The sequence below is a fragment of the Dermacentor silvarum genome, chromosome 10, assembly GCF_013339745.2.
Source record: "Dermacentor silvarum isolate Dsil-2018 chromosome 10, BIME_Dsil_1.4, whole genome shotgun sequence".
Taxonomy (NCBI): domain Eukaryota; kingdom Metazoa; phylum Arthropoda; class Arachnida; order Ixodida; family Ixodidae; genus Dermacentor; species Dermacentor silvarum.
Window position 1 is genome coordinate 114,450,807 of NC_051163.1, and position 65,588 is coordinate 114,516,394.

Sequence of the window (65,588 nt, forward strand, 5' to 3'; positions counted from 1 at the left end):
ATGCACCCCACAGCGTATACAGGGACGAATGCCCGTGGTGCGGGGCCACGCCAACCCTATCCCACAATACGTGGGAGTGCACCCTACACAACATAGAACACCACGACACAAACACCACGAGGGAGCAATGGGAGGCACTGCTGTCCAGCTCGGCCCTCGACCACCCGCTCAAGCTGATCCAGAGAGCAGAGAAGATGGCAAGCTGGAGAAAGGGCCCCGACCATAGAGTTAAACTCTATGCCATTAGCGATGCCCCTTCGGGGCAAGACAAAACTCTGATTATGTTTCTAGTAAAGCTTACCTATCTATCTATTATGAGTGCAAAAGAAAGCTATGAGAGCATGAAAGGAAGAAATAAGTTATTTTCTAAAACCATGCATGAACGGTCCATGCGTGAAGCGGTAGAAACGGAAGTGACTCAAGCAGGGGGCTACGACTGGCTTACGGTCAACATGGTAAGCATCGAGCAGTATAGAGTAATGAGTACACTTATGGGGCGAATACCCTTCTGAACTGGCTCGCGCTCGTTGGTTTCGTCTGAGCAGCAGCGCAGCAGTTGGTGGGGTTGGTGGTGTTTAGGCCGCAAAGCTGCAGCAGCAACGTACCGAACATAAAAAGTGTGCGCCGTCTCCCTGAACTAGTGTTGTTATCGCGTTATCACGTCGTAAGGCCCCCCTGCACTACTGCTGTGTTTCGTGACTGAGTGAAACTGCTGCTTGCGCTCAGGCTACAGAGCGAGCAAGAGGTGTGTTTAGTCTGCGACCATGGCCGACGTTAAAATCAGTATGGACGACAGAGCAGGCCAGTCCTCGATTCTGGATGATTTTTGCTACAACAACAACGTGTCGAAGGCAAACGTCTACGTTCGACTCGGTAAGTGACGCATTTCGCGCATGAAAGTGCGCTGGGTCACGTCTTTTTCCTCGTGCGTTCCCGCCCTGTGTTCTAGGAAAAACGCCACCAGCTTTATGTTTACATCCTTTCGAATTGTTCGAGATTGACGCTGCGATTGTTTTGGTTTTGCTGCTTTCTGAATGCCGCCCCAGGTTTCCTGCGCAAGGTATACGGCATCCTCAGCATTCAACTGCTGGCTACCACGGTGATTGCAGCCTTCGGAATGTTCACGCCAGCTGTCAAGCTCTACATTAGCCAGAAGTAGGTGCACTTCGTTTGTTTGCTCATTGTTATTTCCACCCTCGCCCATTGCGGAACCATTTTATATCCACTATAGTAGGCTAATTTTAATTTCAAGTAATCCTACATCAGCTGATCCTTAAGCAATGGGGTTAATGATAGCGTAGGAAGACGATGCAACGGGAAAAATTATGACGGTGACAGAAAAGTAAAGAAAAAGAAAATATCCGTACACAACTGTGAACAGCTATAGGACTGTGTGTCCCCAGCTGTGTAAGTCTGTTGCACTTTGACACACCACTTGCGCGCATAACAGTATGGTCGGTCTACCTTTAAAGAGAGCATTTAGTTATTTCCTTTACAATAAATTCTGACGAAGTATGATCAACTTGAGATCATTTTACTGCAAAACTCGAGGAATCATTATTACTATTAAATGCTCTCCTCAAGGGTGGGCCATAATATTGTTACAGAGAGATTAAATTTAGTAGCACAGAGTAGCAAGATCAGCCAAGGTCAGCATGAGCAGAGTGGCAGCCATAACCACTGTCTTCTTTGTCAATGTTCAAAGCACCCGTCACACAACCCCCAGTGGCAAAAGCACTGTCTCGGTGCCTCCTGTTGCGAAGAGCGAGCAGCGGCATAGTACAGCATTAGACAGGAAGTATGAACCATTTCAGCCATTGGTCCCACAGACAACAATGTGGAGGCCAAAGAGGACACCTCATATGTCATGTTGATTACTGACGCAAGATACCGTGATGGTGCAAGAGGAATTTCTCGGTGAGTCCAACACTATGAAAAAGTGTCCAGAGCATGACGCACCCAGGCCTGAAATGCACATCCTGGTTGCTATGGTCGTAACTGGTCTTTTGAGCAACCAGGGAACCAGACAGACAATTACGGGCAATTGTTCAGTCAATGTTGGCATGGGCAAGTGCATCACGTGTGCACACGGTACTAGAGACCATATCAGAAGGGAGCAGCGTGTCGAGGGGGACGAGAGGGTCATACCCATAGACAAGGTAAAAAAAGGACTGTCATCGGCAGTGTCAAGTCGGGAAGAGTTATATGCGAATGCAACGAAAGGCAATGCGATGTCCCAGTCCCTATGATCATCAGACACATACATGAAAAGCATGCCTGTGAGCGTACGGTTCTGATGTTCTGTAAATCTATTAGATTGGGGATGATAGGCTGTCGTGAATTTGTTGCGAGTAGAGCACGAGCACAGAAGTTCATCCACAACTTTCAAAAGAAAGCAGCGGCTCCATTCAGTGATGAGCTCACGAGGGGTGCTGTTATGTAGAAGTATGTCGTGGAAAAGAAAGCCTGCGATGTCGTTGGCACGGCTGGTCGGGCCAGAAGAGGACTGGTTGTCACCGTCAGACATGGTGTTGGAACCAATGTGGCGTCACCTGCGAAGATCCAGTGTCATGTACTCGCGAGCTGAACCTGCAACCTCCACCAAAAATTTTACAGGGAGATTACATTTAGTAGTACAGACTGACAAGATGACACTGCCCTGCAGCCAAGGTCGAGGTCAGCACGAGCACAGCGCCAGCCCTTTGTCTTTGTCAATGTGCAAAGCACTCGTCACAATATATCGGACGGGCACGAACGTCTGCGAGATCTGCTAGCACCTGCCACGCTTCATTGTAGCACACTTTGACAAAGCTAGCTCCCGGCATTAAGATATGGAACAGTGCATGTGTGTCCTCTAAGGCTCGTGTTTCAAGTTCACCAGTTTATAGCCAGCCTGCTGTCAGAACTGTGGTTACTAGGTCATACTAGGAGCACAGAGTCTGTCTGATCCGTTATTCGGATGTGTTACAGTGCACCGTATAAGTGGCACTCTGACTCTGCCTAGATGACAATCGGAAAGGCTCGGTTTCTGCACTTTGTATAATCCTTGTTTGATTATAGTTTGTGTTTCTGTAAAGGGGGAGGAGAGCAGTGCACCTTTGATTGAAACATGTGATGTTGAACAGAAAAATTGCTCTTGCTTGCACTGATCACTTCAGAAAGTAAATAATTTACAAAAAAAAAAGAACTTGAAACAACGCACAGCCACACTTGCTGCATTAGCAAGCAAAATAGGTGGTACGACAGGTCCCAAGTGTCAGTGACAGCGAGATGACAATTCTGTGCAAACAGTTTCTGCACATGAATTGTTCGTATGCAAAGACCCAGACTGGAGTATTTTGCCTGTGTGCTGGAAAAAGTACGGGGGAGTAGAAAAGCCTCTCTGGCTGTTGGAAAAGCATCGAGCGGCCTGCGACACATGTCCGACATTTTCACACGTCACAGTGGCTGAAATTTACACTGTGTTTCAGGTGACATCCGCAGTCACCACAATTACGACACAGTGCTGACTGGAAATGGGAGAATCGGCAAGCATGTGAAAATGAAGAGATGTGCATGTGGGCACTGTCATGCCTGGATGCTTGAAGCTTGCTTCGTAAGATGTGGAAGGAATGCAGTTTTGCAGATGATTTTGGACCTTACAAACGTTTGTGCCCGTCTATACACTGAAGCCATTTTCTCCACAGCAACACAGAAGCTTAAGAGTTGTGAAGTGTTTTCGCTACGTATTGACTGAAACAGACATCATTGCTGCATCAACTGCATGAATGGCACTTTATGAGAATTGTTCCCATGTAATGTTATAGACACTGGGGCAGTGTAGTGTAAGAATGAAAAAAATAAAATAATGGTGCGATATATACTAGCTGTGCAGTATACAAACTCACTACAGGACCGAATGGCTCTGTCTTGAAAGTATGCTAAAGCGCAATGCTGTAAATCATTTTCAAGTGGTCAAGTATTCTTTCAAAATTGATTTATGCATTTATCTTAGTGTAGAAAGCTTGACTCTTGTGGAAAAAAGGGAGGGGAAATTGATTAAAAAAAAAATTTGTGCTCAAGCTTCTGCATCATTACTTCTATGGGAAGTCATACATTTCTAGGCGTTTTCTTGTATTTTGAATCGGTATTGTGCAGAAATTGTTATCAAAGCTTTTCAGGTGATGTCTTTGTCTCCTTTGGAATGCATTGTTGTGCTTTGCCAGTTTATAGTGAATTGGTCTTGAAAACACACTCGTAGCTCGAGGTCGTGGGTTTGACCCCAGCCTTGGCGGCTGCATTTCGAAGGAGGCGAAATGCAAAAACAGTCGTGCGTACTTTAGTTCAGTGCACATGGTCAAAATTAATCCGGAGTCCCCACTATAGCGTGCCTCATAATAAAATTGTGGTTATGGCATGTAAAACCCAAGAAATGAATTTTTAACACAGCGGGTGCGTGAACATCAACACAATGTTGCCGCTCGTCTTTAGGCTTTTGTGGCTTCTTCTCACTCTAAAAGTGAAGCTCTGGTTATTCCAAAAGTAACATTCGTCAATCTAACTAAACAAAATGATAATAATTATATTTATTCATGAAATGATATGCTACAGAAAAATCCAGCCAACATGATCTTTGTCTTGTATGTGGTTAATATTTGTTAACTAGATAAGGTAAACCGTGATAATATTCCTTTTGTACACTGAAATGTAATGTTCATTTTATATGGTGAAACTGGCAGCTGCTTCTCATCAGACCTAAAAAAGTTAAGAATCCTGTCTTGTTTCACAGAAAAAAAAAAGATGCGACGTTTGTGGAGACTTATGGCAACCTTATTCGTGGTTAAAAAAAAAAAAAACGTGAAAAAAATGCTGGCAGGGTGCATTGTGTCAACATTGCATGTCACCTGCCATAGTGGCACAGTTGCTATGGCGATCTGCTGCTCAGGCATGATGTGTCGTGCCTGGTCGCATTGCTGTATTCTGATAAGAGCAGAGTGCAGAAAACACTTGTGTTCTGTGTAAAGAGTCCAAGGTGTCCAAAATTCTTCTTGAACCATCAACTATGCGTTGCTTATAGCCTTGTGTTGTCTTGGGATGTAAAAAAAAAAATTTTTTTTTTAATATCCGCTGCCACTTAGTGGATATGGTGTAGCTAAGCATGAGGTAGCGGGATAAAATCCCGGACGCGGTGGCCCCATTTCGATGAAAGCAAAATGCAAAGACGCCTGTGTCCCATGCATTGGGGCCATATGAAGATTGAAGACCTGGTGGTCAAAATTAATCTGGAGTCCCTTACTACGACGTGCGTCATAATCAAATCGTGGCTTTGGTACGTAACAGCCCAGAATTCATTGATTAATTCGAATGCAAAAGTGCATTGTGTACTTAACAGCGCTTGTTAAAGAACCTCAGAGGGTCGGAATTAAATGGGAGCCCCCTCGCTACGTGTGTCTCTCTTAGCCCGCGCATTGCTTTAGGAAGTTGAACCTCATTGTTTGTGTTCTCTCTGTTTCTAGCCACTGGATGGTGGTGGGGGCATTCTTCATGTCAATGGCCCTCCTCTTGGCTCTGATGGTGAAGAGGCGGGAGACACCCACAAACTACTTTCTCCTGATGGGCTTTGTAAGTTTCGTCTGGGCCTGATGCTCACCTTAATTGCTCACCTTTACTGTGAAGCCCACTGGTCCCCAGTCCTGGAGCAAGCACTCGGATTTCACAAATTCACACCTGCTAGCGGTAAACTAACTGCTTCGGGCTGAGTTGTTCCTGCATTGCCATGTGTAGCCAATGCTGGAAAGGGGAAATTACTTGTACACACTAATTGAATTAAAGAAATGATAAATTAATGGAAATGAAAGCGGATGAAAAAACAACTTTCCGCAGTTGGGGAATGAACCCACGTCTTCGCATTACGCGTGCGATGCTCTCACCATTGAGCTACCGCGGAACCGTTTTCCTTTCTTCTCGTTCATTACATAACGAGGGCTCGAATCCGGCAACATTGATGCCTTCAGGGAGCATATGTGGGTTTATTGACCAGTTGCCATCACCCAAAAAGATCACGTGCTCGTGACGCCTGTGGCAGAAAGGATGTTCCACATCCACCCCTAGGCTTGTGAGTGGTGGCGCTGGCTAACACTCCCAGAGTTCTAGTTGTAAAACATAAATACCCCAGAAATCGGATGGGAAAACGGTTCCGCGGTAGCTCAATGGTGAGAGCATCGCATGCGTAATGCAAAGACGTGGGTTCGTTCCCCACCTGCGGAAAGTTTTTTTCATCCGCTTTCATTTCCATTAATTTATCATTTCTTTAATTCAATTAGTGTGTACAAGTAATTTCCCCTATGCTGTTCTTGGTGTCAATGTTTGTTGGCTTCTTATGATATGATTAATAAAAAAAAATCGGGCCCCTCGGTTCCCTTTCTTCTTGTTCAATGCTGGAAAGAGCATTCGGTTTTCCTTGAACTTCTGCTCTTGCAAATACTTGGGAGTCAAGGCGATCTTGCTGTTTTTACTTCAGTCATTTGTAGTCCATGAAATGCTTATTTGATTTTCACGTTGGCTGGAAATGCAGGGATAATACAAGAAAGTACATTTCTGGACACCTTTGCTTTATTATAAAACCAGACACGTCCATTCCTTAAGCAGGAGGAAGTGATGTGTTATGCATTTAAATTCATCGTTAAATCAGTGCTCTGGTGGCACAGCAAGAGCGGTAAGCTATGGAGTAAGTTGATCCAACATGACCAGTGGAGTATCACCTCAATCCAGAACGTGCTCCAGATCAACTAGTGGGATTCGTCTAAGATACAGTGGATTAGTGCGTGATCTTTGTGCTGCTGAGAAGGCTGCACTAATGCTAGTGTCATGGTCCATTAACCTGTTTCACTGTCATGGTTAAATGGGTGTGAACTGCACATTTGCTGTAGTATAAGTTCACCTGATGAGGTAACCGGGCTCTTAATGTTTGAGGAAGCCAATCTGCTAAACCTAGTGTTCTGTCAGCCTGATGTTTTAGAATGGGAGAACATTACCAACTCTATGAAGAAAAGGCAGACAAATTTCAACCACGATCTCTCTTTCAATTGACATCCGGGGTTCGTAAAACAATGACTTGTCTTTAGGTATGGTTTGTTAAAGTTGCGTGTATGATCTCCATCTGCCACAGTCATATTTCAATGGCGGCAAAATGCAGAAATGCTCATGTACGGTGCTGTTGGTGCATGTTTAATAACCCGAGGTGGTCAAAGTTAATCTGGAGCGCTTCGCTCATAATGCACTGTGTAGGTTTGAGATGGTAAACCCCATAATTTCATTTATTTATTTATTTATTTACAAGTACCTTACAGGCCTCGCAGAGGCATTGTGTAAGGGGTGGCGATACAAAGTAAGAACAAGTAGGAACAAATTGGGTTAACATCAAAGCCAGTAAGAACAAGCAGAACAAATTTAACAACAGCAGAAAAAATGTCCAAGTAAAAACTAGTGATATGTATGTCACATGAATAGGCAAGTTTGAAACACAAAAGAAATTCAACAGCGTGTTGGACAGATCGAATGAAGCGTAGTGAAACAGACTACGCAGTTTACCGGTACTAGTTCGGATAACAAACAGAACCTAATGCAACAGCATCACTTTGAAAAAAAAAAGGGGGGGGGGATGCATGAAACATGGGAACAAATGGACCATCTAAGCATTATCAGTGAGATGGTTGATGAGAAGCTCGCGAAATTTATTGTGATTATGCTGAAGGGCGATACTGTTTGGAAGATCACTCCACAGTCGTATGGCACGCGGGAGTGACGAGTAGTTAAAAGCATTAGTGGTGCCGTAGACACGGGCATAGCCGAAGTCATTGTGTAATCGGTGCGATAAGTGAGAGGAACGTTGTAATTGTGCTAGCGGTGATCGAGTGCCAGTGACATATTTATGAAAGAGAGACAAAAGCGCAATGTCACAACGTAATGTTAATGGATAGAGTGAAAGTTCGAGCTTTAGCTGGGTTACACTGGACAAGTTGTTATAATTCCGCGTGATAAAACGACAAGCCCTGTTCTGAATAGCTTCTAACTTCCGTGTTAAATATTTTTGATGAGGTGACCAAATGGATGATGCGTACTCTAACTGGGGTCGGACAAATGTTTGGTAGGCCTGTTTACGTACGTGAGGAGTAGTGGATTGTAGGTTGCGACGAAGATACCCCAATGATCTAGAAGCATTAGCAGAAATGGTAGTTATATGGTCGACCCAGGAAAGATTTTGTGTGAGGTGAACGCCTAGATATTTATACCATGTGGTTCTAGCCAATGTGTTGTTATTGATGTTGTAATGAAAGAGCGAACGAACTGATTTACGGGTAAATGAGAGAATTTTACATTTTGAAATGTGAAGAGTCATTAGCCATGTTTTACACCAGTTCTTAATGCGATCCAGGTCACTTTGGAGGGATTGGTGATCATCAGCACTTTTTATGGAACGGTAAACAATGCAGTCGTCAGCAAATATACGTAATGTTATTTGGCAGGTCATTAATGTAGATTAAGAATAGTAGAGGACCAAGGACGCTACCTTGCGGCACCCCGGATATGTAACATCGGAAGGAGGAGAGAAGTAATTATTGACAACGGTGAACTGCCGGCGGTTAGAAAGAAAGTTACGGACCCATGACAAGGGGGTTAGCGAATCTAATCTAAGCGCAGAAAGTTTTGATATTAGTCGGCAATGCGCTACGCGATCGAATGCTTTAGAAAAGTCTAGGAAGATGCAATCTATTTGTAAGTTATCGTTCATGTTGTAATTTTATAGTAGTTTATAGCATTTTATAGTATAGTTTCTCAAAATAAACACTTTGTTCTGTAGTCATGTGCATGAACGCTGTGATCGTTTGTATTGCCCAGTCCCTGTCAGCCTGGGGACAAATTCTCAAACTATCACGTTTCGCAATGCTATCACTTCTGCGTGATGTTGTACACAGCGCGTTGTATTATTTGAGCGACTTTGCTCAAGGAGTCAATCAGCACACACTGAAAGCGATATCTCCGAAATTGAGTATCCGTGAATACGTCTCTTGTTGCAATGCCAAGGCAGGGCTGCGAAAATGCCCATGCTGCATTTATCAGTTTTCAACCGATCAGTTTTGGGTAGCACTGAACCTGCTAGAGGTACGGACCGCGTGCCAGCTTCCGAGAGCAAGACGGCGGCACCCACACCAAGCGTAATGCGACTGCCTCGCCGACGACAACTTGTCTCACCCCGCATCGTCGCGGCGCGCTGGTGACGTGTCGTCGGGGCGATGCCCTCTGCCCTACGTAACACGTAGCGTGCTACCACAGCAGCCAGTGTTCCGTTTCGCCCGCTCTGTTCCATCGAGGCACACACGTGATGTGGTGTTGCAGTGCCATTTCTCTGCTACAGATGCCGGCTTTTTCGCTCAATGGGCCATTTGATGCTTTCGCATCAAAAGTTGTGCAGGACCCACTGATGATTGTCAGTGTAAGCGAATAGCCCAAACGAACAACCAAACAAATGAAATGTATGAGAGAGAGAGAGAGAGAGCCCCTCCTCACATAATTGTTGCGCTAGAGCTTATGTGCATTACTGAGTATTGCTTTCTTTTTTCCAGACTCTTGTACAAGCTTTCACCGTTGCTGTTGTCGGTGAGTCTAAAAAACTTGATAATTATTGCTTTGGGAGATTGCTGCGCTTTCAGTCTATTTCAAGTTGTTCACGAGAGGTTTATGCAAGATAAAAAAATTGGTGTCTGGCTTCACTGGTCAGTTTTGAGGCGTCATACTTGGAAGGGCTCTGCAACACTTTCTGATTATATATGATTACGAAATGAGACTGCCTAGACGCTAGGAAATGCTCCCATAAACACATAAGCCAAATATTATAGCTCTACAAGCAACAAGGAGTCACCATGGGAATATCGGGATATGGTTGCGCTAGGCTCATATTGAATGTAGCTCAGCTTAAAACGGGCATTTCCACACAGATAAAGCTTTCTTAGAATAAAATTAATGTGTAAAGCCTTTGCTTACTCGTAATTCATCTTATGTACACATTTAGTACAAGTGAAGCAGACAGAAACTGACGGACAGTACCTGCTAACATTGTAGTTCTTCCAACTTTAGCGGTCCACTGTTACTGTTCACATTTGATATATAATTTTGATATATATGATATTTTCATGGTTGAAAAGAGAATGGTTTTACATATTAAATGAGAGAAAAAAAAAGTGTCTTCTTACATGCTGTTTAAATAAACAATGAATTATTATGTCAGACGGAATGCGGCTAGCCAGATGCATCTTCAAGGTGTCCTGGCTCTTTGAGAAAGATGTCAGACCTCCTCCTCTGCCACACACTTTCATTTGCGTGCATACAGAAGCAAGTACCATATTTCCCTCTAGCTAATTGTAAGAAACTTGGTGGGTGCAATGTGCTGAAGAAGAGTTCCTTTTATTATTTTTTTTTAATGAAGGCACTTCTGGTACATCTAGATGGATAACAACGTTTTCTTGCAGGAAACTTCCTCTGCCTTCCAAGCTTCGACAGAATTTGTTCACTTATTCAATGTTCACTTATTCCATTCCATTGTCCCCTTGTCCTACAATATGCGAGCCTTATCAGTTTGTAGCATAGCTGTCCTTTGATGGGAATGGAAGGCAGTACCACTCGTGTACTGACTAGTGTACTGTCCTTCCATTGCACAATAACCCCAGGCGGTCAAAATCAATTCAGAACCCTCCACTCTGGTACCACACATTACCCACCGTCTACTTTACTTATTGTATATCTCTTTATATTTGTAGGTGGCTTTGTTGTCTGCAGCCAAAGCATCTGTACTATATCTTTATCATATTGGAATACGGTTAAATCAAGCCGTAATGTATTTTGGGGCATCTGCTTGGATGTTTCCTCTGGTTCTGTGGGAGATCACTGCAGCACGCGTTTCTCTCATGGTGAAGTTACTTGTGTGGCGGATGTAGTGGAAGACATCCACACAAAACAGACTCAAAGTTCTGTTCATTCCAAACATTTATGTAAATCAACTGAGAAAACTGTCAGAGCTTGTCAGTGCTTTTGGGTGCCGTAGGAAATTGTAAAGTTTGTGCTTATCAGGGATTAAAAAAAAAAGCCGGATATGGTCCGACAGTACCGTCGGAGTTCATAAAAAAGGCAGAAAAAACGTCTAAACACACTGCTGCTTTATTTAGCAATGTTTACCTGATTCTAATGCACCCCTGAATCTAACATGCACTTAGTTTTTATCAGTTCATAGTAGAAAACAATGTTTACTAAGACCTAAGTTAACACATACCCAATTTCACTACAAGAAAAATGGGCTTGCCTGTAATTCTGGCAATCGGAAAAAGACAAGCCCTCCAGAGTTTACCTTCACACAATGGAATTGTATTTACACCTAATGTTCATCATTGTTACTCTCGGACAGCTTTTTTATCGCTATGGGCCACGACATACATCCTCTGTGTGGTCGACTGTGTTTGATATTCTGCACTTCCTGAATGGGTCTGCAGCTCCAACAAGTGGTGGTCCACGGCTAGACTAACCACTTTGCCAGTTTATCGCGCAATGCAGCCCTCTGACATGCCAAAAGCATGTGATGCAGCACCATTGCTTCTAGCTGAGTGCGTAAAATAAGTTATCTTTCAAAGCGATTAGTATTCATAGGACACTTCACGCACATTCCACGATGTTGCTATGTTTGTCTCTAACCATTTTCCCATCGAACTTGGGTCATGGTCTAATGGGTCGAGCATCGGGCTCGAAACCAACAGTCAGACCAACTTTTGTCACTGGCTATGTGCTGCTCTTCAGTAACAAAGAAAATCCTAGAAAATTTTTCGACATCAAACCCACATCACATTTCTTCACACATGTGTCATGTACGGACGCTGTGGCGGCACCACCAGATGATACAGCATGTCCAGAGGAATGCGCGTTACAGGAACCTGGCTCATACATGACAGCTTTCGGCGGTGGCAATATGGTGTGTCACCAGACTTCTTCAATGCTTATTGCATTAATGTCAACATTCATTATGCGACGGCCACCCTCATCGCGCAAAAGGAACGGCTGTGCGCATCAACGCAGGGTCGGGCCATATTAACCAAATTGGGCTTTGCCCTCCGCCCCCAGTTCAGTGCAGAAGAGACAGTGCAGATGAGCCAGGAAGTCAGGCAGCACATAATAGTGTCCCCAATTCCGAAGAATATGAGTCCGAGATATCATGCAGGGCGCCGGAAGGCCCGAGCGAGAACTTTGCACCAGAGATTTAGAGGACAACCAGACGTGTACTACACAGACGCGAGTCAAACGGACAGGGACAAGTATACGGTGGTAGCCACGAACCAAAATCGTGTGATAGCTGCATCGGTCAGGGCAAAATCTACCAGCACAGCAGAAGCCGCAGCGATTGCAATTGAAATTAGGGACGCGGAGAATAGGGACGTATCTGCTGCCATACTCAAGGACTCACAAACCGCCTGCCGCCTGTATCTCTCCGGGACGGCGCCGCGCTTAGTACTAAAAATTCTAGGGAGTCAAATTACCGGATTCCACAACCTCACTTGGTGCCCCGCACACGAGGGCATGGAGGGCAACACAAGGGCGGACCAGCTAGCTCGCGTACTAAGCATCCGAGCTGCGGACCGACCCAGTGACGAGCCTCCCTCTACACCGCGCGACATCCTCGAACACCAAAGACAGGAGCGGAGGCAATATGGACGCCCTCATCCTAAGTTAAACAGTCAACAGGCGAGGAATTGGTGCCGACTTCAAACACACACATACCCAAACCTACATACACTTAGCCGTATTCACCAAGCACGATACACTGACGAATGCCCGTGGTGCGGGGACACGCCAACGTTACCGCACATCACGTGGATATGCCCAAACAGACCGAAACATATAAACTCCACACTACTAAAAACACAAGATTTTAACAGGCAGTGGGAGGCGCGGCTTGCAGACGAGGAACAGGACAGCCAACTGGCTCTCCTGGACCAAGCCCAGCGAACCGCTCGTGCCAGTGGAGCCCTGGACTAGGGGCCCCAACCACGGGACCTAAAATTTCATTTTATTCATTAAAGTTTCTCTCTCTCTCTCATCATGAGAAGGGTTCTGCCGAAATTTCGAATAAGTTTTCGTAAGAAAGTGGTGCATCGCTGCTGCCAACCTAAAGCCAAACTCGGTTCTGTTGCCATCTTGTGATGACAAGGGCTATGCTGACTCTTGTAGCAGGTTATTTGCAGTGTCGCGAACATGGTTTCAGTTTTATGTCTGATTGTAACTCGCTGGCAATTTCGGGCGCAATTTCTTGGGAAGTGGTGCATGTGTTAGAATCGTTTGAATATAATAATTCATTGTTAGCTGCCATTCGCACATAAAACTCTTCTGAGGCCAAGCAGAAAATCAACATTTTCGGTGGAAAATCATCGTCTTTAGCACATTCGTTGTCCCCTAACTCTGCCAAGACAGGTGGTGAAGCCATTTGGCTCATCATTGGGGTCTGACCAAGCAAGTTCAAGTTTTTCAGCAAGGGCCACTGTCATGATCAAAGTAACAAAAGTCTTGGGCCGTAAAAATGTATGGCACGCTGACATAGAAATTTCAACTAGGGCCTTCAGTCAAGATCGAATGAATCGAAAAATCAAGTTAACTGGAGTTGAACAGACGTCTAATTCATTGAGACAGACCTTTGTAGGTTTGTTGGAATATGCTGAGAAATACTGAAGTTGTTAGGTGCATTGGTGTTCAGCAAATGAACTTTTCTGATTGAAACTTTGCTGATGTGTGAGATCCTTCTAGGCTTTAAAACAGTGTTGTGACTTTTTATATTCATAGGGTGTTAATTTTAGAGTGAATTGTTAGCAATCATGTGCTCAGGGCTGCCAGTGCTCAGGACTACAGCTGTGACACTTGATGCACTGGATGGAGGCATTGAGGAGAGAAGTATGCACGAGGGTTGCAAATGCATTCCACATGGAGTATAAACATCTCATTGGCAGGAAAACACTCCTAGGCAAAACAAGCAGCGAGCACACTCATCGGTCATTGAAATTTAATCCACAGTTCAAGTGCACCAGCTATTTGAACATCACTCATTGTACATTCCATATTAATCACTGGTGCTTGAGTACGTTCCGGAATGTGCACCTATATTCCCATCACACGCAATCTGTTTAGACAAGATTCTTTTGCTATAGACTCGGTGACAACATTCTGGTGTGTTCTGATACATGTATACTCCCCGAAAAAAAGGCAAACAATGTGTACGACTCAATAGAAAGGTGCATGCCCACTGGTCGGCCTCTTTGTCCCGAACTTTTGTTCAGTGAAATTTAGATTGTGTGATGAAAATATTTTTTATATGCGTGATGTTTTCTCTGGCACACTGGGTTCAGAGCATGGAGGAAGGAAAGCTTAGGAGAGGCCCCGGCCAGTCTTGCTGTGTTGCAGAGAGAGTGCCAGAAGTTGCATGCAGTTTTTCGAAAAGAAACACTTGGACTCATGGTCCATATACAGTGTAGACTGCTTATAACGTAAGTCGCGGGAGTTGTAAAAATCCGCGCTATAAGCGGTACCGCATTATAACCAAAGCGTGCTTTTTTCGACTTTTGCTTATGCCAAATGGGCAACCCACCTTTCAAACACAATTTATTACATATTTCACTCACACACACATGCAACACAATCGCAACACCGCACAGAAACCAAGTTCTTCTAACAAGTGCGGAATCAGCGGAAGAACGCTGTTATTTTCGTCTGGAAACTGGTCTTCACGCGCATGCCCACGCTCCCACTCCAGGAAAAAAAAAAAAAAACGAAAATGAAAAAAAAAAGAGTGCGCCACCGTTCTCCCCTGCACTCCCCATACCCTGCTTGGACGCTGCTATCTAGTTAACTCTAGGCGCTGCTATAGTAATGAAAACACGCGCCCTCCTTCCTCCATAGTCTCCCGCCCTTCTCCTTCTTTTTGTTTTTCGCCGCTGGTCTCCACGCGCGTGCCCACGCTCCCACTCGTGAAAAAAAAAAAAAAAAAAATGCTGGTATGCTGCTGTATGCCGTATGCTGTATGTGCGAGTGAAAGTGCGCTAGGGACGCATGCTTTCACGGAGAGCAAACGTACGGCGGATAGCAAACGCGACAACTCTCGTCGTGCGGGAGGCCGGGGGGGGGGGGGGGGGGGGGAGGGAAGGGAGGCGAACTTTAGCTGCGTACTTAATGCGTATCTTGCGACTGGGTGCAAGGGGAACTGGCGACTCAATCTCCCATATGAAAGGAGGAAAGTGCGAAGGCAGCGCGGGAGGGAGGGGGCTCGGCTTTCTCTGCAAGCCACCGCGTACTTTGCGCGGCTGAGGGGTGTCGCGCGCATCATATCTTGAAAGCGATGTCCACACGGCTCTGACCTTTTTATGCGCTGTGCTTTCGCTGCTCAGTTTCCGTCGAAGCGATAGACCACATGAACCTTCGGTCGCTGCTCCTACCGTGTTTGCTCACGCCTGCGTTTTGAAAGTGCTTGTCTGCGGTCGTCAAGTGCGATCTATTCATGTTTGCTTGTGTGCGCTGACACCATGCTTATTAATTCAGTTAGTAAGCGCATGTGGCCAAGTTTATGCAGGTGATAAAACTACTATCCTTACTCCGTATACTCTACTAGTAAATTTGCTTCGCCTTTCGGAGGAAACTGCGACTTTTTGTTTTGCTTTTCGCCGCTGGTCACCACGCGTGTGCCCGCGCTACCACTCCTCCGCGTTTGCGCTACCGGCAACCGTGCGGCCATGCGGGTTGTGCTCAACGCCTCCTAGAAAATGCCGTGCGCCGATTTCATGGTCGCACGCTTAAAAGAACCGCGCTATAACCGGTATACTGCTTCGCACGCCTACGCAATAAACGGTCCGCCTATACATTGAGTTCTATGGGAGATATATTGGTGGTCAAAAAAACCTTCGCTATAACCGGTCCCTCGCTAAAAGTGGTTACGTTATAAGTGGTCTGCACTGTATCCTCGTTTCCATAGAAACCGCACCCGTGAAGCTCTTGCTGCTCTCGGCCTTCAAAGAGCTCGAGAAGAGTTTTCGGCCCTGGCATTTCTTGAAGCGCTTTTCCTTCTCGAGACAAGCTGTGTTTGGAGTGTGGTGTGTATGCTTGAAAATTGCGTTTTGGGTCTGTAAGCGGTGAGTGTGAGCAGCAATCGGCAACACAAGCTCTTGCGCATCACGGCTCTGTCCTTCGTCGTCTTCTTCAACGTGCCACGAAAAAAACACAGGAGCACGTCTGCTTCATTGAAACTGGTACAGAAGTTTCATAAGTTTCATTCTGACGCGCTTCAGCTGCACACACTGCTGGCGGCTCATCACAGTGCAAATTCGAAGGTCACGCCCACCTGCTCCAGCGAGCCAATTAGAGACACAAATGGAGGTTTCACTAAAATGGCTGCACGCCTGGCTTCAGAAACGTGACATCAGTGCCTCTTCTATATTGTTTCTTTCCTCCATGGTTCGGAGTCACTGCTATCGCATGCTGCTGTGGTCAGATGGCTGTAAACGTTTTGTCAGTGCTAGTGTTACCCTTTCTTTTCCACACTCATTCTTGCTTTCTTTGTACTATTAGATCTTATAAACTGAACCTTTCTCATTAAATCCTTTTACTACGCTCTTTGTGTAGACCTCACTATCAACGTCTCCTTGCAGTGTCCTTCTACGACCAGATGGCAGTGCTGCAAGCTTTCCTGCTGACGCTGGGTGTCACCGGTGGCCTCACGATCTACACCTTCCAGAGCAAGCGGGATTTCTCAACGTGGGGGGCAGGGTGAGTCTGCGTTCCTTAATTAATGTGTTCCATGATGTGGAAAGCAATTGTGCTCGCTTAGTGTGCTTGTGTAACGCGACTTGTGATTACAAACTACATTGATTCTAGGGATGAAACCGTTTCCTTCTTTGTGAGTAAAGAGCCATTTCGTGTAGGTTTGTGAATGTCTGGCACTTTTGTCATGGTATTATGTAAATCCCACAAGTTATTCCCTCCAAAATTATTTGACTATTCACTTCTTCAAAACTTCACTTGAAAACTTCACTTCTAACTGCAAAATTGATATTCACACATGCCAACTTTTCAACAATGGCATGGGTGCTAAGTGGTGATGACGACATTTTATCTGCGAAGGGAATGCACATGGTGGCTGGGAATGACAGAGGAGACAATGACTCGGGGAGACAAGACGTTCCTGGCTTTCTCTTTCTTGGTTTAGTCACTAAATAACTTTTTTCTAAATAAATGTAACAAGTTTCTTTTTTTTAACCATGACCTTGCCATGTTTTCTTGAAATCTTGCTTGGGAGAATAAAACTGTTGCCCTTGTGTTACAAATTCAACCGATGCAATCAACAGGATTTTCGAGGTTAAGCAGATGAAGGCAGTGGTTATGTGTCTGAGGTTCGCCTGCTGATTGCAGTCTTTGCATTTATCTGAGTGGAGCTCTGGATAACATTGATTGTCAGCGATCGGGTTTGGGAAGGTGTTTGTTTGTAGTAGGGGCCATGCTGTCGCCTGCTGTTTATTTAATCAGGAGTGTGGTGGAAGGTAATGCTGCCTCCCTAATCTGTAGTGTTTGGCGATTTCATCATAATTGACCATGCGATCCTTCTCCGCACTCGGGCCCCGCGTTGTTCCTGCTCCTGCTCGGCTCGCCAACTCTCAAGCTAGGATGTGTGCGGTTTCGTTGCCCGAGAGGGAGGAGTGGGCGGGCGTCCATATGACATGAACGTCACGCTCCCCGCGAAAGTTACTCATGACCCTTAGTGCCTCTTTCGAGACCCTTTTCTTGGTGAAGTTATCAAGCGCAATTTTTGAATCACTGATTATGACAGGACAAAAAATATGCGTGCGTATAACCCGCGGAAATAGCTGCATGCAACAACGCTGAAATATTTGCAGAAACAGTCCATTCACGGATGCACGATTCGTCCACGTAGTATCGTTGGCCAGCGGCTCTGTTCCACCCTCTTCAGCGGTGCTGATAAAGCTGGATTCACATACGACGGATGTGATAGCGGATGAATCAATCACGGGACATCTGACGTGAATCGGATTGCTTAGCAGGTGCAGCTAGCATTCATGCGACAAAGGATGACAGTGCGGCCGAAGCAGCCCTTGCATGGGCAATGGCGATTTCTCTCTCCGCCGTATCGCGAAGCGCTTCGCGTTCACCGAGGGAGCGCCGCGGGAACGGGTGACGTACGAGTTCGCTGGCACCCCGTGCACCATTCGCAAAATGCTGACTCGTAAAGAGGAGGAGAATGGACGACCATGAAGGAGGGGACGAGGAAGCTTCAACACGCAGTGGTGGGGAGAGGGTGGGAATCCTTAGGAGGGGGGATAACGAAACTAAATGGCAGAGAACTTTGCCTTGAGGTGTGGCTACATGGCAGCTGCCGTGTAGCCACACCGTTTTTGAATTTTTGATGCGGGTTATACGCGCGAAAATACGGTATATTGCCGATGGTGCACCGCGTGCATTTGTTCTCTGGTGTGGTGGTGCCTTAAGGTGGGATTGATGTGTCCAATGGGCCCAAGTATTACTAATGAGGAGCTAACTTTCCAGCGAGGCTAGTCCCTTGAGCTCTGAGGAGACAGTGAGCACCGCTGCATGACATTCTGGGAGCCTTGCGAGTGCCTGCTATTTTTCTGCCATGCACAGGAGATGACAAGCCCGTGTATCTTGGAAAACGGGCATTGTATCTTGGAAACGGAGAGGGACGGTGTGGTAAATCTACACGAATTGGCGATGACCATTCATGTGACAGGGTGTCAGGCAGGCGTCATGCCGGATGAGGCATCATAATAGCAAATAATGCAGGTCCAGTTTCAATGAAAGAGTTTTGAAGCAGAAACTGAAAAGCAGCAGCCGATTCCAGAGAGCCACGAGTTTCTAGCCCAGAAAAAAGCCGAGCTCGGTGAGGAGGGTAGCAGTGGAACATTGGAAGGTGACAGAGCAGGAGGAGGATAGGCAGCTTACACTTGGCAGCTTGATAAAGGGGTGTTGACAATAACGCCCAGTCAGGAAGCCTTAGTCCCTGGATGGTTTGAGCGTGTAAGGGCAACTCTTGATTCGTTCGACATCCCTGCTGAGTGGTGGGGCGGTCTGGTGTTACTACGACAGTGAAAGGGCACGTGGGCTGCTCTAAAGACAGACAGTACAAGAAAGGGCTACAGGCACCTTAAAGAGAATATTCCGTGTTGCTGGAGACCATGGGCGGCAGTATACAAAAGCTTTGAGGAGACAAAGAGAGTGGAAAGTGAATCCTGGGATGTTTGCTCTAAAATTGGATAATTGTTTAGGTTATTATTGTAAAAGATAGAAGGCCAGCACTCCGATGGTAACAGACTGAATTAAAGAATGCTTGGCAGTGGAAGCAAGGGCGCACAGTATGCTGAGAGTGACAGGTTTCCTGCGCCAACAGAAATTGCCTGGTTGATAGAGAGCTTTGATGGAGAGTGTCAGGTGCTAGCAGACGGCAGTGGCAGCCATAGAAGACACTAGGAGGATGCCAGGCTTGAAGAAAAAGGAGAGGGCAGGTGCCGAGCCACTTTCTGTAGCTGCATTATTGGTGTGGGAAGAGAGATGCTTTCAATGCAAGTTGGCTGATCATTTGGCAAGAGATCGTCCAAAAGACAAATTGAACAGGTTGCAAAGAGCTGTGTGATGACTAAGCAATTGCGGTAAAAGTGACGGCGCTTGTGGGAGTGAAAAATTATTTCTGCTGTTGTAAATGAGGGGCAAGAAAAGGAATCCGAGTTGCATGGCCTGCAGAAGATAACCTTGAAAAGCTTTGATATCAGCGACGGAAATTACACTCATTAGGCAAGCTGCGACATTGTGATATGAAGGACAAGGCTCAGATATAAATCTTATCGGAGAGGGAGCCAGTATGGAGCTAGCATACATTCCACTTGAAGCCAAGGTCACGAATGGCCACCTTCGTTGAAAAGCAAATGTTTGCGGTCAGTCGCTCGCTGGCCGATTTTTTTCTGTCACGCTACTGCACTCGGAAACCTTCCAAACCAATCAGCATTACACGAGCAGGACATCTGCTTATTTTACATGGTGATGGGAGTTTGAACAAGCGTGAATGGCATCAATTGCGAGACATTTCTGTGTTCTCGAGGATTGGTCGCTTTGAATTGTTTGTTGGTTGCCAGTCACGGTTGGTTGCGCGACCTCTTTCAATTGCCGGTGTGAATGCACCCAAAGTGGGCTGCGGAGAAGTTATTGGAAGGTACAGTCTGTGGGGGTACGATCCCCAACCCGCAGCGCGTGCGATCGCAGCTACGTAGGGTTCTGACGAATAAAGCAACGAGCGAATCAACTCAACAAACAAGTATTGCTGGTGGCAATAAACACTTGCAGAGGCAAGACACACTTGCAGAGGGAAGTCCACTCTGTGATAAAGAATAAATAGGCTTGCCTCGTTGCGTGTGGTAGTCACGCAAGCGAGGTCACTCACGGGTTGTAGCAGGTAAAATCCATTCCGGCAGACTAGAGGTCTCTCCCGGTCGCGCTCTTTTATCTCTTTTTACCTTTTCGCGAGGAGAATGTCCTCGCCCGTCGGATACTTCCCCTCTTCTCGCGAGGGTACGCGCGTCGCGGGAGGCGGGCGAGAACTAGGAGAGGGGGCAAAGTGCCTCTCTCTCGTGTCTGCGCCGGCTCCCGAGGCGTGCGCAACGTGTGCACGCGACGACAAGAGTACGCGGGAGAAGATGGACGCACGTGCTCCCCACAAGTCACACTTGTCACTCTGCAAGGTTATGAACTGCACCCGAAAGAAAGGGCTGTGGTTGACACCACTCCTCTGCAAAATGAGGCAGCCAATGGAGGCTGAAGGAAATGAAGCCTCCCGTTCCATAGGAAAAGGGTTTATTATGAATAAACCGTGAAACGACTCCGTGGGTTAGCTGCTGTTGCGCGTGGTCCCAAGCACGAGCTTCCTCTTCTTTGTCGTGCTTGTTCCAACAAACTGCCCCGCGCACAGAAGTTCACAAAAAGTTTGATTCCAGCGGGTACAGGTGTTGAACGACCCGTTTAATGGTAGATCCACCCGGTAGTCTCAAGGTACAGGTTCTTGTCTTGCCATCCCTTCCTTTATGGAGCTCCTTCCTCTATTCGAACAATGCTCCATAGTTGCCGGGGCTTGTTGGGCTCTTGTAGAAGGACGAGGTCACCTTTCTTAATTCTGTCGAACGGTGTCGTTGACTTGGAGCTTGACATTGTTCTTAACTCCGAGAGGTATTCTTTGGACCAACGTTTCCAGAAAGTTCTTCGAGTTTTTTCTCGTTGTTCCCACATAGGTAGTATATGGCGACCATCGGCTGTGATCTCGCCGCGTGTGAGGTCTGGAAGTGCAGATATTCGCTTTCCAATGAGAAAGTGAACCGGGGAGAGGGGTTCCAGATCACGATAGTCGCTATAAACGTATGTGATTGGCCGGGAATTGATCACAGCTTCTACTTCAGTTAAAGTTGTTTGTAGCTGTTTCTGCGGTAAGATGTCCCTTGCCGATGCCCTTCTTCAACGTCAGCTTGACCTGACCTGATAAGTCTCTCATAAAAACCGCCCCACCACGGTGCATGATCGGCGATAAATTTCCATTTTATGTGATGATTCGCGATGAAGTTACAAACTTCTTCGTTTCTCAATGACTGCCACAATCTCGAAAGCGCTCTCTTGCTCTTCTTGAATGCTAAGGCGTTGTCGGAATATATAACAGAAGGAAGTCCCCGCCGCGACACAAAGTGTCGGAAAGCGTTGAGAAAGCTTGTGGCGGTCATGTCTTCTACTAGTTCAAGGTGAACAGCTCTAATCACGGCGCACGTGAACAGGCAAATATACACTTTGGCGTAGTCATTTGGATGTTTAACGTAGAGGAGACCGGCGAAATCTAGTCCTGTTACTTGAAAGGGTTCCGCAGCGGTTACTCTTTCAGGTGGTAACGGTGCAGTCATTTCCGAGAAAGCTTTGACGTTGTAGCGTTGGCACACGATGCATCCTCTGATGACCTTCTTGACTAGCTGCCGTCCTCGTAATATCCAAAATCTTTCCCTTATTTGTACAAGTGTATCCCGAACTCCTGCATGAAGAAGTTGCCGATGGTGCTGCATGACGAGGAGCTCGCAGTAATAGTGGTCCTTTGGTAAGACGATTGGATGTTTTTCATCGTATGATTTCTTACTGTATTGTAGGCGTCCTGCGACTCGAAGAACTCCATTGTCGAGGAAGCATGTCACGTCCCGCAGTATAGAATCCTTTATATGTTCAGCTCCTTTGGAGGCGCGGTCAATTTCAGGAGAAAAGGCTGAGCTTTGAACCTTCTTTATCCAGTATAGTTTGCCGGCTTGCACTTCTTTTGCATTCAGGGCTCCCCGGGACACACTTTTCTGCTTCAACTTCGAGGTAAATCGCAGTATCCAAGCTGTAACACGGTGTAGTCGAGTAAGAGAGCTGTAGTTGTGAATGTCTATAATAGGTGGTTCGGCTTGCATGGCGACTTGCAAGCATGGTACCCGATGAGTACGCTCCTTCGTGACACTCGGTGGAAGATCGGTTGAGTTCGGTCTACGGTGTGGTGGCCATTCATTCTCTTCACAAGTAAGCCAATGGGGTCCTGTCCACCAGGCTGAGTTTGTTGTCGATTCACGGGCCGAAACTCCTCTTGTCAAAAAATCAGCAGGATTTTGCTTTCCAGGGCAGTGTCTCCACAATGTGATGTCCGTTTTACTCTGAATCTCCGTTACCCTGTGGCGAATGAAGTCTTTCCATCTCTCAGGATCACCGGTAATCCAGTACAGTGCTATCATTGAGTCAGTCCAAAACTGCACTGATGTAATGTCCTCGGATAGCTCTTGACGCACGTACTCGTACATTCGTGCTGAGACGAGACAGGCTAGTAGTTCGAGTCTGGCAAGGCTTGTCTCTTTCATTGGGGCCACCCTGGACTTGCACAAGACTATCGTTGAGCTTTTGTCGTTCGTACTGCCTGCTGTGCAAATGTAGCAAACGGCACCGTAGGCTGATTTACTGGCATCAGCGAAAAAATGGAGTGCGTATTTGTCACCAAGCCCATGTACGCCTTGTCGGTAGTACCGAGGAATTTCAATGTCACAGAGCTGTGGAAGTTCATTGCACCAACTCTTCCATTCGTGTAGGGCGTCCAGTGGCAAAGGTTCTTCCCAGTCAACGCCTTTTCTCCAAAGGTTTTGAAAAAAAAGGAGTCAGCATACCGAGAGGGTCGTATAGGCGAGAGGTCGTTTGTAGCATGAACCGCTTGGTATCAGTTCTTTGTTGAACAAACTCTATAGCGTTTCCCGGACTAAACGACAGTACGTCGGTGTCAGGATGCCATACCAATCCCAGGACTTTCAGTACTCCTGTCAGTTGTCCGAGAGGTAACTCCGGAGGTTGCGTCGATTCTGTGCCAAGAACGCGTGGGTCGTTCGAAGCCCACTTGTGTAGCTTCATAGAGGCACTTGCGAATATCTCGGTGGCTTCTGATCGCAGTTTGGACGCGTCTTCAACGGATTCCGCTCCTGTTAAAATGTCGTCAACGTATATGGAACCCCACAGCCTTTTTGTAGTTTCGGGGTAAGTAGACGACGCTTGATCCAGATGATGACAGATGGTCGCCACCAAAAGAAAGGGACTACAGGTCGTGCCGAATGGTACTCTGGTCATACGCCAGATGCCAACGTTAGACAATGGTTGATCTGGCTTGGGTGCTTTCTCCAACCACAGGTAGCGCAAAGCGTCTCGGTCTGTACAGGTGATGCTTATTTGCAGAAACGCTTTTTCGATGTCTGCTACTAAAGCAATGCGATGCTTTCTAAAGCGAAGTAGCAGTCCTACGAGATCGGCATTGAGGTTTGGTCCGGAGTACAGGCTGTTGTTGAGTGAGAGTTCTCCTTTTTCATGTGAAGAAGCATCGAAGACCACCCTTACTCTTGTAGTACGGTCCTCGCAGATTACTGCATGGTGTGTCATATAATACACTGGGTTTTCTGTATTATCGTCAGTGACCTTCTCGGCTACACCATCGTTAGTGTATTTACGTATGGCAGCATCATATTCTTGCAGAAGCTGAGGGCATCGGCATAGCTTTCGAAGGAGTTGATTTAAATGCGTCTGTGCGTTTTCTCGATTGCTGTGGTTGAGAATTGTCGGTTTCCATGGAAGTGAAACTACGTAGCGACGATTCTCCATCTTGACTGTGCTTTTGAAGAAGTCCAAAACTGGGTCTGCGTCCTGTGTCTTGTTATGTCCCTCGGGATTTAATCCCCATAATTTCTAGGTCCCAGTAATTATCTGTGGTGATCTTAAATTCTTCCACTGCCGCTTTCAGTACTATTGTCTCGTTGCAGTGTGTGACGGTAGCACAAGAGGCTACTGGTCCGTGCAGAGTCCAGCCTAAGGATGTCTCGACAGCTTTAAGTCCGTTTTCCAAATTCCGTACGTTGCCCGTGACAAATGACCAGTAATAGTCACTGCCGATTAAGACATCGACAGCTTTTGGGCTTTCAGCTTGATCGTTATCGGTGAAGTAATAACCTTGGTGCTCGAGCTTGTCAGTAAATTCTCCACTCGGTCGCGGAATGGATTGGTCGCAGATCTTGTTCGCGACGAGCGCTTCGATCAACAGTGTCTTGCAACTATGCACTGAACTCAGAGTGATAGACACTCGTCGGAAAGTCTTCTCGTCATGATGCCCTCCAAAATGTCCTACTGTAAGACACTCGCGATCGAGAACTTGACAATTAAGCTTCTCAGCCAATTGCTCGGTCACAAAAGTGTGCTGGCTGCCTCCATCCAATAAAACGCGAACCAGCATTTTACCTATCCTGGCCGGCTGCCCAAGCAACAGCTGTTTCTGTTTGTAGGTGTATGAGCCGTTTGGACGTGCCAGTTCCAGTCATCTCGAGTTGTACCTGTTTAGGGAATGTCTGGGGTCCGGCGGTCGATTTCATCAACCTTGGGTCACACATTGTTTCCGCATGGCGCCGATTGCACTTTCCACATTTTACCTTTCTTATGCAATTTTTTGCTACGTGATGCTCCAGGGTACAACGGAAGCAGCGACGTGCACCTAGAAGGCGTTTTTTTCTTTTCCTCGAGAGGAATTGCCGAGTCGCACTGTTCTGTACAATGGGTCGTTGATTCGCAGAAAAAGCAGTCCTTTTTTTGACGAATGGGTTTAGTGGATGAGGTCAAAGACTCTGTGGTTGAGTGTTGATGGCACGGCTGTTTCGTTAAGGATAAAGGTCGCGAAGTGGATGTCGCGGTAGTGCGAAATTCTTTATCTTTGCTCTTCAACGCGTCCTCTTGTACAGAAACATGCAGGACTGTTAGTTCTCGAGACTCTATTTCTGTTTTAATAAAAAGCAGCAAAGACTTAATGCTCGCCTTCTGTTGCTGGGTGCGCTGTGCTTGTTCGCCAGTGCTTCCAGCTCCTCCCCTTTCCTCGGAACTCTGGCGTGCGATGGTCTTGTTGAAATCGAGGACAATATCGTGAGGAAGCGATTTCAGGAGAATGGGGTAGAGTATTGAAGAATAATTATCTTCCGATATCCCGAGAGTCTTGAGGGCACGTGTCTGGGACTGCACAATGTCGTAGAGGCTTCGAAGGCCACGAAGGTCATTGGGGGATCGAACGGGTTGCAAGTCGATGAGTCGCTGCATGTGATCCTGAATGGTCAAGTCGTCCTTAGCAAAGCGCCGCTGTAGAATGTCCAGGGCATCACTGTAGCAGCTCGCAGTTGCTGGAAGTCCCGCGATCGCCAATGCCGCTTCGCCGGTCAAGACTGAGCGTAGATAGGTGAACTTGTCGACGTCGGTGAGGCCACCATTGTTGTGGATCACTTGGTTGAACTGTTCCCAAAAAGGCGGCCATATTGATGGTCGACCATTGAACTTTATAAGTTCGATCTTCGGAAGATGAACACCGGGTTGCAGCGTGCGTTGAACGGGTTCGTTTGACGTTGACGATGACGTACGGTTGAGTGATTCATGAATCTGACGTATACGATATTTGAGCTTCGCGGACGTCGATGTGGCTCGATCATTCTAATCGACAACCCGATCAAACTCTGCTTCAGCTTCCGTGGTAGAGAGCAGAGGTACGATGTCGGAGTCAGTTGCCCTCAAGTCAGTGTGAAGATGATTGAGGCGTTCGCTAAGGATGCAAAGCTGCTCTTCCGTAACACTGTCTTGGCTAAGCGTTGATTCGATGTCGTTAATAAGCCGCGTTAGCTGCGATGTCTCGGCTTTGCGCTTGAGCTTGAGCGCTTCCATGGTTGGACTCCACGATGAGCAGCCAAAGGTCAGTATGATGAATCGGTAGGCAGGAAGGCGATTACCTTGGTACCATCGATGTAGTTTGCTGTCCCGATGAGTTTCGGCACCACTTGAAGGAAATCAAGCCTCCCGTTCCATAGGAAAAGAGTTTATTATGAATAAACCGTGAAACGACTCCTGTGGGTTAATCTGCTGTTGCGCGTGGTCCCAAGCACGAGCTTCCTCTTCTTTGTCGTGCTTGTTCCAACAGAGGCAAAGAGGAGGAAATATATAGTGGAGAATAAAAAGCAAGGAAGTGGCAAGCATAGCAGTTGAGAGCTCTGAGGTGGAGATAGAGCCAACGCAATATGTGTGGCCTATCTATAGTTGTTTGCAGTGTAGACCTAACCGTCTCCGGCCGTCTCCGGAGATTTCCGGCCGTCTCCGCACACATGATCACTTTCCTTTTAAATGCGGCATCATGATGAACTCGGTGCTTCATGCTGATAGAGCAGACGCAGAGAATGTGAAGACAGACTGGTAGACTATTGCCTAAGCATGTGTACTGCAGCACATGGAGGAAGCTACGTTAGCTAGGCTCAAGAGTAGCTAGGCTCGACGCGCGTGCGATGCGGCCATTTTGAAATGCCGACGGCTATATGGTAATGCAGATTTAGGGTCGTACTCGATTCTAACGCGCACGCAATTTTTGGACCTGTTTTATCGGAAAAAAGTGCACATTAGATTCGAGTAAATACTTTATTTGTGGTTTGAGGGGAACGTTTGCCGTCTAGGTTGACTGCCGAACTTCCAGGCAGCCGCACTGCAACCGGTATTTCGTGTCCCGCAACTGCACTATAAGCGATACGCGTATACAGTATAGACCACTTATAACGTAACCGCTTATAGTGCAGGACCGGATATAGTGCAGGTCTTTTCAGACTCCCGTTAATTTTCCCATAGCACTCCATGTATACACGTATCGCTTATAGTGCAGTTGCGGGACACGAAATACCGGTTACAGTGCGGCTGCCTGGGAGTACGGAAGTCAGCAGAGACGGCGAACGCTCCCCTCAAACGGGCACCCCAAGGAGTGCTCGAGGAAGAAAGAGAGACGAAGTGGAGGAGAAGGGCACGTGGTGCGAACGAACAGCCAGTGAGGCTGAAACCAGAATCTTGAGTGTGAGTCGTGAAATATCACGGCGCGCATAGCGAGCGAGGGCCGCGAAACTGCCAATGCCATCCAACGCTCGCTTCACGATAATGGCAGTAAACGAAACTTCAGGGAGCGGGCGGCGCTGGCACAGGACGGCAAAGGGCACACGCGGAGACCGTGGAATGTGAGGGAGGAGGGCGGCAGGGAAGCGGATTTCGCCTTGGCAACTCCGCCACTTCGGTGGCTCCCCTCGCCCTCCCTCGTAGCTCCCTCACTTTCGACTGTCACCGTGCGCGCCCGCCGCCGGGCAGGGCACCAGCCCGGCACCCGCTCCCCGAAGTTTCGTTTTCTGCCGTTATCGGGAAGCGGGCGTTTGGCGTTTGCCGGCGTGGGTAGTTTCGTTGGCCGGCCTGAGACAGCGCCGCTGCTTCCCTCTGCGCCATAGCCGCAGCGTGCAAGGTCAACACGTGACTAGAAAGTAGAGGAAGCATAAAGGAGAAAGAAGGGTTCACTGCCGTTTTCTACGCGTGGCTACAGTGGCTACGGTAGCGTGGCTGAGACGTCGGCACAGTCGGCACGTACACGCATGTTCCGGCGCAACGCAGAATCGGTGACCTTTCCATTTGAGAGAGGGTGAAATTTTCGCCGCATATTTTTTTTTCTTTTTTTTTTTTGTTTTGTTCGCGCGCGACATTGACGGGTCTCTCCTAAGCTTTTACTCTATGGCGGTGCCGGAGCAATGCCGGTCGGAGATGCCGCCGCGTGAATTATTTCGAATTAACGAGATTCGACTGTAAATTGAATGCAAATGTTCTAGCCGCATTCCTCGACTGTCGCATACACGTGGCGGCTCTGTGCACATGTTTTGCATATGTGCGGGCCTTGAAAATTGTTGCTTTGGTTATAGTGCGGTACCGCTTATAGTGCGGATATTCGCGACTCCGGCGACTTACGTTATAAGTGGTCTACACTGTACCACGGCCGGGCTCGACTGGCGCGTGTGCTCGCTTCTTACGGCCTTCGCATCGGGGCTAGTTCATGCCTACCACCGCTTTTGGAGGGGGGGCGCTGCGACCCCACCCTCCCAGCTGCTCCCAGCCGATCTGTGCAGCACGCGCAACGCTGGAAGGTTGGGTCGGGCGCGCTTCTTACCTCACCGTGCATTCAAGAACAAGTCGCCTAATTGTAGAGGATGCGTAAATGGTTCATCTAGGCTTCTTATAAATAGATGCAGTGTAACTGTATTAATACATCGAGCTTATTTAAATTCACTGGGGATGCATGCGCCGGGAGAACAGCTCTCCACCATCAAATGCATTTTGAGGAATGAAAAATATTTATTGCTCGTATGCACTTATAATGGTTGACATACTTTCAGGCGAAAACTCTTGCGGACACAGTAGCTCACAAATGTGTCTTATTCACAATTACAATCTAAAGTGTTTCCTTGGCGGCTTGTGTACATAGGCCGAAGGCTTGTCGTTTTCGTCGGTCAGGTAGTTTGACTGATTTACAGGGAGTATTCTCAGAAACTTCTCGGCAATTAGATTTGCGGATCGTATTGCATGACTGTCGTCAACACCTTCAGGGCAGCTCAAGATGGGAGCGCGTTGTAAAAAGGGCTGGACTGCTCTTTCGAGTACTTCTAGTACATTCCTGCGTGGCAGGTGTTCGGAGGCTTTATCGGAAAAAAACGCAATTATTTATTTATTTTTATTTTATAAATACTGCAATCACCATGTGGTGATTTTAGCAGGGTGGTACAAGCATAACGAATACATTGGTATGTACAGAAAATGCACAGGTTAATAAAGAAAACTGTTATTTGAATAAATACAAAGCGTACAGGTTAGGCACACGCAACGTTACACTAAAGAAGTAAAACATTGTCACTGCAAACATGGCACAAACAAATAATGTCACTGTAAACATGATAAAAAAGAAGTTAATGTTGGCGCAGAGACGGCGTCATTTTTTAGCTGGTTCCAGTCCACTATTGTGCGCGGAAAAAAAGAATACTTAAAGGAGCTGCTGCATGAGGAAAAAGGAGTTATAGTGAAATTATTATTTGCCGAGTAGCGTATCCGGAGGAGAAGGCTACGATTTTTTTTTGTTATGTCCATCTTATAATTCCCCTTTATTAGTTGATGCTATCTTGTCCAAAAGTGCTAGAAACTCGGGCTAGAAACTCATTGCTTGGGAACTGGTGAAAGGAAACACCGGGTGTTTTCCCGGAACGGGACTTGCAATACGGAAGACAGCAATATACCATCACACAGCAGTTATATACCGATGTGCAATAAACGGCGCCAAGTCTTGGCTGTGGCCGCGCGTACTAAAGGCTGTGCGCATCTTCAGGAGCCCACAAATAACTGCATACTGAACAACACTGACAGAGCACCGAATAAAATGCGCGGGAAAACGATCGTGCGAGCGCGAAGGCAAGCGCCTGTACGCGGAGCAGGGGACGAAGGGTCAGGGTCGCAGCGCGCCTACCGCCGACGGGCGGCGAAACGTGCTGAGAAACTCTTCCCATTGTTTCCCCGGGCTCGACTGGCGCGCGCCGTGACTGTACATAGAGTGCTATGGGAAAATTGACGGGAGTCTGAAAAGACCATATTATATCCGGTCCTGCACTATAAGTGGTTAGGTTATAAGTGGTCTATACTTGTATACTGTTGGCCTTGATAACTGTGTTTGATGACAGTGGCACAAATTATCATTGACATGCTTAGGTAGATGACATGACTGCGTGATGATGGCAGTGGTGCAACGATAGTGGAGATGATGACTGTGCAACAATGACGACAGTGGCATGACCAAGAGGGCATGACAACAACATAATAATTGCATTGCGATGACAGCGGCATGATGACAACGAAATGATGACAGCATGACGACAGTGGCACAACAGTGATGTGTGAATCTGCACTTCTCTGCTTGTTTACTTCAGAGAGACGCTTTACCACACAGTATGGGAGTCAGTGCTTTCAGAATGTTTTTCTTGGCACTGGCGTGATCAAACCGTTCTCCACTGATGATAACACAGTCCACTTTCTGATCCTCTGTCGACACATGGTACACAAATTTTGATACAATTGACACAGTCCAAAGCTGATGCCTACATCTTCAGTGATCTTTTTGATAGTTAAATGGTTATCTTGGAGAACCAATTCAGTGACAGCATTGATGTGCATGTCACCCGTTGACGTGGATATTCACGTCGATGTTCTTCCCATTTACGTGTACCACTGAAAACACTGCACTTGGCTCTCACAGTCATCTTTGAAGGCTCCCTGAAGCACTTTCCACATTTCAATTACTGTCGTTCACACACCGGCACTGCTCTTGTGAATCCTTCATTTCCGCTGCCTCAAGCTGGTCAAGGCACTTCAGCTTTATTTTGCATCTTTCCGTACATGGGATGCTAGGAACTTGGCAGGAAATCCAACAATGTTGGCTAACATGCACTGAGGTTGTGGTGCTAACAGGCACAGTCATGCAGTTGAAACTTGTGTTAACGAGATCCCACGACAACGAAATGTTTTTATATCCCAATCTCGACAACGAAATCGTCTCTTTCGACAATGGGGCCCAAATCCCTGTCTTGCTTTTTGTTTGGGCTTCCATTTTTTTTGTGTGTGAAAAATTGAATAAAAATTAAATTGAATCGAAATGCCGCTGAACTGCAATCCCACATCGACAGAATTTGTCAGAACGTTACCTTGCATATTACCTACTCGTGCATGGCTGCAGACTCCAAAAAGTTTTAATTATCCTTGCTTCACACTTAAATTGCGTAAAATACATACCATCACATTACACATGCATGGGTGTCGGCATTTTTGTTTCCAAAAGCAACCAAGTCCCAGAAGCGATTGCGTGTGTCGGGAACAAGTTCATGGCTGCCATCTTGTTTGTTGATTGCCCGTTTCAATTTGAACGACGGTTATATCTATGGACATGTGACAGCACTTTTTGCTTACCTAGCGGAGTCATCCATCGGCTCGATGAGGAAAGTGTAGCATGCCAACACTAGCTAAGGCCGCCTTACTATTCCAGCAACATCATCTTCCTGCGTGGCCACCCCGGATTTTGCCATGTACTCCGCCAGAGGTCTAAAAGCACTAAAACGGAGATATAGACTAGTTTGCATCAGTGCCCTCGTTGACGTACCCACTCCTACCAATAATAGATGTATTAGCGTCGCCGACACATCACAGCGCTATGAGTTGCATAGCCTTTGAGGCTTACCAAGAGGGATTTGTTTTCTGAGCATTTTTGTGATATTGGGCAACCTTGTAAGACATTGCCAATACGAAGGCTGCTTAATAAACTCAGCATAAACAAGCAGAATGTGCATCAACAGTGTGCTGACTTGGGCCGGTTGGTACATACATGTGTGAAGGCACGGTGCTTTTTAATAGGACAAAGGAAAGACTACAAACACGAGTGCTTGTGTTTGCCATCTCCCATTCTCCTGTTCATAAGCGCTGTTTCTTCGCATTTGCAGAACATGGTGCCTCTGTTGTGTACTGGTTTATGCAGGCTGCTTTCCTTTCAGGGCATGGTGAGGTAGAAGGGAGTAACGAAGGCACACATGTCGTGCAGTGGCCTCAATTAGTAGTTGTAGTCCCTTTTAGTCTCTTAGATAATGTTTCACAGCTTTTAGATTTGACTTTTTGTGCGTCCACCACTAGTTATAGAAATGCCTAAGTGCCCCTTATGCGACCTCCAAACAGCACCACATTTGAAACATTTTGTGGGAGGGCCAAGCGTTGGCAGCCCAAAGGCAGCAGGCACTCCAGGGACCGTCTCTTTGTAACACACACGACGATGTCAATAGATCCTCTTATTTGCGCTGTGGCAGCAGTGTGTTCCCGACCCCAGAAAGCATCTGGTCATGCATTTTCGACATCCAAATTAGCCGAGAAAATATAAGTATTTTGTCTCGTAGAAGGACTATAGGTACACGTTCTTCACATGTTCAAATAAAAAGTATCTGCCCCATGCATCGAGCTATTATATTTAGCGTTCTTGTTATACTCCGCCCTAAAATTCATTTGCTAAACATTCTAATCTTGCAGTAAAACTGGTGCCAGCTTGAGGGTTCTATATGTCTATAGGCTGTTGTAATTTGTGTTGCCTTGTTTACCCTAGCAATTATTTTCTCATCATTTATCGCTTTTTTCTTCTTATTCGTTTAGTTTTTAATAAAGACGTAATAATCACTCCCTCACATTTTGTACCTGCCGCAGTGGCTCGATCACTATTGTATTCTGCTTCTCGGCTACTTGATGCTGCGACCTTGATTGTTTAGAAGCTGCATTTTAATGAAGTCGAAATGTAGAAATGCCCATGTACCTAGATTTAGGTGTGTGTTAATCCACTGCTGCATGTTTTTTTTATTTCATTATAATAAACAAAATTTCGGCAAAACCCATCTCACGATGAATGCCGATACGATTAGCATTGAAGCAATGCAGTGGCACACTGTATTGCCAAATTATCCACTTCTGTGTTAGCCGACTTCTTCAGTTTTCTGTTACAGTCGCCTTCTTCACTTCTCTTTAGCTCAATGCTCCTCACTCAGTGCATGCTCTGGTCTTTCTTTCTCCACGCCGACTTTGCTTTTTTGTCTCTCGTTCTGCTTGTCTATCGGTGCAGCTGCCCTTAGGCATGCATTCGTAATGGAGCATCGGCTAAGCATGTTCACATACCTAGTGTCACGAACTACTTGCAGATGCCCAATGTGCCAATTTTACCTATTCCCAAATTGTCTATTCAGGCACCTATCCAGTGGCACACACCCGGTGGTGAAAATTGGAGTGAAAGAGGTTAGGAACGGGGCTCATGCCAAAAAGTGTGTGAAGTTCCTAAAGAATGCTGATCGCATTAAAATGAGGCAAGCCTTCGTTTGGGCCAGGCATGACTGAATCAACTTCGCTCTTCCAAAGCAACGCTTAGTTGTGACTTTGTGAGCCAGGATTCTCGCATGTCATTTATGATACACCATGCAGTTACCGGTATAATATGTGCCCAGCAGAAAGGCGTTCGAATTGCTGAAAACTTGGGGAAAATATCAGAACCGTCGGGAGAACTTCAGCTTTTGAAATGGAGTGTATTTCTCGCAGCTAGAGCTAGAACAAGTTTTATTAAATTTAGTTATGTCATCCTTCAATAATTGATAGCTTCAGTATTGAGGCCAGATTGTTTATAGACCTTTGTTCTATGTTAACTCTGCTTTTCATAGTCTCGAAGAGTTTGACACGAGCAGCAAGCCTTCATCTTCTTCTGAGAGTTATTTTTTTGCTGCTGTTATTAACTCTTGTGCTATCGTCATCCTAAACACTGCTGGCATTTTCATGTTCTTACCTCTTCTACACCAATAATGGTGCTAAGAAAGAGTATAGCGTGTACAAAGATATTTTGCCACCAAATTTGTTCTTTCCAGAGGAAACAAATATCTACTTCTTTCCACAATACAACCCATAAATGCATGCATATCAGGTATGATACTGCAATTAATGCATGCCGCACCGAACCACCGGAATGTATTTCTAGATAAAAAATCACAATAGGCTAACAGTAAATAAACACCCTCATATTTTTTGTGTACTGATTTCAAGCATATAAATTGGGAAAATAACCGGTTTTTTATATTCGTTTTGCACATTGTGTGAGGAGCTGCCTCTATGCATTTTTAAAGGAAGGATAACTAAAAAAATTCTTTCCATTTTTAACGTTGCTGCATATTTTATCTCTAGAGAAGGCATAGATTCCTGGTGAATACATGACATTATTTTTTATTCTGTTATGCTGGAAGTTGTTCTATGCAGCAAAATATCATATACTGTGATAGACTAATGCAATATGGGGTTAAAGGCACTAGGCCTTCATTATAAGTCTAGAGCACTCAATTATACCACCCCTTCTGCCCTAGTGTTGCTTTGAAATGCTAAACCTCACAAATAATAACAGTGATAATAATCTTCATTTATACGAAAAGGAAAGTGCAATTCACAGACTCACCAATGCCATAAAGTGGCTTCTAGGGCAACGTGCAATGGTAGTGACAGCTCTTTTGGATACATAAGGGTACTAATTAACATAGATGTCCCTTCAGCACTGTTTAAAAAAATGCCAAAGCCTTACATAATTCCCTACATGTCTTGAGTGAAAACACGTGTTCTGGCTACTTGTTAAATACCGTCAGGATGTTATGCTGCCTTACATAGCCTTATCATAGTGCACACGAATTCTGGGAACAATGCAGTGAGAGATATATTTAAGGATACAGATTCAACCAAGTGAATATTTTACAACAATGATTTGTTTGAACAGGTTATCAAAAGAAGATAAGCCAGAATTAGAAAGTAAGCTTTTGGACTCATCCTTGCACATTGTGTAAAGAATAGTGCTGGCAATATTCGAAAGCAGACAATTTGTTAAATTTTTCCTTGTGACAGAACAATTGAAGAAACAGCACATGCCATACCTTAACACACTGACACCTAGGGTATTGGGGACTAGCTTTTGTATTGAATGATTAAAAAAACTTTTTACATTGTACAGCATACACGCAACACTCCTTAGAGACGATCACTCTCCCCCACCCTCAATTGGAGAGGTTGCTTGTTTGACCACAGTTAAACAGTTTAGCCAAAGTGAGTCGCACTTTGCATTTAACCGTCTCATTTAGGACGTGTGTATTACTTCTGCCCTCCTCTGTTGTTTTTTGTGCTTCACATTCACCTCGCTGCATACGATTGAGCCATCTCTGCTTTTGTTCCTTGTGTGCAGACTGTACGCGTTCCTGATGGTTCTGCTGATGGGGAGCCTGCTGCAGTTCTTCCTCACCTCTAGCCACCTCGAGTTTGTGCTCTCGCTTGGCGGTGCAGTGCTGTTCTCGTTCTTCATCATCTTTGACACCCACATGTTGATGCACCGCGTGTCTCCCGAAGAGTACATCCTGGCTACCATCGAGCTGTACCTGGACATCATCAACCTGTTCCTGCACATCTTGCGCATTATCGGGGAGTCAAGGAGAAATTGATGAAAGGAGGGCACTTGGCATCCAAGGAGCTCTGGCTTTCTTTTTTTTTTTTTTTCATCCGAGGAGGTGTGAAAGGCCTTTATGCTAATCAAGACACTGCTGGCATTCCGATGGATTGAGCAGAAGTTATGGAAGTAAAAGATTTACCTCTTCAAGCCTCTCATTGTCACTTCCTTTTATTCAGTGGTGATGAACCCTTGTCAGTGAGTTGCCATTGATGGCATATGTTCACTATTGTACAAGTGTTTATGCTTCTGGAAGTGTTCATGACCATGACTTGGCATGCAATATGTCCATCATCATCATCACCCTATATTTATGTCCACTTCAAGACGAAGGCCTCTTCCTGCGATTTCCAATTAACCTTATCTTGCGCTAGCTGATTCCAACTTGCACCTGCAACTTTCATAACTTGCAATATGTACATGTTTGCAACTTGTTAGCTGTGTAATTTTCTAAACATAAATTAACATTTTGCAGTTGCTGCCTTCCAGTAGGTTATATATTGTGCATTTGTCTGTGCAAATTGAAAGGGGGGGGGGGGGGCGTTATAGCAGTTTTGATTTTACTGCCTCTCACAACAAGTAATTAAAAAACTGCACTGCCACTTTTTTATTTCCAACCCACTCTCAAGACTACATTTACATTGAAGAGAAACAAAAAAATTGCACAAATCCGTAGTTGGCATTTTTGTATAGTTAACTTAGATAACTCTACAAATAGATTTTTAGGTACAGTCGACTCATGTTGATTCGACCCTTGTATATGACTGCAAGTTTCAGTCCAAATAACAAATGCAAACAAAATGAACAGATACAAATCTTTTTTATGTGTCGTCATCGCCAGACTACATCATACAGTATTGCAATAACTATATGTGCCGTCATTGGCCTGCAGGCCCCAACACTGTCGTTAGCGCTGACAAAATCGTCAAAATAGCCCAGGGTGCAGCTCGTTATCATCACTACAGGACTGGTTGCTCCTGTCACTGTCGTCCCCTAAGCAACCAGTAGCTCTGCGGAATTTCTTGTTTCCAAGCTTTTAGTAACCATGAGGGGGCGCTGGCGGGGTGTCAAATTAACCGAAGCAACTTACTCTCACGTTCAAACTAAAGTTTTACTTCCCTAGCAGTGTATGGTTTCTTGCTGGGAATTTCCAGTGCGTTTGGACTAAGTGAAAAGTTGAATTAACCGAGGTTGAATTAACGGGAGTCGACCGTATTCGACACGTACACAAAGCTGAACGACGCTATGCAATGCCAGCTCTGCAAGAACTTTCCACCTGCATATGCAGTGGCATTGTAGGCCGTGACAGTAGTAGCCTCGTAGTAATGACCATCCTGTTCTGTAAATTGTGTTAACATAAGATGTATTATTAAGTTTGAAGAAATAAAGGGACCTCAGCCAGTTTCTAATGTCGGACTTTCCCTACAAAGCAGCAACCATACAAAGCAGTCACATTCTCAAGCAAGATGGCAAACAATGTACAAGCATTTAACAGTGCAAATAATGTGCCACCCGGCTATTTGGATCAAATATAAAATTTAGAAACTGAAAGCAGAGAGCATAAACATTGCACCCAAGTGCATTTAGTAGAGTCCCTCAGGTGCAAAATTATTTTTCTGAACAGCTTTTGAAGAAAACGGTTTAGCGTTTCACTGGTACACGATTTCCATATGTTGTAAAACTATACGAATAGGAAAAAGAAGAAACGGCTTAGTATTACACTGATGGAAGAACTATAATGAGTACGAACCTAAAAGAAAAGAACAAAGTCGTAGTTTCGCCCGAAAGGCGAAACATCGGTTGCGATAACAAACTAGTAGGCAGCGCTACGAAGTAAGGCTATTAGTTTTATCAGCCGTATAAACTTGCACCCGCCGGGGTGGCTCAGTCAGCTAAGGCGTTGCGCTGCTGAGCACGAGATCGCGGGCTCGAATGCCGGCCGCGGCGGCCGCATTTCGATGAAGGCGAGATGCAAAAAGCGCCCGTGTGCTTGCGTTGTAGTGCACGTTAAAGAACCCCAGGTGGTCAAAATTAATCCGGAGCCCTCCACTACGGCGTGCCTCATAATCAGAACTGGTTTTGGCTCGTAAAACCCCAGAATCAATCAATCAATCAATAAACTTGCAAACATTCGCTTACTAAACAAGCACGTCACGCGCGCACGTGTAAACATGAAGGCATCTCGCTCGACCGCGGAAACTCGCTGTCAAAGCGCTGGAGTCGGGAAGCGCGGCAGCAGCAGCGAGCGAATTGACCTTCGCGCTGTGTCTCGCTTCAACGCTAACTAAACGTCGAAAGCACAGCGCATACGAAGCTAGCGGCACTGGGCGTACTTTGACCACATCGCAGATCGCTTTTAAGATACAGCGCCCGTGCGGCCGCGCCGTATGAAGCAGCCGCTTTTTTAAACTTACCAATTTTTGAGAATTTTTCCAAGACATTTCAGGCCCCAAACTAAACTTTTGTTTTCTACCGTCTCTACAGTTTGTCTTTCTTTTAAATGGGGCCACCAATATCATTCGAATTGGTGTGGTGGTTGTCTCATAAAAGTATTTCTGCGTTTTGCATGTGTTTGAATAGCGAAGTCGTAGTTGGCCCTGATCTATAGCCTGTTTGGGGGAAATTCGAAAGTGAATCGCATTTTTGTAATTAATCAAACAGCGTCTAGTGATTTCCAATAAATTGTAGCCCGCCGTGAGCCGTAGTGGCGTGGCGCTGATAAACCCGAGGACGCTGGATCAAATCCCGGCTACGGCGGCTGCATTTTGATGGAGGTGATGTGCAACACGGCCGTGTGTCGTGCCGTAGAATTTATCGAGGAGGCTATGGCCGTGCATTGGGTGCACGCTGTACAAACCCAGGTGGTAAGAATTAATACGGATTCTCCCACTAGGGTGTGCCCAAGGAGGTTTAAAAAAAAAAACACTGGAGTGGCAGCCCCCGCAGTTTCTTACCAGCACAGGTGAAGCCACCGTTTGCCTATACTTCTACCACGGCCGCTGGATAAAAAAAAGGTGCGGCCTGCCGCGTCGGGCGCGCTGCTCTGGGAGCGAACGTGACGGCCGTAGTTGCATTGTCGGCCGCTTGGCTGTGCCGAACGACGCTAGCTGAGGGGGATGGAACGCGTCGGCTTGCACGCGCGACGGCATTGTAAGCGCGTTCCTGACGCATTTTCTATGCCGATGCCAGACAACAGAACCCGGCGTGTGGTGCCGCGGCGGATCACACTGTTTTCGATGCACGCGGCAGGCCGCACCTTTTTATTGCGATAGCAATTATATGGACACTCCAAAGCAGATTTCTGCCGTCGGCGTGAGGTTCCGTATGACGTCAATGGAGATGAAATCGTCGCCGCGTGCCGAACGCTGTATGTGCGAGTGAAAGGGCGCGAGGGACGCGCGCTTTCACGGGGAGTGAACGCACGGCGGAGAACAAACGCGCGTTCTGCGCCGTGCTCCCTTAAGGGCTGCAGACGTTGGCTTCTCTTTCCTCCTTTACAATCACCATATATGTAGAGCAAACACGCCTTCTTCCGATGCTCGAAAGGCCGTGGGTGGGGGGGAGGCGAGGGAGGCGACGTTTAGCTGCGGCACCATGCAAGGGCCTATTAGGGGCGAAGCTCCTTAGGGTGTGGGTCTGTCCCTCCTCTGTAGTATGTAGTAGTAGTAGTAGTAGTAGTAGTCGTCGTAGTAGGTAGCCACGTCTACTTTTATGAAAAAAAAAAAAAATCCGAAAGTTGTGTCCGTAGCGCGGAATCGAACCAGGGACCCCTCGCTTCCGAACGCGCGGCGCTAGCCACTACACCACGAAGCGCACATGGACACACGCACCACGATGACAATAAATACCCAACATTAACGAAAGACTGCGCGTTTCTAACGCGTTTGTGCTAGCGCGTTACGGCCCGTGTAAGAAGCTGGTGTAAGACGCTGTAGGCCTCTCCGCCTTACGCCCGTATTCATAAACGCTCCTCGACTTGAACTTGGCTTGCCACCGCCTTGGGCAGCGCGTTCGAAACGCGTTGAAGGCGGTGGCAAGTCAAGTTCAAGTCGAGGAGCGTTTATGAATACGGGGGTTATACTCTCTCAGCAGTCATGTGATGGCGTCGGCAAACGTGGTGCACGTTCCGGCATGTGTAAACGGCTGCGTAAGACGCTGTGGCCTCTCCCCCTTACTAGAGAGTACTGCACGTTTCTAACGCGTTTGTGCTAGCGTCCCCTTAAGCGGGAGATGGTGCAATTATAATGAAGGGCGCTGTTATAAAATAGGAATGACGTCACATATGGCGCGTGTCATTGGTGGAAGTCAATCGTTCGATTTAGTGCGGCGAGACTGGGCGAATTACACGGAAGATTCACGGTTTACCGATGATTCCCTCCGGAGCTTCGCCCACTCATCATCATTCACCCCGTGGATATGCGGTGACCTTGGCTCTTTTATAACACAACGTATGTAGTCCATTTTTACCAAGAAGCAATTAACTATAGGCCCTAGCAGATGCTGTCAAAATGTATGACGTCACAGCGAGACGGTACCGGCACTTCAAGGCGGCGTCGACATCTTTCTTATTGCGCACTCAAACAAAACATGAAATGCAGAAAACTGGCGCTGCTCATTTTGTGTTTGCATTTGATCTTCCTTAGCAACGTATTCAAGTTTCATGATGTCGTGCAGTAACGTACTCGCCCAGCTTCCAGCAATAGTAGTCAAACGTCTCTGTTCTACACATACCAGGTGTTCAAATTTAGCTTTACGGAATTTTTAAAAATCACCTGTGGCAGGTAGCGTAATTCTTATCGTTGAGCTGGGTTATTCGAAGGGGCGGACATTAGTAGCACGAGAAATCGAAACGCGTATTCAACTAATAAACAAAAACTGACTAATGAACTTCTTAGTTATTACTTTACAACACATACTACAATTTATGAATTGTAACCGGTGAGTTTGCGAGACGCATCCACTTGAAATTAATTTCCAGGATGACACCAGTTTCGAGATATTATTTCCCAAACTGTGGTACGAAATAGATGGGCGTTACAGTTACTTTTGTGCTTCAATGTATAAACAGCATTTTGATAAAAAGTAAGTGGAAAACAGACGCATTTTTACGGCTAGTTTGATGGCGCATATCTCCAAACTGGTGTCATTCTGCAAATTCATTCCAAGTGGATACGCCGGACAAGCTTACCGGCTACAATTCGTAAATTGCAGTACGTGTCGTAAAGTAATTAATTAAGAAGTTAATTAGTTCATTTTTGTTAATTAGTTTATTATGTGTTTGGATTTCTCGTGCTACTATTGTCCGCCTCATCGAATAACTCAGCTCAATGATAAGAATTATGCTACCAGCCCCAGGCAATTTCTAAAAATTCTGTAAAGCTAATTTTGAACACCCTGTATATGGGTCGTGCGCAGAGCACGCAATGTACAGGGTGCGCCATAAATGCTGTCAGAAGCTTTATGCCTAATATTTGGCTGAGAATAAAAAATCTCGGGATACATTTTGTATAGGGCATTTACCCGATGTATTAGGAATGCAATACAAACAAAACATTTAGTTGGATATCTCCGCTCTTGGCTTTGATCACTGCCTTTACATGTTCTGGGTGCGCTTTAATCCTGGCCCACAAGTAAGGTATCACCAGGGGACTTTTCCCCTACGCTCTGCCCAGCGATGTTTGCAGGTCCACCAGGCTGGTGTGCTGATTAACGCGGGCTTCCTCCTCAAAAACAGCACACGCACAGAAGTCCATTGCGTGTAATTCGGGGGAGTTCGCGGGTCGCTCTTCAGCTGGAGTGAAGTAGGGTGTCGCACCACCACGGCCGTGGAGTCCATTTGCTCCTCGATAGTTGTGCTGGGGCGCCGCGTCTTGCTGAAAAGACCGAGACTATACTCGCCTAAGTTGGATGGGAGCAGGGCAGCGAATGAAGCTCAAGAATAAATACCTTGAAAATTTGTGGCAGTGTCAATCTTTGCGCCTTTTTGCACAAAGACAATCTTGAGGAATGCGGCTCGTGGCGATTACTCCAGTGGAAAACATGACTAGATGCCGGCGGGAGTTTCGAAAAACTGTGCAACTGGATGCATCAGCAAGGTCAGACGTCGGAGCCAGCATACGCGAGTTTTGAGCGTTGTGGCTTTGGGCCTATATAATGTCACTGGTAGTAGTGGGAATAGGGCAAGCGCAGAGGCGCAATAAGAAAGAAGTGCGCGTGCTAACCGCCCCGCTCCCGTACGGGAGTCCATACTCCCGTCCATCGGACCACCCGCAGGATCCGGGGACTGCCTCCTGAAGACACCGCAGCGCTTCAGACTACCCCAACCGATATGGAACGTGCAATGACGAATCGGTATACACTTCAGAATCCACTGGTGCTGAAGTCGTTCCATGGCGACGTCTTCGACGACGTCGAAGACTGGATGACTGACTTCGAGCGCGTCGCCGAATACAATGATCGAATGGGACGACGCGACTAAACGTAGGAATGTCTACTTTTGCTTGGAGGATGTCGCGCGTACATGGTTTCAAAACCGTGAGGAGCAACTGACGTCGTGGCACGAGTTCCGCCGTCATCTACTGGACACCTACGCCAGTCCTGATCGCCGCGAACGAGCTGAACGAGCAATTCAGGTCCGCGTCCAGCTTCCCAACTAAAGCGTTACCGCGTTCGTCGAAGATATGACGCCCCTCTTCAGACGAGCAGACCCCGGAATGACCGAGGACATGATGCGTCACCTGATGCGAGGGGTGAAGGAGCAGCTCTTCGCTGGTCTGGTGCTCAGTCCTCCGAAGACTGTCGCCGAATTTCTATCCGAGGCTGTCAGTATGGAGAAGATGCTTCAGCAGCGCTCTAACTTTTACGAGCGGCAAGTGAACGCGACTACGGACATGTCAATGGCCATCCGAAGCCACAATGACAACCTTCGAGACCTCATCCGCACCGTTGTGCGCGAAAAGATACTGAAAGTTTACGGCACCCCACAAGCCACGGTGAGCTCCATTGCGAGTGTTATAAGAGATGAAGTGCACCAAGCGCTCCGGTCCACAGTTCCTTTTCCTAACACCGCGCCTGCACCTTCTGTACACCACCGTGCGACCTACGCAGAAGTCTTGCGACAGCCTGCTTCGTCCCCGCCGCTGTTTGTTCAGGCCGCTTATCCGGTTGCACTCCCACCAGCCCAACCGGTGCCGTACTTCGAGGTTGTTTTTTCGTAAAGAAAACTTGAACTGTGGGGCAGTGTCATGAGGTGCACGTACTGCGTTGCCAAAAGAAAGGTAGAGACAACGACGATGATGGAGGCACGAGCCTGATCGTGCAAAGGTACCCGAAAAAGGCGACAAAGAAAAAGAAGAATCTCCAGAGAACCTCGTGGAGCAAGCGTCGAAGGCTGGAGAGCCGCCATTGTGAGGGAGGAGGCCGTGAAGGTGGCAGCAGTGGCGGAAGAAGCAGCTCCTTAGCCTACCGCTCAACCACTGTACTTCTGTAGTTAGTTGACTGTTGAGACCAGCCGAGCACACACCACAGCCTCGATGATCCTCGACTGCCCTCCTGGCCCACGTTCCTGCTCCGTTGTGACACGTCGTCTCGCCGCCCGGCTCCAGCTGAGTACCTCAGCAGCAGCCCTCTTGACGCTTGCACATTCCGGCCGTGACCTCCTCCAGCGCCCCACACCGAATCGTATGGTGACGTGTGAACTTCAATGACTGAATTCTGTAGTTTGTAGACTGTTGAGAGAGTCCATAGTTAGAAGTGATCCATATTAATGTTTGTTGGCAGTTATATGTCGTCGTCGAATTTATATAAAGCATTATTTGTGTGTGCGCGCCAGAGAGCATATGCTTCGTATTTGATTTCCCAAGTCGGTCTGTATTGACCACCTTAAAGAACCTAGTACGGTGAAAAGATCTACACCGTGACACCATGCCATCAATCAGGTAATTGATAAATCTGGCGCAGTACAATCAACCTCGCTACATGGCTTTCATAGATCATGAAAAGGCGTTTGATTCAGTTGAGATACCAGTAGTCATAGAAGCATTAATTGCGCAATCAAGGAGTACAGGTGGCATACGTGAATATCTTGGCAAATACCTACAAAGATTCCACGGCTTCGTTGGTTCTCCACAAGAAAAGTAGAAAGTTACCTATCAAGAAAGCGGTCAGGCAAGGAGACACAATCTCTCCAATACTACTACTTAGATGAAGTATTCCAGCTACCAGACTGGGAAGGCTTAGGAGTGAGGATCAACGGCGAATATCTCAGCAACCTTTGGATTGCAGATTACATTGTCCTGGTCAGTAACATTGGGGACGAATTACAAAAAATGACTGAGGACCTTAATCGAGAAAGTGTAAGAGTGGGGTTGAAGATTAATATTCAGAAGATAAAGATAATGTTCAATAGCCTGGCAAGAGAACAAGAATTCGTGATCGCTAGTCAGCCTCTAGAGCCTATGCAGGAGCATGTTTACCTAGGTCAATTACTGACAGATGATCCTGATCATGAGAAAGAAACTTACAGAAGAATATAAATTGGTTGGAGTGCATACGGCAGGCATTGCCAAATCCTGACTGCGAGCTTAATTACTACTGTCCGTTGAAAAGAAAAGTGTACAATCATTGAATTCTACCGGTGCTAACATATGGGACAGAAACTTGGAGGTTAACAAAGAAGCTCGAGAACAAGTTAAGGAACGCACAAAGAGCGATGGAACGAAAAATGTTAGGCCTAACGTTTAGAGACGGAAAGGCAGGGTGTGGATCGGAGAGAAAACGGGGATAACCGATATTCTAGTTGACATTAAGAGGAAAAAATGGAGCTGGGCAGGTCATGCAATGCCTAGCATGGATAACCGGTGGACCATATAGAGTTACAGAATGGATACCAAGAGAAGGGAAGCGCAGTTGAGTGCGGCAGAAGAATATGTGGGGTGATGAAATTAGGAAATTTGCAGACACTGTTTGGAACCGGTTAGCGCAAGACAGGGGTAATTGGAGATCGCAGGGAGAGTCCTTCGTCCTGCAGTGCACATAAAAAAATAGGCTGGTAATAAGGGGGAGAACCAACGACCGCTTATTTTCACCAATGCCCCTTATTTTCCCAAAAATAAACCTGGTGTAGCGTATGTGCTCCATTGGAAACTGGGAAACAGCTTAAAATGGGGATACAGCGCTTTGAAGCACTTGCTAAAGAAACGTTTTACAAAGGCTGTATTTGATGCATGAGCATTTGAATTCATATACTAGATTTGCCATAGCTTTCCCCACAAATTTGCTGTTTGATATCGATGTCATTCATAGTTATTCCAAGGTAGCGGGCTAAATTTTGCACCACTTGCAAAACTCAGTTATAACGCCCCCGAGCACTTAATTGAATAGGTGACTTTTTGCAAATGCCGCAATTAACCCACACACTTTGAACTTTGCATACACATAGCTCATGCGGTGCCCCTTATTTTAAGCAAATACGGACTTAGCACAGCTGAAAATAATGTTCTTTCGGGACACTGAAATATAGGCAAGAGAGAGAGAGAGAGAGCAAGCGAGAGAGGAAAGGCAGGGAGGTTAACCAGAAGTCAGTTTCCGGTTTGCTACCCTACACTGGGGTGGGGGATAAAGGGGTTGGAGAGAGTGCAATGAGAGAGAGAGAGCGAAAAAAAAACACAAAAAAGACACATGCATAAGTAACAAAAGAGGCGTTCCAATCACAGACGTTCACACAGGCCAGTGGACTTCAGGAACCGCAGGAGCGCTTGCACGGCCTTCTGATGCGATGTTGAGTCGCGTCGATGTTGCAGAATTCTTTCTTCCGATAACGGCTGGTCGTCCAACTGGTTCAGCACGACGGAGAGCGATTGTCTCTGCACACTGTATTGTGGGCACTGACAAAGAGCATGATGAATCGTTTCCGCGTCTCCACAATTGTCACATGCTGCACTGTCGGCCATCCCTATGCGGAACGCGTAGGCATTGGTGAACGCGACGCCCAACCATAGCCTACACAGAAGGGTCGCATCTCTTCGGGGAAGTCTTGGTGGAAGTCGAAGGCTTAAGGTTGGATCCAAGGTGTATTATCGAGCGTGCATAAAATGGGGTTTATTCCAGTCTGATGAGGTGCATTGGCGTGCAAGTAGGCGGAGCATCCTTGCAGCATCTGTCCTAGACAGCGGGATCGATAGGCGGTTGTCTTGTTCATGAGCTGAACGAGCAGCTTGATCGGCACGTTCATTGCCAATAATTCCACAGTGACTTGGCAGCCACTGACAGATTATTTCGTGTCCTTTCTCAGTCAGGTGGTGTATGGCCTCTGTGATTTCGAAAACCAGTTGTTCCTGTTGACCGCGCCGTAAGGCTGACAGTAAATTCTGCAGTGCCGTCTTCGAGTCGCAGAAAACGGACCATTTGTGTGCTGGTTCATCATTAATAAAATGTAGTGCGACTCGAAGCGCTGCCAGTTCTGCTGCCGTCGACGTTGTCAAGTGAGATGTTTTCATCTTGATAGTGGTGGCTTTTTCTGGAATAACGACAGCGGCGGTAGAGCTGTTCTGCAAGACGGAACCGTCGGTGTATATGTGGGTGTAATTCCGGTACTTTTCATATAATAGGAGTAAGGTAAGCTGTTTAAGAGCCGGCGATGACATATCTGCTTTTTTCCGGACGCCAGGTACTGTCAGGATGATCGTTGGCTGAATGAGGCACCAAGGAGGAGTGGAAGGTCTCGCGGCAGGTGTGAAGCAAGATGGTATAGCCTCACGATGTGCGGATACCATTCGGCAGAACGAGGCGTGTGGCCTCTCCGCTGGTAGAGAGGCTAGATGGTGGCAAGGAGTCCGTGCAATGTGCCTTAATTACGTGCATTCTTATTGCTTCAACTGCGTTGTGAGTCTTTATGAGGTGGTCTCTGGCGATTGCAATAGTTGCCGCCGTTGACGCACTTCCAGGAAGACCTAGACGAATCCGGAGCGCCTGGGCCTGCACACTTTGTATAGTACGTAGGCTTGTTGTACTTGCGTTAGTCAATGCTGGCAAGTTGTACCGCAAGAAGGCGAGAAAAAGTACTCTATATAGTCGAAGCATGGCGCTTGTCGACATTCCCCAGGTCTTTCCAGCGAAGAATTTCAAAAGGTGACAGATGCCTGTCAACCGGCATCTGTACAATGGCAAAGCGTACAATGGTCGTGTGACGCTTTTGAGTACTTGCTAAAGGATTCTTTTACAAAGGCCGTGTTTGTACAGTGTCCATCTGATAGGAATTCAGTGTCTGCTTGATCGGCTGTGGGCCGGCAGACCTGTAGAGCTCACCTGCTTCACGAAGGTGAGAACGCGTGCGTTTATAAACGCTTCTCATCGCGGTTATATCCGACAAATGTCATTCAAACGCGGCGATTCTACGTCAGTAGCGGGGCTGCACTGGTGTCCACATTGTGAACCCGAGGCGGGCAGAAGAGTGAGCGAATGTTTACTGATACGGGAGCAAGAACTTCAACAGCGTTTACATGGAAACTAAAGCAACGACGCGCTCTTTTATTCTCAAAAGCGTTCAAGTACTTAAAGTACTTTATATGTGTCGGCTGTTGTTTATAGAGGTTCTAAAAAAACATCCCTTCTAATATAGGTAGATAGCTAGATTTTATTGATAGGAAAGACAGAGAGGTCGACCTGAGCTAGTGTGCTCTAGTCTGCTATACTCTATACTGGGGAAGAGGGAAGGTGAGTGAAAGTACTGGGATTGATAATGATAAGAGAAGTGGTGAGTGCTTATATACATTAGACGGTGGCCCTGCTAGAGCCGCTTGTCTAGCTTCTTGTCCTGCGAAACTTCAACGGTGCTTTAGTTGCCCGCATTGCAGTGGCAGTGTCAGGCCATGGGCCTAGAATAGCGTCCTCCTTCAGTGGATGCCTGCCAACGCTGGCTAGGGAACTTCCCAACGTCCTTCGCTCCTGCATATATAGTACGGATTATACGTAATAGATCGAATGAAACAAACTTCTGCTGGTTTTACCCTGTACGTGTAGTATATATGGTTAGAAGGCCATCTCGGAAAATGCAAAGTCTACTTGAAGTCAACAGACAGCTACAGAATTAATAAATTTATTTTTACGAAGTCATGTGAAGCAGCCCGAGGCTCTATATATTTTATGATGTACCCGCTGCCATAGGAAACATGGCAAGGATACGCGCTCTTTCTGGAAAAGCGGCAGCCTTGAAATAAATAGCTCACGCCACTTGCACCATCATGCAAATGAGCATAAAAGTCGGGCTGTCGCAAGGCAGCAATAAATATGTGTTATCGTAGTAACGCTGCTTAAGACCGACCGAATATTGACTGCTAGCAAAGGTTAATCGATTGTGCTTACATTAAATCATAGCGTAACGACAATCGCCCACTTTCATTAACGGGCACATCAACTGGCCCCTGTGGGACGTCAACACGACTACCGCCACAGCACGGCAGAGGCGTCACGAAATCGAGAATACGGGACCGCGACACGCAGAAGCAGACGCAAGACGCTGTCTATACTAATTGCGTGCACAATCTGTAAAGCTAGGAATTTCGCCGGGAAATAATCTATCGACTGGACGTATGTTAAAGTAAGGGCTAGTTGGAGATCCATGATGGAAATTCAGAGCGCGGAGACAAGAACGAGAACAGCGCTTGTCCTCGTTTACGATATTTTCATCCTTATCTTCTTTTTAGGCAGGACACAAACAAGTAAGCAAACAAACAAAGAACGTTAACAAACACGAAAACAAAGAAACAAACAGCTAACTGAACACTGTGCAGGAGCATTTTACGATGATTGTCACTTCCAGAAAGCTATTCGCTTTTTTTTTCATTCAATGATGCGCTTGACGCCGTATATTTGTGAAGCTGAGGATATTTAAGTAGCGCTTGTTGTTTCATGGTGTAATTCAATAGAGAACAGCTTGAGTCGTTAACCAGCAAATCTGGAGCGGTATTATGTATATCAGTGAAGCATAGAAACACAGGAGCCGGCACAAAAATAGTTGAAAGAATAGAAACACGTTAGAAAAAAATAACAGGACTATACTGACGAAACTCGTCCGGGGTCCGGCCGAAACGGAGGGGACGTTTAGCTGCGGCACCAAATGCGTATCTTGCGACCGGGCGCAAGGGGAACTGGCAACTCAATCTCCCACGCGAAAGGAGGAAAGCGGGAAGGCAGCGCGGGATGGAGGGGGCGGCGCTTCTACTCTGCCAGCAAATGCGTACTTGTACTTTGCGCGGCTGAGGGCTGTCGCGCGCACCGTATCTTGAAAGCGATCTCCACACGGCTCTTACCTTTGTATGCGCTGTGCTTTCGCCGCTCCGTTTCCGTTGAAGCAATAGACCGCACGAACCTTCGGTCGCTGCTGCCGCCGCGCTTGCTCACGCCAGCGTTTTGACAGTGGTTGCCTTCGGTCATCGAGTGTGATCTATTCATGTTTGCTTGTGCGCGCTGACACCATGCTTGTTAATTCGGTTAGTAAGCGAAGTGTCCAAGTTTATGCAGCCGATAAAGCTACTATCCTTACTCCGTATAGCTCTCTACTAGTAGATTTGCTATCGCAATTGATGCTTCGCCTTTCAGGCGAAACTGCGAATTTATTGTGGACCGAATAAAGTTGTTTCGCTCACTCACTCACTCACTCATTTGCTTACGCACATGCAAAATCCACGGAACCATAGCCGTAAACAGCTTCGCTGTAAATGCAATAATATCCAATCCGCCTTTTTCACGGCCCGACGGCGCATGCGCCCTGCCCTGGCGGATTAGTCGCGAAACGTTTTGGAAGGGTCGCGCGCGCGGCCGTGCGGCCCCATCTGGGGGAAACGTCCCCCGAAAAAAAAAAAAAGCGCTCGGACGCGCGCTACTGACAACTCGTGTCGTGTACCGCGTTGAAACTCCACTGGTAGCTCGACGTCAGTGCAGTACTGAAAGTGTGTGTAGCGTAAGACTGGCTTTGATACTGCGACGGGCTTTCTTGTCGACGCACCGATAAAATCACCGTGCCGATACCATCGTTCGACCGAAACCCGCGCGATAGGCCGTCGAACCGATAACGCGATAGCCGCAACGCCTTCGTTGGTATATATAAATAATCGCGCTCAAAGTGAGTCAAAACATGCCTACGAAGTTGAAAGGTTGAAATGCGCAAGGCTTCGACCCTCTCAAGCCGTGCACATGAAGTTTGAGCCAATGTTGATTTCAGCGAAGCTTAGGCCTGGCTCCGTCGAGTTCGTGCACCCGCTACCGGCGGACCTGTACTGAAAAGTAAGCAAGTTGGAACGAAGGAAACTGCTTTTATAGTTCAGTTCTGGCCTTAGCGATTTGAAATAAACTACTCTTCGCTTCGCACGGCGCGTACACAATAATCTGCAAGCGGCGACACAGCGCTGTGCCCAACGGCTGTGCCAACATCACCGGCAGCCTACGGTCACCGTTCCCGTAGGCTGCCGCTCGTATTCGCAACGTAAATGGGTCGGTTTGTACGCGTTGGTATGCTCACGCATTTCTTAATTCCTGAGATGTACTGTTTATCTCTGCGTCAAACTCGAAACAAGAGACGGTACATTCGGTACAGCAGCATAAACAGCCGCCTCGCTCATTTATATACCAACGGTGTCAGCGATGGCATCCGCGTTTTTGTGGGAGAACAACACGGCCTTTAAATGAGCGTTTATGTGAGCACATTTTTCTCTAATGCTTTATGACACGCGCAAACTAAGTATTATGAAGTTAAAGAAAAGCGAGAATCAGTAATAAATTAACAGCCCGATATTTGTAACTGGATCACAGTTGCCGTTGAGTAGCTCAGGCGCTCATACTGACTCGTCTCACGATGGAATAACGCGGCTCATATGAGCAGGTATGTGTGTTTTATTCGACGTTTTGACATTTTTTTTTCATATCAGCGATGCACATTTTCCCAATTTTTGACGCTAACAACGATCTGTGGCTGTAGATGTCGATGTAAACAAGCGCATCGCTTTGCTAAATCCGACGCGGAAGGCTGCGCGCTCGAAAACTTCTTTATTTATGCAAAATGTGTAAAGAATGTGCAAGAAGAATTGAAAGAAAAGCGAGGTGCAAGTGCAGGAGTCAGCGACAACAAACTCCAAAGCAGCCGCGCCGGCAGAGGGTACTCAGCGTACCTTATAGGCCACACTATAAACAAAACAGCGCTATCACGCCTGCTCACCCTACATATATAGTTGGTGAGTGCTACATGGCTTCCAGGAACGACATGCTGCCCCGCAGAAGGCATTAATAATGATTCGCGATCCACAAAATGCACAACCAATGCGCACTCAACAAGGGCGCAGGTTCACAAATCAACTGGCGGAAAGTCCCGGCACCCTACCAAAACGTTTCCGGTGGCGTGCGGCAGAGGGCAGCACAGGAAAATGAAAAAGGCGGATTGAATGCCGCTGAGCGGTCCTTCGAGTTATGAACTCCTCGAGCGTGTTTTGATTTGGCCTTATCGAGGCACAGTTAGAACGCAGGCGAGAGCTCGTGCGGACAAGAGACGCGCGGCAAGAAACATTTCACCAAGAGGACTCTAAAGTATAAACCGCATGTGCGCGATCTTCCGCGCGACAGCGACAAGCGACGCGATGGAGATGACTGTCGCGGTCGCTCGTCGCCTACAAGTCGTACCGCATGCGAGCGACGAGACGAGCGACGAGACGAGCGACGACTCTAGCGACGTTTCCCCGTGTTGCCGGTATGAGGGCTGCAAATGCTCGCCGAAACTGGCGTGACGCTTGCTTTATTAATTTAAGTTGGTGTGTTTTAGTGTAAAGAGCAGCATAAATATTTCTAAAGGTCTTGCACTGCGTTATTATCCTTGCACGTATCAAAATCTAGTCGTTTGCTCGTTCCGTGCGACAATCGGTAGTACTTGACTGATGCATATCCAGTTCCGGCTTCGCGCTATTGGCTAGTCGCTCATAGCACTTCCGGGCGACAAGTGACGAATTCTAGACTTCTAGAACCGAGCGATTGAGCGAAAAGACCGAGCGATCTGTTTGCGCGACGGCCCGTTTCGTCGCTCGAAGCCGTCGCTCGTCGCGGTCGCGCACAAAATCGCTCTCATGCGGTTTGGGCTTAATGCTTCCGCATTCCTACACGTAAGCAGTCTTAAGTGCATCTGCCGATTTTAGTGAGCTGCGAACCACAGCACTGCGACGGCTACCCTGGCGTGGCAAATACGTTCCCTTACCCATGCATCCGGCGCCACAGGCCTGCCCAGGTGGTTCATCATGTCACCCCACGCCGACTACATCGCCAGCCTTTCCAGTCGTTGCGCTTCGCGCTCAATTGAAACGTGACCACTATGCTAAGGCAACTGGGACACACGCGCACCCAGCTGACGAGACGTCACAATCTGTGTATGTTACCATATATACTTAGAGACTACAGGTGTTATATTTGCTGAACATTTTGTCATATGAGTGGTTAATTAGGCAACAAAGGCCGATGAGAAAGTTTAACTGACCATTATTATGCAGCAATACTTCTTGCATGGCATATTTCAAAACCATGGTGCTGGCTCTGGCATTCCTGCGAATTGTACAACGGTAGTTATTCAATACTTCATGCAAACATTAAACGCCATGACTTTCGTGTGACGAACCTTACGTAACGACTCACTTTTATCTCAATATTCACAAAGAGAGTAAACAAGATCGAAAAAAAATTATGCGCCATTCCACTCCGTGAAGGTGGATGACCAGCGAAGCTGTTTAGCACACGACCACCGTGCACACGACACAGTCATGACACGGAGTCTTGAACAAAGGCATGAACACATTTATTATTTTATATGGACACTCCAAGCGGATTTATGCCGTCGGCGTCGTCGTCGCCGTCGTCGTTGCCGTCACCGTCGCCGTGAGGTTCCGTATCAACCCCAACGGCGATGAAATCGTCGCCGCGCGCCGTATGCTGTATGTGCGAGTGAAAGCGCGCGAGGGACGCGCGCTTTCACGGGGAGCGAACGCACGGCGGAGAGCAAACGCGACTTCTTCCGTCGCGTGAAAGGCCGTGGGGGGACGGGAGGGACGGAGGGGAGGCGACGTTTAGCTGTGGCACCAAATGCGTATTTATATAAAAAGGTTGCGAGGCGAGAAGGTGGTAAAGTCTTTCGACGCTGCTCGACGAGTGTCCCGTTCTGATGTCGAAAACCTCCGAGCCGCCGCCAGAGGCACCGGCAGCAGTCACCAACGCCGCGCGCGTTCACTGCTAACGCGGGCAAAACGCCGACGTGTCCCGTTCTGATCTCGCCGAAAAGCTCCGAGCCGCCGCCAGAGGCACCGGCAACAGTCACCAACGCCGCGCGCGATCGGTGTGAACGCGGGCAAAACGCCGACGGCGTCGACAACATTTCTGCGCGTTGCTGGTGCTGCTACATGTCCAAGTTTATACTGCTGATAAAACTACTATCCTTACTCCATATAGCTCTCTACTAATTTGCTATCGCAATTGATGTTTCGCCTTTCGGGTGAAACTGTGACATTTTGTCTTGATCGGCGGTCATCGTTAAAAAGGTACGCACACGCATTTATTACCTTGATCAGTGGTCATTATTTGTCTTGATCGGTGGGCATTTGGTGCTTGCGGCCCGTCGGCGCCGATTGCACTCTCGCATCTGTTCTCGCCGTCGCTCTTCATAGGCGCGTTGCTCCTGGGAGTCCGGACTATACGCAGCCTTCCCATTACAATGACAAAAATGAAATTCAAAAATTGGAGGATGCTTAAGCTTCGCCTTGAAGAGTAGAACGCGATAGCGTTATCGGGACCCGTTCGCATCGCATCGTTTGCATACGGCAAGTAGGCTTCATCACTGCAACACTGAACGTGGGAAAGCCAGCTTGCAAAGACCAAGCTTACACCGATCTCCTTAAGGTCGGCTTCACATTTAAACGGAAATGTATTGCTGGATAGACGTTTTTCCAGGGGCAATATAAGGGGTCTTATATTAAAATGTGAAGGCCCTAGCACCTTTTTAATATTTTATTAATTGTTTCCTATTGCGCCAACGCGCGCGCGTGTCCAAAACGAATTAGCAGGCGAAGTCCCATTTTGACCTGCCTAGGATGCGAGGGCCATATTGATATCATTTTCGCAAGTACCCGAACGCGCGGCTGTAGGTCTGGTAGAAATGCTGGAAAAGGGGTTTGTGTTTGAGTTTCCTCGTAGCAGACTTCGGTTTTCTCGTACAATCAAATTACAATCCGACGCCGATTGGTAAACAATCCGACGGCGAATCCGACCCCAAATGGTGAAGTCGTACTTTACCATTTTTTCTGAGGGATTTAATTGTGAGCAAATCAATTTTTGTTCACCAAAACCTTGCACCACGTGGAAGGCCTGCGCGGTCGGGGTGGTTGGGGATGATTTTCTCCGCCACCCGCCGACATCGCACGCCGACGCCGGTTGTTGACGCCGGATTTTCTGCGACACGGGGTTAAAATAGAGAACGGCAACTTATTTTACAGCAAAAGATGTATATGGCTAGGCGAAAAGAAAAACCGTTCGTCCCATGCTTCGCTAAACGTCTCTACTGGCTGCGCCGTCAGTTACGTTGTTCTCTGCGTCGCACCCAAGCGCGTGCGCCATTGGCAGCGCCGTTAGTGACGTCGTTCTCTGCGTCGTACCCAAGCACGCGCGCCTGCTCTGGCCGCAACGCCGCCACCTCGGCTCGCCGTTGTCGCATGCGTTCGATATATCGAGTTAGCTCGGCGTCGTGGTTAGCAGCATCCGCCCGCCATTGGCGCTTGCGTTCCACTAGAAACACAAACATGTAACCAATAATTGAGAAACGCTTCAATACTGCGTCGGGATTAACCCACTACTAAACACCGGGGCCGCACGTTTCAGCTTCGCTGGTTAACCATCTGTACGGAGTGCTTGGGCGATAATTTTTATGCCAGCCGTAATTTGTGGTGCGTAGCCGTGGTAGCCATGGCAACCCAAAGGAGGAGGAGACCGCGTGCGCTCCCTGCCTTCCCGACCCCTGCCTCTATTCGCGGCGCGCTGAGCCAGGAAAAAAAAAGACGAAGGCTTGCAATAGGCCGCGCAAAGCTCAAGACACAGCGAAGCTGGCTGATTGTTATCGAGCGGCCAGCCTCCAACGCGTTCGGCGTCGGCAAGCAGCAGCGTTCTTGGCACTGTGCCAACCTTGGTTATTTTTCTGGTTTGTTTATATGCTGCCACCCGGGGAGAGCGGAAGGAAAGGAAACTTGATACGCAAGCGCTTGGAACGCCGACAAAGAGAGGGTGGTGCGAACGTAGACATGGCCGACGCAGGTCGCACCGCGGCAAATCTTTGAAAAACCTTTATTATCTACCTGTGAGTCTAGTGATCTTGAAAATGGGGCTTATTGATAGAGAGAGATTGTGGTTGTTAAGAGGAAGAGGCGACCACAATCTCTCTCTCTGTGTCAATAAGCCCCATTTTCAAGATCAGTAGACTCGCAGGTAGATAACTAATCTACTCAAAATGCAAAAGACGAAGGAAGAAGGCGTAAGCAAAACCAAACTTGGTTTATTCTATGACGGCGCGCATCTCGGAAGCATGCAGCTCGGTGGCCACATGCCTGGGTTGATTAACAAGCTGTCGCGATAGTCGCGCCGCCGCTATCGCTGTAGCGGCGATGATAACACAACACTCCTCCCTTTTATTTTAGAGGGTGCACTTGTATCCTTATACAATAGTTAAAGGTCAGTGCGATTACGTCGGTCGCGAAGTGAGGGCAATGACAACAATTCAGCAGTGCTAGTACAGGGTGCAATGTCCAGGTTTGCAAGCGGTGATTATATATGCTTAGAAACTTTTTCTGGACGCGATCTATAATGCCACTGTTGGATCTAGAAGAGCCATTCCAGACGACCGACGCATGTTCGAGTTGAGGAAAACAGATGGTTGTGTATAATTTGCGGAACGGTGTGGGAGACTTGAATTCCCTCGATAGTCTGCATGCATACAGAACCAAGAGAGCGCATACCCCGCATTGCAGCACGTTTAGTGTGAGCCGAAAAGTGTAAGGTTGCATCAAAAAGTACACCAAGATCATTTATCTCGCAGACCTTACACAACGGCACAGAATATACAGAATAAGAAAAAGAAACACTTGCTGTTTTGCGTGTGAAAGTCATGACTTTGGTCTTAGCAGCATTCAAGGTAAGGTTATTATCCTTGCACCATTTAGAAAAGGAAAACAGGTCAGACTGCAGGGCGCGACAGTCATCAACAGTGTGAATTTTCTTAAAATCTTGATGTCATCGGCATATATAAGAAAAGAAGAGTTCCGAATAACAGAAAGAATGTCATTAATAAAAATTAAGAAAAGGAGTGGTGCTAATACTGACCCTTGAGGGACGCCGCTAGTTGCCATGTAAGAAGAAGACGTTTGGCCATTGACGTTAATATAACACGATCTATCAAGAAGATAACTGCGCAAGATATTCACAACTGACGAGTCAGCATCAAAGTGCGTAAGCTTGATCAGAAGCAGCGAGTGGCTGACTACATCAAAAGCCTTGCTGAGGTCACAGTAAATAGTGTCAATTTGCCCCCTTTGAAGTACCGGCGTGGAGATCTGTGTCATGAAACTTGCGAGATTAGTGATAGTGAAGTGGCCGGTGAGAAATCCATGCTGATTCGGAATGAGCGAGTTCTTCACAGTAAAAGACAATATGTTGTGAAGAGCAAGTTCAAAAATCTTGGTCGTAGCACAGAGAAGAAAAATTGGGCGATAATGCGAGACATCTGATTTACATCCAGACCTAAATACAGGAAAAACACGAGCAGTTTTCCACATGTGAGGGAAAGTGGAAGTAGTCAAAGAGTTATTAAATATAGATGTCAATACTCGAGCAAATATACTGCCGTAAGCTTTTAGAATTGCGGAGGGGATGCCATCAGGGCCGCAGGATAGGGAAGACTTCAAGCGCTTAAGGCATTCGTGGATGAGATTTTCATCAAACAATACAGCACTAGATGTAGGAACCGTCGTGTGCTGCTGACTGACACCAGCGTTGAAACCTGGATCTTTATGTAAGGAAGAGAAATGGGCTGCAAAACAATCCGCGACTGCTTGGACTTCTGCCCCTCTAGAGTCAAGTAAGCGAAAACCCTCTCCACGTTTGTTGGAGCACCTTACGGATATACTTCCAAAATTCCGCCGGCCGGTCGGAGGCGTTATTTTCCAAGAATGCCATATATGAATCTTGATCCCGCTTATAGAGACGTTTACAGAGAGCTCGAAAAAAGCGGAATTCTTCTCTGCACTGATTAGGCAACGGAATTCTAGTTTTTCTGTGTGCGCGATCTTTATGCTTTAGGGCAATTATGAGTTCACACGAAAACCAGTGGGGATATCTAGAGCGTTTAGGCCTGTACTGGGGAATGTAATTGCGCATACTGCTCAAAACAAGCTCCGTAAACTGATCTACTTGGTCATTAATATTGCTTTTGTCTGTAACCAGTGACCAGTCAGTGGTGGACAAGGAATTATATAAACCAAGATAATCACTACGCTTGAAAGCAAAGCGTGGGGATTCATTTAGGCCACTGGAGGATCTATGACTCAGTGCTGACATAGAGGCAGTTATCTTTAGTGGCAGATGAAACTTATCGGTGCGCACAAGGAAAATTTCGGAACGAGAGACATCTAAAACCTGAGCATTCGAGATGCAAAGATCTAAGATGTTGCCACAGGAATTGGCGATCAAGTTATGCTGCTGAAGGGAACAGAAGGACAGAAAGTCCAACAACAGGCTGCATTTCTTCTCTGTGTAATGATTGTAATGAGAATATCTAAGTGTGTTCCAATCAATACCTGGTGTATTAAAATCACCAAGACGAATTACTTTGTGCTTACTATGGGAGGATATTACACTTTCAATATCCTCCAACGTTTGCAACGTTTCAACGTTTGCAGCAATAATAATAATAATAATAATAATAATAATAATAATAATAATAATAATAATAATAATAATAATAATAATAATAATAATAATAATAATAATAATAATAATAATAATAATAATAATATTTATTTATGCACACCAATATTTATTTAATAATAATATATTTATTTAATAATAATAATAATTAATAATTTAATAATAATAATATTTATTTATGCACACCAAGGGGGCCAGAAGAAGAAGAAGACCGAAAGCGGATGCGTTTCACGTCGGCTCCGTAAACTTCGAATGATTGCCGGCGGTTTTTCGACTATAACGAGGAAATTCACATCTCAGGAGAAGCAGGAAGATCCAAGGATCACCTGGACACCTAATCAACCAGGTGGGCCATTTCCAGCAATCATTGCAAACCGTTTGCCACGCCGACTGGGAAGCCTAAGCCTAGCGACAGCATCCCCGTCGCGATGTATCACCAGCCGCGATGGCTGACGTGCTGAGCCTAACGCCTCTAAACATGCCAAACGTGGACGTTGTACGTGTAGAAGGCGAAGATATTCAACCAGAAGAGTTGGACCAAGGCCATTGGTTCGAAATTAAAAGAAATCATCGAAGACTCACTGTTGACGTGGACCGGCCACGTAGTGATAAAACTGCACCTCAGCGACCCAACGAAACCTCATGGAACAAGAAAAAGGGCAATCGGCAGATCCGACAATTAATCGTCGCAAGCCGCATGCCACACTTACCAGTAGACGACTACAGGATCATTATTAGACCAAGAGGGGGACTCAACGTGACTGAACACGGTACAGACCGCATCTACCACAGCGTACGACGTGCTGCAAATGTTGAACGTACAGCGGATGAAGAAGATAATCTTTGCCTCAACCAGAAGCAGAACATTATAGTCCTCAGCACACCATCAAAAGAAAGAGCCAAAAAGTATGTCGCGATAACCAGTCTGAGCATTGGGAGCAAGGAATATGAAGCCTGTGCTTATCGCGCAGCACCGGAAAATACCTCGAAAGGAGTCATCCGAAGTATCTCTGCCGATGAAAGCCCGGAAGACATCGTTAGGAAGCTGGTCACTCCACGTAACCCAAGCGTCCTCTACGCCAAACGTATGGGCAATACAAACAACGTAATCGTCCTTTTTGATGGATATTACGTCCCTAGCTATGTGAACTACGGAGCTGCGCTTGTTCGATGCGCACTTTACAAGAAACAATTTGACATTTGCTACGAATGCGGAAGACTTGGACACCGAGCGGACGTATGCCCCAATCCTACTGACAAAATTTGCCGGAGTTGCGGCACCAAGAATCCAAAGCAAGACCACGAATGCAAAGCAGAATGCCAACTATGTGGAAATGACCACCCGACCGCGGATAAACGATGCCAAGAAAGGTACCGGATCCCATACCTCGTCAAAAGACGAAGATGGGAACGTGCCCGGAGAGAGGAACAAGTGGAATACGAGAACTACGTCGACAACCAAAGAAGCCCAAGTACAGCCAGCAGGAACAGATCGGGTTCCCTCCCAAGAACCAGAAGCAGATCACACTCCGGCAACCGATCAAGGTCAAGGTCCAGACCCCGCAGTGGCAACCCCACCAAGTCACCCCAGGCCATTGGCAACAGCAAGGGTACTATCGGCAACCACACCACCGGACCCCCATCACAGGTGAGCTGGGCTGACGTGGCTTCCGGGGCGCGCGCGGAGGCAGAGGTTGCACTTAACACTAGAAATAGAGCGTTAGAAAAAGAACTAGCACAGATGAAACAAATGATGCTAGAACATCATCAGCGGATTGTCGCTCTAGAAGAAGAAAACAGTAGACTGCGGAAAGAGAACATTAGTCTTAAAAACGGGCAAGGTGTCACACTAGATAGTATTGAGGAAAAAGAGGCAGATATGGAGGAAGAGGCTAACGTGCCAGCCAAACGCAAAGCCACAGACGATAACAAGACGATCGCAGTTAAAAAGACCAAATCCGTTAAACCTCTTGAGAAAAGACAGGATGAACTCGAAAGCAAAATTGACATTCTAGAAAGCAAGCTAGATATCATAAGTACACAGTTTACAGATCTGGGCACACAAATTACCCAGCAAGTTACACAGGCTATTATGACGCAAATACAACAACAATTTAACACAATTAATACAAAATTTGCCGACATTGAATCTCGTATGAAGACGTGGGGACCGCAAACCAGTGGAGGTGGCCCCATCAAAACAACCAGTAAGCCATATAATAAACCCTCGACACCTACGGTGGAGGGAACCGGAAAACTGTAACTGCCACCATGGATCGACACGACCATTATACTATCTGGCAATGGAATTGTCGTGGATACAGTAGAAAAAGATCAAACTTACATCAACACCTAATTAATAAGGAACATCCTGATGTCATAATGCTACAGGAGCCACACTGTAAGGCCAAATTATCTGGGTACAGATCATTCTGTAGTGCCGACGGGGAGACGAGAGCTGTCACCACTCTAGTCAAACGTAGGTACACGGTCGTTCAGTATGATACAGGCATTGCGGATGTAGACAATATATTAATCGAGTTAATACCTGCTAGAAAAAACAATCAAAGCCTATTTGTCCTTAATGTTTATAGTAACCCAAGAAACCGACTTCCCAATTTCCGATCACTTCTCCGCAAGACCCTCACTATCGCAAAAGGCAGAGCCTTAGTGATTGGAGGGGATTTCAACGCACAACATACGGCATGGGGATACAGATTTGAAAACCCCAAAGGTAGACACCTATGGCTAGACGCACAACAAGAGGGCCTTACCCTCATCACAGACCCGTCGACTCCTACGAGGAGAGGGTCTAGTGTTAGTGTGGATACTACGCCAGATCTCACCTTTACAAAGAACATTAGGGATGCGAATTGGCTTAACACCCAACAGGATCTCGGCAGCGATCACAATATCCTCGAAATCACTGTTAAAGCAGGGCCAAGCAAATCCAAGGGCAAACAACTGAAAATTGTAGACTGGAACAAACTCAGACAAATTCGCGAGAAAAAGGATAATACTATCACCGACATCGCGGACTGGAGCACGCAGCTGAAGCAGGATGTTAACTCAGTCACACAAATAATCCCCCAGGACGCGCAAATGGAACAGGTAGACAGTAAACTCCTACATATGTGGGAAGCTAAAGAAGGTCTCCTGAGGAGATGGAAAACTCAGAGACACAACAGGACGCTCCGACGCAGGCTAGCCCGACTTAACAGAGATATAGAAGCATACGCACAACAGCTCTGTAACCAACAATGGGAAGCAACATGCACCAATATGGATAATCAGTTAGGATTATCCAGAACGTGGAACTTCCTCAGGCACCTTTTGAATCCCGAGGAAAGTAAAGCCACATACAGAAAGAACATAAACAAAATCTTGCATGCATATGACAAAACTGAAGAAGCTTTTATCGATGAGGTAGCCACAAGGTATTTATCTCGGGCTAAGCCAACAACTCACCCAGATTACACAGGCACCAAAAACATACAATTAGACGAAGAGATTAGCGAAGCGGAATTGAGAGCAGCTCTACAAAAGCTAAATACTACATCTGCGCCAGGACTAGACGGAATAACTAACAAGACGATCCGAAATCTCGATGATGCCTCTCTAGAAGAACTTACCAAGTATATAAACGCATGCTGGCTATCCGGTACAATACCACTGCAATGGAAAACGGCCCAGATTATTCTAATACCTAAACCAGGCAAGCGGCTGCAGTTGGAGAACTTGAGACCCATTTCACTCACGTCCTGTGTGGGCAAACTCATGGAGCACGTTGTCCTAGCGAGACTGACCAACTATCTCGAGGACAACGACGTTCTCCCGCCTACAATGTTGGGCTTCCGGAGAAATTTGTCTACACAGGATGCAATGCTCCAACTTAAGCATCAAATTATAGATAACATCAGTCGGAACACCAAAGCTATCTTAGGATTGGACCTAAAGAAGGCGTTTGACAGTGTTACCCACGAAACAATATTAAACAGAATAAATGAGCTAGGCCTAGGCCAGCGAGTATACAATTATATACGAGACTTCCTTACTAACAGAAAAGCACACATTAGGATAGGAGACCTTAACTCCGAAGAACTACAGATTGGAAGCGCAGGTACGCCCCAAGGTTCAGTAATATCACCGATGCTGTTTAACCTGGCTCTAATTGGATTACCAACAAAACTACAGGAAATCGATGGCCTCAATCATACCATTTACGCTGACGACATCACCCTCTGGGTGAGCGATGGCAACGATGGACAGGTTGAAAACACATTACAACGTGCAATAGAAGCAGTTGAACAATACCTAGCAGGAACCGGACTGGCGTGTTCGGCTGAGAAATCTGAGCTCCTCATTTATATACCATCGCGACGTGGCCGAAAACCACGCAACTACGAGGAACGAAACAATCCGGAAATTCGCCTAACTACCGCGGATGGTACGCCCATACCCAAGGTTGACAAGATCAGAGTATTGGGGCTCATCATTGAAAGTAACGGCTACAATGGAGAGACCATACGTAAATTAGACAATATAACATCTCAAATCATGCGACTACTGAAGCGAATAGCCAACAAACACAGTGGAATGAAAGAAGGCAATCTGCTTAGGCTAGTCCAAGCGTTTGTAATAAGCAGAATAGTATACGTCGCATCGTACCTACGATGGTACTCGTCAGAAAGATACAAATTAGACTGCTTAATCAGAAAAATCTACAAGCAAGCAATCGGACTCTCCATCACCACCAGCAACGATAAACTACTGCAGCTAGGTCTTCACAATACACTGGATGAGCTAATCGAGGCACAACGCATAGCACAATATGAACGCCTGTCCAAAACTAAAACAGGTAGGCAAATATTGGATCGCCTGGGTATAGGGTATCATGCCCAACATGGTGTCAAAGTAGATATGCCCAGACACATCAGAGGCATGATAACCGTCCCTCCAATGCCCAAGAATATGCATCCCACCCACCATCAGGGTAGGCGGGAAAGCAGAGCACGCGATATACAAAAGAAATTCGGTAACAGCAAGGACACCATATTTGTAGACGCAGCTAGGTACAGACACAAGCGCGCCTACACAGCAGTGGTGATAAATTACGAGGGAAAATGCACGACGAGCGCTACAGTCAACACGCCACACGTAGAAACCGCAGAGGAAATAGCTATCGCGTTAGCCATAGCACAAACACAAGCAGATATAATCATCAGTGATTCCCAGACGGCAATACGAAACTTCGCCAATGGTCGAATCTCCCCAGAGGCACTACGACTCCTAAAATTAGGTAACAACCACGACAGAAGTGTCCATCTCATCTGGACACCCGCTCACACACTACCAGACGGTAGCAATGAGGTGGCGCACCGCATGGCTCGAGAGCTTACGGACCGAGCCTCGGTTAGTCCCGCTTCAGCGACTACCGACGAGTGGGAGTGGGAAGATCGAATGACCAAATTTCATGAAATTACACAACACCATAGATTGCAGAGGCGCACATTCCCGCCGCCTCATCCAAAATTAAACAAAAAACAGTCTGTCGAATGGCGGCAGTTACAAACCAGATCCTATCCGAGTCCAGCTATCATGCACATAATACACCCAGATTTATACACGACTGACAAGTGCAGACATTGCGACTCTAGAGCCACCCTAGAGCATATCCTATGGGAATGTGCGGGTATAACACACGATAACAGTGATGCAGCCTCAAACAGCGACAGCCTCCGCGCGCGCTGGGAGTCTGCGTTGCTCAGCTCGGACCTGCAGCACCAACTCTGGGCCGTCCAGCGAGCCGAGGAAGCCGCCAAGGGCCAACAACCCTTGGCCGAAGCCTAGGCGGGGTCTAGGCCCACCCCACCAAATCGCAGGGCACTCAATAAAGTTATTTGAATGAATGAATGAATGAATGCACACCAAGAACAAATACATAGTAGGCGGGCCTGTCGAAGCCTGAATGGCTTGTGTGACTAGGCCCGGCAGCGCCGGCAACAGCGATGAGATCAGCGTATATACATACAGACGTTACCTTAATGCCGACAAAACATTGTGCAAAGAAAAAAAATTAGATACATGTTATTCCAATGTAGCGTGAACATGTTTTCACGCATGTATAGACCAAAAAACAAAAATTAAAAACATGTTATTCCAACGTAGTGAACATTTTTTTCACGCATGTATAGACCAAAAAACAAAAATTAAAAACATGTTAAGACAACGTAGTGAACATTTTTTCACAGATATATATATACGTACAGGTTAAGGCAACCAAATTACATCCAATAAACATATACCCATACAAAACAGAAAAACTCAAATGGAAGATGACATTTTCTTTAAAGCCCTTTTTGACTGAACCGAGAAAATTTCGTCACGCAGATCATTAAAGATTTTTGGCACATAGACAGATCGTCGTGCCTCACCATACCTAGTTGATGAACGAGGAACTTTAAAACGCTTGTTGTCCCTCAAAAGTCGAGGGGCTACGTATTTCTCTCTGAATTGGTCGTTCCAAAAATGACGAAGAACAACAGTTTGCTTAAATAACGATTGAAATGAAGGAAAACCTAATGCTGAAAATAAATTTTCATCTGACACCTGGCCACAGCCATAGGCAACACTTTTCAAAATATTTTGTTAATAAGCTGTCAATTCGTGTTTGCCATCGCAATGCGCAGAAAGCGAATACGGTGATTCCATATCGCAATATGCTGTACGCGAGAGCATGCACTATGGTTTTCTTTACCGATAATGGAGTAAAACCTTTATATTAAAAAGCAACCAAGCGACACTCCTAAGTTTGCCACACAGATAGGCCAGATGATGCTGCCACGACATGCTGCTATCAATAAATAAACCGAGATATCTCACACAGTCTACATACTGAACCGGGGCACACGTACATGAAACGCAGTGCTGGTCATGCAAGAATACTGGGATGTTATTGTTGTGGTCTTTAAGGGATTTCTAAAACATGTTAACTGTGTCTTCTTGATATTTACATTGATACAATTTTTCGCAAACCAGTGCATTACACTATGTATTGTATTTTGCAGGGCGGCCACAGCCCTTTCATAATTTATATGCTTCGTTAATATTACTGTATCGTCAGCGTACTGATAGATAGTACCTTTAGAAATTACTAGAGGAAGATCGTTTACAAATATGTTAAATAAAAGAGGTGATAAAATTGACCCCTGAGGAACACCGGCTGTAAGCCATTGCTTGCTACTGACGGTTTCCTTGTCGGCCATAACTATCTGTGACCTACCACACATGTAGTTTCGCAGTACGTTGTGAAACGGTCCTCTGAATCCCATTAAAGTTAGTTTCGCTAGTAGAATGTTATGATTCACTGTGTCAAAAGCTTTTGCTATGTCTAGAAATAGCGCACAGGTGAATAAGTTGTTTTCAAATGCCGAATGTACTTCATCTGATAATTCTTCTAACAGGGCTGTGGTACCTCGATTCGCAACGAAACCAAACTGTCTGGAGGATAAAATCGAAAACTTCATTAAAAAGGAAGTCATGCATTCGTACAGGAATTTTTCGAGTATCTGGGAAAGTACCGGCAAAATTGAGATTGGTCTATAATTTTCAACCTTATCTTTCCTGCCTCCCTTGAATAGTGGCTTAACTATAGCCGTTTTCAGAGTCTCGGGAATTACTGCAGTTTCTAAAAAGCCATTAATTAAAAAAGCAAGATGTTCGCAAGCACATCGAAGTTTCTTCGGAGAGTGCCTACTGATATGCCATCTATTCCTGGTGTTTTACTTTGCCGAAAACTAAAAAGAATCCTTTTCAGGTCAGGCGGTGATAAGCTAGGCAAAAAAGCGGACGCCGACACAGATTCCTTCAACGTACAATGATTTTCCTGTTGGGTTAAAGCGTTTTCAGAAGCATGCGAGAAAAAACGGTTGAATGCGTTAACTACCACAGTTTTGTCATCTGGAAATGAGTCGATGGGATTAGTAAGCACGTCACTTCTCTCCTAAGATTATTATTAACGACCACGTTTTCGCGGGCTTTGCGCGATGGTTGAATTATTAAA

At 46.6% G+C, this 65,588-nt stretch overlaps 1 protein-coding gene across 1 annotated transcript; it reads left to right on the forward strand.

Annotated features, from left to right (window-relative positions):
• The first annotated feature begins 490 nt into the window (after positions 1–490).
• Positions 491–35,692, forward strand: LOC119466507 (protein lifeguard 4). The gene is made up of 6 exons (XM_037727022.2): positions 491–873; positions 1,047–1,155; positions 5,496–5,601; positions 9,603–9,636; positions 16,701–16,818; positions 35,285–35,692. Exons 1-6 carry the CDS (start codon positions 765–767, stop codon positions 35,535–35,537), a joined length of 729 nt encoding a protein of 242 aa, XP_037582950.1. The 5' UTR covers positions 491–764; the 3' UTR covers positions 35,538–35,692.
• The last annotated feature ends 29,896 nt before the right edge of the window (positions 35,693–65,588 follow it).

What these genes read in the sequence shown, in the direction of transcription:
- LOC119466507 (XM_037727022.2), top strand. Translation starts at nt 765, where the DNA reads ATGGCCGACGTTAAAATCAGTATGGACGACAGAGCAGGCCAGTCCTCG. An exon ending in AAGCTCTACATTAGCCAGAA is followed by an intron (nt 1,156 to 5,495) that starts GTAGGTGCACTT and finishes CTCTGTTTCTAG; the next exon opens with CCACTGGATGGTGGTGGGGG. An exon ending in ACTTTCTCCTGATGGGCTTT is followed by an intron (nt 5,602 to 9,602) that starts GTAAGTTTCGTC and finishes TCTTTTTTCCAG; the next exon opens with ACTCTTGTACAAGCTTTCAC.